Genomic DNA, 68,837 nt, shown 5'->3' with positions numbered 1-68,837 from the left:
CACAGGAGGCTGAGCCCGCGTTCCTGAGTCCCTCCTCCTCCTCCCAGCCACCTGCAGAAGGAGGAGCGGTGGAGGGGAGGTTGGGGCAGCCCCATCAGCGACACGGGAACAGCTTCTCGGGCTGCTCCAGACAAGACGCCTTGGAAAGCTCGCCCACGTGCGAGGTGGCTGGGAGCTGGCTGTGTTTACAACAAGCTAGTGAGGCGCATTTGTGCATCCCACAGTCCACCCGCTCCGTGTGTGGAAGCTAGTGGGCTTCTGAGTCGTGGGGCTGGGCAGCCATCACCACTACCGACTTCAGAATGTGTCACCACCCCGAGAGGAATCTCGCGCCCTGTAGCAGCCGCTCCCCTTCCCCTCATAACCCAAGACCCTGGAGCCGCTTAGCTCCCGTCTGTCTCCGTGAATTCGTCTGTTCCAGACATTTCACACAAACGGAATCAGACACCACAGGGTCCTGGCCGACTGCCTTGCCCGCTTCTCACCGTTACTTCAAAGTTTCATCCGATTGTAGAGCTACCCCTACGCCATTCCATTTTATTGCTGAGTAATACTTCATTGCATGATTATGCCCCATTTTCTTTCTTCCTTTAACAAAATTTTAAAGATCTGTTTATTTACTTACTTGAAAGGCAAAGTGATGGAGAGATGGATCTCTCATCTGCTGGTCCATTCCTCAAAGGGTGCAATGCCCTGGCTGAAGCCAGGAGCTTAGAACTCCATCCAGGTCTCCTGGGCCACAAGCCCCTGGGCCATCATCCTCTGCTTCCCCAGGCACCCTAGCGGGGCACTGGACTGGAAACAGCAGCCAGAACTCAGACCAGCACTCTGATATGGGATGCTGGCACCTCACGCAGCAGCCTGGCCTGCTGTACCACCACACTGGCCCCTGTCTGTACCATTTTCTTTATTCATTCACGCGATACGAACTTTTTTAAGGGTAAGAATACTGTTAGAACTGACAAATCTAAAATAATTTTTTCTAAAGATTTATTTATTTGAGAGGCAGAGTCACAGAGAAAGAGAGGAGAGAGAGAGAGAGAGAGAGAGAGAGAGAGAGAGAGAGAGCCTCCATCCACTGGTCCATTCCCCAAATAGCAGCAACTACCAGCACTGGGCCAGGCCAAATCCAGGAGCCAGGAGTCTCACCGGGTCTCCCACGTGGGTGCAGGGGCCCAAGCGCTTGGACCACCCTCTGCCACTTACCAAGCACATTATTGGGGAGCTGGACGGGAAGTGGAGCAGCTGGGCCATGAGCCAGTGCCCGTATGGGATGCTGGCTCTGTAGGCTGTGGCTTTAACCCGCTGCGCCACAACACCAGTCTGTAAAATAAATTTTTAGGTATAGACCAGATTTACTACTCCTCTGCTAAAACAAAAACACAACTTCGGGATACTATGCACGACACAGGTGAGCTGCACAGACTTTCTGGACTCATAAGGAATACACACTGTATGTTGTTACCGGTATGAAATTCTAGAATCAGAAAAACTAGTCCTTAGTGATGAGATCACAGCCATGGGCTGGTGAGAGTGTCCTGGGTGAGCTAACAGCAAAGGGCCAGGAGGGCGACTATGACTGTGATGCACGCATTTGCCAAAGTTCATTGCCCTGTGTCCTCAAAACATGGGAACTGTAATGCACAGCAAATTGTACTAAAGAAAAAAAAAAGGTGGAAGTTATCGATATAAAAATGGAGTCACTTATGTGAAGCTGGAACATGCGGCCATGAAGAGGAGCCCTCGGGCATGTATGTCTTCTCTCAAGAAATGTCTGCAAGCTTGCTTCTGATGGGAGCTATGCACCAAGTGCCTAAAAAAATGCAGCATTCGAGGGGCTGGCGCTGTGATGCAGCGGGTTAACGCCCTGGCCTGAAGCACCGGCATCCCATAATATGGGCGCAGGTTCAAGTCCCAGCTGCTCCACTTCTGATCCAGCTCTCTGCTGTGGCCTGAAAAAGCAGTAGAAGATGGCCCAAGTGCTTGGGCCCCTGCAGGAAGAAGCTCCTGGCTGCTGGCTTCGGATCAGCGCAGCTCCGGACGTTGTGATCAACTGGGGAGTGAAGCAGCAGATGGAAGACCTCTTTCTCTCTCTCTCTCTCTCTTCTTTCTCTCTCTGCCTCTCCTCTCAAATAAATCTTAAGCCGTTCCCACCAGGACACGCGCCAACGCGCCGGCAGCCTGGGCTTTCTGTTCCAGCAAGGCTTGCGTGGGCTTCTGCTTGTCGCCTTGGAAAGACCCTCCTTCCCCAGTGCCTTTGGACGGACCCTTGGCCATCACAGCCCGTGTATTGCAATCTTCTGTTACTTCCAAGTAACCCCATCTCTGTTGTCATTGTAAGTAGACAATTAAAAACCGAATAACCTGCATGCTCCTCCATTCACCCAGCGCAAAGGTAAGCTTCCGGCCAGGGGTCCGGGTCAGCCCCTTTGACCTCTGTCGTCCTCCCCACACTTCCTGCCTTGAGCCTTTTGCTCACAGTGCCTTCTGCCTGGACGTGCATCCTCACAACCTACCTGCTCAGAGTCCTCGTCATATCGGGGGCTGGTTAGGAGTCCCAGCTGCTCTGCTCTCAATCCAGCTTCCTGCTAAACGTGCCCGAGGAGGCAGCAGATGGTGGCCCAAGTGCTTGGGCCCCTCCCACACATGTGAAGGACCAGGACGGAGTTCCTGGCTCCTATGCAGCCCGACCCAGACATAGCTATTGCAGCAATCTGGGGAGTGAGCCAACAGATGAACCCCCCCCCTTCTTGCTCGCTCTCTCTCGCTCACTCTCTCTCTCTCTCCCTTTCTCTCTGCTGCTCTGCCTTTCAAATATAAATAAATCTTAAACAAGCAAACAAACAAACAAAAAAACCACCTCACTGTCTAGGGCTGGCATTTGGCGCAGTGGCACACCAATATCCTGCATCACAGTGCCTGGACCCAAGTCTCAGCGCTGCTTCTGACTCAGCCTCCTGCTGATGCGCACACTGGGAGGCAGCAGGTGACAGCTCGAGTACCTGAGTCCCTGCCACCCACAGGAGAGACTCAGATTGAGTTCCAGCCTCCTGGCTCTGGCCTGACCAAGCCCTAAATGTTGTAGGCATTTGAGGAGTGAACCAGTGGGTGGGAGATCTCTGTCTGTCTTTCTCACTGCCATTCAAATAAATAAGATAAATCAGTAAATTTAAAAAAAAAAAAGCCCTCCCCATCTACTGTGGCTTCCCCTGACCACCTGATTTAGCGCTGTTCCCACCCCCGCACCTCTGTTCCCTTGTAAGTTCTCCTCGTAACATTCATTCCCTTGTGCACTTGATAACTCACCTGCTCCTCCATCAGGATGTGAGCTTCGCGGCAGCTGGGCTCCTGTGCTGTTCACTGAGGCACCCACCTGCCTGGAAGGGTTCCTGGCACCTATTAGGTGCTCAACAGACATCTGTTGCAGACACCGAGGTGATGTTCCTGGTGCTCGCTGGCCTTGTTCTGGAAACCGCAGCCAGTCTCAACAACGCAAAGGAAACCAGAGGAGCAGGAAGGCCCACAGCGGCGCCCCATCACCTCTGAGCAGATGCTCCTCCTGGGGTGAGCAGTGTGGGGCTCCGGGGCTCGGAGGGAGACCTAGGAGGGGCCGGGACCCACGGTGGAGTCAGGGACTTCCCACAAAGAATCCTCCTCCCAGATGCGGGGGCTGTCCTGCTGTGGGCCCAGCAGGTTTGCTTTCACGCACACCGATGTTTTGCAGACACAGAGGCTGGGACAAAAAGACATTTCCTGTGTGGGAAGGGGCCACAGTAGATTCACAGCCAGAACCCAAAAACTATCCGGCCACTTGCAGATGGCAAGATGTGATAGAGCAGCTAGCGCCGGGGCTCACTAGGCTAATCCTCCACCTGTGGCACCGGCACTCCGGGTTCTAGTCCCAGTTGGGCGCCGGATTCTGTCCCGGTTGCCCCTCTTGCAGTCCAGCTCTCTGCTGTGGCCCGGGAAGGCAGTGGAGGATGGCCCAAGTGCTTGGGCCCTGCACCTGCATGGGAGACCAGGAGAAGCACCTGGCTCCTGGCTTCGGATTGGCACAGCTTGCCGGCCGTAGTGGTCATTTTGGGGGTGAACCAACGGAAGGAAGACCTTTCTCTCTGTTCTCTCTCTCCCTCTCTCTCTCACTGTCTAACTCTGCCTGTCAAAAAAAAAAAAAAAAAAAAAAAAACACTATCCACATATCCACACAGGTATTCCATTTTAAGAGGAAAAAAAAAAAGACATCTGTTGCAGACACCGAGGTGATGTTCCTGGTGCTAGCTGGCCTTGTTCTGGAAACTGCAGCCAGTCTCAACAACACGAAGGAAACCAGATGTGATGGAGCAAAATGCAAAATTCTATCTAATCTGGGGCCAGCACCGTGGCATAGCAGGTGAAGCTGCTGCCTGCAGTGCCAGCATCCTATATGGGTGCTGGTTCGAGTCCCAGCTGCTCCATTTCCAATCTAGCTCTTTGCTATGGCCTGGGAAGGCAGTAGAAGATGCCCAAGTCCTTGGGCCCCTGCACCCACATGGGAGACCTGGAGGAAGCTCCTGGATCCTGGCTTTGGATTAGTGCAGCTCTGGCCATTGTGGCCATTGGGGGATGAACCAGCAGATGGAAGACCTCTTTCTCTCTCTCTCTCTCTCTCTCTCTCTTTCTGTGTAACTCTGACTTTCAAATAAATAAATAAATCTTTTAAAAAAAAAAAAAAAGGTCTATCTAATCTAATTCAGGGAATTCTGAAGACAGCAACCTGCAAATAATTACATATGAAAGGCTGTTGGCTTGGGGAGAAAGACTTTTGAAGAAGACAGGAGAACCGGGAGGGGAAAGGGCGATGTGAGAGAACTACCTTTAGCCTTGGCAGAGGAGAAGGTTTGAAGCAAGCGGGCATCTCTCGCTCATTGGGCTGGGTTAGCTTTCTTTCTTTCTTTTAAAGATTTATTTTTTTTATTTGAAGGCAGAGTTACAGAGAGGCAGAGGCAGAGGGGGAGAGAGAGAGAGAGAGAGAGAGAGAGAGAGAGAGAGAGAGACTTCCATCCGCTGGCTCACTCCCCAGATGGCTGCAATGGCCGGAGGCCGGAGCTGAGCCAATTCGAAGCCAGGAGCCAGGAGGCTCTTCCGGGTCTCCCACATGGGTGCAGGGACTCAAGGACTTGGGCCATCTTTTACTCCTTTCCCAGGCCATAGCAGAGAGCTGGAGCAGAAGTGGAGCAGCTGGGTCTCGAACCAGTGCCCATACGGGCTGCCAGCACTGCAGGCGGTGGCTTTACCCGCTCCGCCACAGCGCCGGCCCCTGTGCTAGCTTTCTCTGGGAAACCCTGTAAGGATGGACTTCTGGCCTGTAGGTTCATCTTAAAGACTGGATGAATGGAGAGCTTCAGCAATAGCAGCCAGCACGCACGCAGTACTTCCTGGGTGCCTCCCTGTCCTTAGAGAACCCTGTAGGGCTAAACACGCCCTAGTGCTTGCTCCAGCCTCCCTCCGGTGTGCTGCCTATGACTCAGTTGCCTTGCCTGATAATACTACCTAGCTCACCAGATGACAGTGCCTGGCATAAAACGAGGACCTGATGGCTGGTCACAGATGTTACCTGTGTATAGGTATTACCTGTTATTTCTAAAGGTGCCTTATTTATTTGAAATGCAGAATGACAGAGAAAGAGGAAGAGACAGAGAATCTACATGTTCACTTCCCAAATGGCCACAACAGCCAGGGCTAAGCCAGGGGACTCCAGGAGCCGGAACCTCCATCCGGGTCTCCCACATGCCAGGCAGGGACCCAGTCTGGACGCTCGTCCACTGCTTTCCCAGTGCCCAGTTTTTGGGATGCCAGCATTGCAGGCAAGGGCTTGACCCGCTGTGCCCCAGCGCTGCCTCACTAGAGCTGTCCAGGCCCCCTCTGCCTCTGGGACCTTGTCCTTGTGGACATCACCCACCTGGGACCAGCCCCAGGGGCCTGTCCCCGGGGTTTCATTGAGCTCTAGAATCCACTGTGGGGAAGGAAAGAAGTCTAACCAAGTGCGCAGCGGTTTGCGTCGGGAACTTCGAATTCCTTCCTTCTTGCCCCTGGCTCCTGTCACTCAGGTATTCATTCACAGAAGCTCACAAGCGGCTGTGAGCACCCACCGACCCCAGCCCGCGAGTGCCCTGAGTCCTGCGGGGACCGACAAGACTGCTCTGGCCCGGCCGCGACCTGCTCCTTCCTGCGTCAGGATCCACGCGAGAGGACAAGGCCGGGTGGGGAGGGACGCAGAACTCGCCCTAACACGCGCAGGGAAAGCGGAGAGCAGAGAAGGAGGCAGGCAGGCGAGGCTCAGCAGAGCTACGCGGCATCCCACCCCCTGCCCTCCCAGAACCAGTGGGTCAGACTCTTTTGTCCTCCGGACGCGGCGGCAGCGAGGGCTAGGGCCGCAGTGGGTTTTAAACGCCTAGCGCGAGGACTGCGGTGTCTCCAGCCCAGCCCGCAGGCTGGGTTTAGAGGACGTCCCATAGAGGGTGCTGTTTGCCTGACTTTGAACGGAGATGCGCGCAGCAAAGCTCGGGAGCCCCCTACCCGCCCCCAACGTCAGAGGGCCGGCGAAGGTCTGTGCCCCCGCCCGGAGACCCGTGTCACCCAACTTTACCGAAGTGGAACGGAAAGATCTGTGCATCCTGCTCTTCAAGCCCGGCCTCCCCAGTTCGGAGGATGGCTGGGGGCGCTGTTACCTGAGACATTCCCAGGGCCAAACGCCTCGCACACAGGCGGCGTGCACCTGCGCGCGCCCGGGAGGAGCGGCACCGGCATTAGACCCGGCGGCCGCGGAGAAGCGAGGTTCCGGGTGCCGCGCGGAAGGGGCAGGGGCTGCTGTCCTGGTTTGGGCCTAGCCCACCTCCCCGGACGGGAACCTCGGCCTCTCTCGCTACGTCTGCCCGCGAGATGAGCAGCTTTTCCGTTTGTCGCAGTCTAAAGGCGGCTTCCGCGCGGCAGAACTTTGGCCAAGTTTGCACGCGTCCGCCCGGGGCGGGAGAGCTCGCGCCATCCCCGCGAGCACTCAGGCGGGGGCCTCCCTGCTCGCGGCGCGCAGGCGGAGGGCGCGGAACCCGCACAGTCCCCCACACGCATCCCGCCACTTGTGCCGCTGGGGTGAAAACGACCTCCGGGAGTTCAGCCCCGGGCGGGGGATTCAGGCCATGGCCTCCTCCTCGACTTCTGCCTCTCTAATCCCAGTGCAAAACCACCCTGGTTTGACTCGGCCCCGATTTTTGGGTGGTGCAGCGTTTGCGCATTCCGGTAAAGCCGTTCGAAACGACGGCGATGACGGTGATAATTGTTAATGGAAGCTCCGTCGATAGTCCCAGGTTTGCAGAGGAAAAGTAGGGTCCATTCCTACAGAGCAACGTTTGTTGAGACATCGAGATTTGGGGGGAGAGAGTCTGAAAAAACGAAACATACCTGCTTTCCACCTGGGGCCCCCAAAATGATCTCGTCGGCCAATACAGGGCGGCCTGGAATCAGGCGAGGGCTCATCCTAACCAAAGGGAAGGCAGTGCCAAGACCCGGCTGTACCAGGCTTCCCCGGAGCGAGCCCAGTTTGCCCCCTCTTTTCCTATGGTCTCTAGGGAAGGCACCCCCCCCCAACAATTCTGACTTATTTGATGCTTCAATCTATGGTCTGAGATGCCAGCCTCCGGGAGCTGTGTTTAAAGCGAGCGCAGGAGAGTGGCTTCCGCCCAGGTGCGCCCTCGCAGCCCAGTGAGGCTCCCTAGAGACGTGGCGGCCGTCGGGATGTGCTGCGGCTGCCGCGGTCCCGGGCACGGCGGGGGCACGCACGCGGCCGCGCCTTCGGTTCCCAGGGCGCCTATAACGCGTCGGGCAGCCCCCCAGCACCTGCAGGAGAGACTGTCGGGAGCTAGCGCTGTCTTCGGGGCCGCAGGCTCGGCGGATCCGCGAGCCCCGAGCCCTGGCGAGCGCAGCCGTCGGTGCGGGAACCCGGCTCTGCCCCAGCAACCCCACCGAGTGACGTGCGGACGTCTGAGGTGCTGCGCGCTCGCGGTGCCGCGCGGGGACGCACGCTCACTCCCGCTCCTGCGGGAAAGCTCACCCTTCGGTTTTCCGGGGCCAAAGGCCAAGGCCACGAGGATTCTTGAGCCCGTGGACGCAGTGCAAGAACTTACAACCCGACCCCCTTCCCACCGGCCAGCCGGCGGACGGAGAACCGAGTTACCCCTCTTCGTGGCCGCGCCCTTCTTAGCCGGCTTTGGGGAAAATGCGGAGGCCGCCGGACCCCAAAGGGTAGGAAAGTGCCGAGTTCGCCGCGGGCCGAGGTCGCGTCCTGACTCCGGGCTGGCGCTGCGTGGCTCTCCAGCCGCGTGGGGGCGGCGGGGCCCTGCCGAGCCCCTGGGGGCGGGGGAGCGGCAGCTGCGAGAGGGAATAACCCTGGGGTGACCCGCGCGGGCCTGGCCCGCCCCTCCCCCCTCCCGCAGGCCCGGCGGCGGGAAGCGGGTCCCCGAGCCACAGTGGGGAGAGGGAGGCGTGGGCTCCGGACTCTCGGCTGCCGGTGCGCGCGGGCCGGGGGCGCAGCCGGCTCCGGGTCCCTCGCTCGCCTCCTGCGCTCGCAGGAGCGCTCCGAGTGCCTCTTTAGCGGGAGCCAATATCCTTTTGTGCTAATAGGCTTGTCCTCATTTGCTGCCTAATTGGACTATATAAAGCCAATAACAGCCGGGCTCTTATAGCCCGAAGCCAAAGCGCCAAAATCCGAGGGAAAGCGAGGAGGGGGCGGTGGCGGAGGCGGCTGCGGGGCCGGGGCTCGGCTGCGCCTTCGGCTGCCTAATCCCATTTGCCATTGTACGCGCCCAATCGCCGTATACTCCCCACATTTAACTTGGATGACATTTTGATTTCATCATTAGCATCCGGCGCCGGACTGACGCAGCCCCAAGCCGGGGACTGCTCGTGCTGCCTCCTCCCCGGGAGCTGCAGCCGCCGCCGAGCCGCCTCGCTCCCCGGGTGCCGCGGCCGGGCCGCTCCCCGCCCTCCCGCACCCCTCCCCCATGCGAGCCCGCCCCGGCCGGGTCCTCACCCCGCCCTCGCGCCGCTGGATTTGCGCCCGGGGCGGCCCCCGACTTTGCGCCCCGTAGTTGAGTTCCGTTTATGGTCTGATTTCCGGCCGCCCGCCCGCGCACCCGGCCGCCCGCCTGTCCCGCTCCCTCCCTCCCCGGGACCCGGAGGAGAGGGGACCATGCCGGAGCCCGGGCCGGACGCCCCCGGCACCGCCAGCGCGCAGCCCCCTCCGCCGCCGCCGCCGCCCCCGCCTCCTGCGCCCAAGGAGTCCCCGTTCTCCATCAAGAACCTGCTCAACGGAGACCACCACCGGCCGCCCCCTAAGCCGCAGCCGCCCCCACGGACGCTCTTCGCGCCGGCCTCGGCCGCCGCTGCTGCAGCCGCCGCCGCCGCCGCTGCCGCCGCGGCCAAGGGGGCCCTGGAGGGCGCGGCGGGCTTCGCGCTCTCGCAGGTGGGCGACCTGGCTTTCCCCCGCTTTGAGATCCCGGCGCAGCGATTTACCGTGCCCGCGCACTACCTGGAGCGGTCCCCGGCCTGGTGGTACCCCTACACCCTGACCCCCGCCGGCGGCCACCTCCCGCGACCTGAAGGTACCGACCTCTCTTTGAACTTTGGGTGTCTCCCTCCCCCGCGCGCCGGTCGCATCCCCGCCCTGCACTGCTTCCCACCGCAGCCCTGGGACCCCCCCTCCCACGCCCCCCAAGTCCCTCTCCACTTCCCCCGCCCCTGGTCTGCGTCTCCGGCCCGCGGGGCTCGGCTGCGCCGCCCGGGAATCCAATCCCACTTGGTGAGAAAAGAAGTGGAGCTGGAGCCGGGGGCTCAGCGCTTCCCGCGAAAAGTGGTTTTGCGCTAGAAGAGGGAGGCCTGGGGCGGCGGGGGCTGAAGACGCGGCCTGGGAGGAGGGGGTGACCTGGGTGGGCTCGAGCCGAAGGCAGATCTTGCCGCGCGCCCCTGGAGGGAAGCGGCCGCGTCGCCGGCGTCTGCGGGAGCAGGGGCCCCGGGGCGCGGCGCAGCTCGGCGGGCGCAGCCGGCGGATAGGAAGCCCGCGGGAGTGGTGCGGCCTCGCGGCTGGCGCGGGGCTTCGCTCAACTCCGTGTCTGTGCGTGTGCGTGTGTGTGCGCGTCCGTCTGTCTGTCTCCCCAGCCTCGGACAAGGCCCTCCTGCGAGACTCCTCCCCCGCCTCGGGCACCGACCGCGACTCCCCCGAGCCGCTGCTCAAGGCGGACCCCGACCACAAGGAGCTGGACTCCAAGAGCCCGGACGAGATCATTCTGGAGGAAAGCGACTCGGAGGAGGGCAAGAAGGAGGGCGAGGCGGCGCCGGGCGCGGCCGGGGCGAGCGCGGCGGCGGCGGCGGGGACGCCGGGCGCCGAGGACTGGAAGAAGGGCGCCGAGAGCCCGGAGAAGAAGCCCGCGTGCCGCAAGAAGAAGACGCGCACCGTGTTCTCGCGCAGCCAGGTCTTCCAGCTGGAGTCCACCTTCGACATGAAGCGCTACCTGAGCAGCTCGGAGCGCGCCGGCCTGGCCGCGTCGCTGCACCTCACCGAGACGCAGGTCAAGATCTGGTTCCAGAACCGCCGCAACAAGTGGAAGCGGCAGCTGGCGGCCGAGCTGGAGGCGGCCAACCTGAGCCACGCCGCGGCGCAGCGCATCGTGCGGGTGCCCATCCTCTACCACGAGAACTCCGCGGCCGAGGGCGCGGCGGCGGCGGCCGCAGGGGCCCCGGTGCCGGCCAGCCAGCCGCTGCTCACCTTCCCGCACCCAGTCTACTACTCGCACCCGGTGGTCTCGTCCGTGCCGCTGCTCCGGCCGGTCTGAAGCCCGACAGGGGAGGGGGAGGGAGCGCCCGGCCCCCTTCCCGGACCCCGGAGGAGACTGGGCCGGGCCGAGGGCGCCGAGACGTCCAGCGGCCTTCGGGAACCGGGGCTTCGACGCGGCCCGCTGCCCCGGCCTCCCCTCCCCCAATCGGTAGCGTTTTGTAAGTATTTGCAACGCATTTCCGTGCAATTCGTCCCCAATGGATTTGAGGCGCTTCCCCCTCTTACTTTTGATTTCGGGTTCTACTGAGAGAAAGCAGGAGAAAGACAGCATTCCCGGGCGGGTCACAGATTTCGGCTGAAAGCTCTGTACGGTGTGCAGCCCCCCCCCCCCCAAGTTTGCACTGTGCTGTGGCGTTTTGGTCATATTTTTATAGAAGGAAAATAAGTGCGAAACTCAGATCCCTCTGGCTTATTCATTTTTCCGTACCACTGTTTGCAGAATCCAACGGGAGAAAGCATCGGTAGGGTACCATGTTTGTATCCGCGTTTCTGGGTGTGGTTCTTCCTCTGCTCCCCTACCCCAAGCCAAGTAACCCCTCACTGGGACCCCACCTCCAGAGGCTTTCTCTCTAGGACCTCCCCCGCAGCTGACCCCTGCATCCGACTGGCTTTGGGGCCAGAAGATTTCTATTAAGTATTTAAAGGGAAAGACAAGACTGCCAAACATCAGAACCCAACCCTCCCAACAGGTCCACGCAGGGTTTGATCTGAGTGGTCTTATTTATGAGCAGCATTTATTTGGGGGGATTTCACTTCCTCTGAATTATTGTTGATATTACTGTCATGACTTGGCTCCCTGTTTTGAAAGGATGATTTCAATATTTAAAAAAAAAAAGAACCCGTCATCCGCTCCCCTTGCCTTTTTTTTTTTTCTTTCTGTAACTGTGGTCCCTAGATCTGTGCAATATTGAACAAATTTCCTGAAACCCTGCGCCTCTCTCCATGGAGGGACGCTCATCTTCTCACCGCTTAGTCGCCATCATTCGTTTAGAAAGAGAAGACGAAGCAGGGGGCGGGGGAGGAAGAGGAGGAGGACAGATGCGGTGCTCTGAGGAGTAAGTTAGGCATACTGGAGCGCTTTAAGTGACGGACAATCAATTTAGGAGAATTTTAACTTATTTGATAAATGTACAGATTTCTTGTAAAGTTTGCCCTGCACTGGCAGGGCTCCCGGCTTTGCCACCCTCTCTGTTTCCTTCTGTCTGCTAGGCTACACCTGTTGTTCTGAGAGTTTGTTAACCTTCATCTCTGCCCGGGTTCAGACCCTTTTTAAAAGAGAGAGAAAACCTCACAAAATATTGTTACACTTAATGTTGTCGTGAAATTGAATTAATTAAAAAAAAAAAGCGAAGCCTTTCGTGTTGGCGGAGTGTGTCACTTCGGGCGCTTGTCCCCGGAGCAGGTGTCTCCGGAACGCCTTCCCGGCACGCGCTCCGGCGGCCTCTGCTCAGGCTGAGTCCCATCCCCGGCGGCCTCCGCTGTAATCCGGGAGAAGGCCGAGACAGAGGCCGCTTTGTGCGCCAACGGGGCGCCGTCTCCATAGTGGCTCCCGCAGCGTGGAAGCGCCCGCCCAAAGAGGGAAGGGGTGAGGACCCATGCTCCATCCTGAGAAAGTGAGCAGCGCGAAGCTACAGCCACGAGCGTGCAGACAGCTGGTGTTTCTAAACGGAGGGCTGCGGCCGCCGCTGGGTTACCGATCCACCGTTCCTTCCAGAGCCCAGCACTGCTAGACGGGCATCTCTGAACACTAGTCCGCAGGCCAAGAGCCTGCGGTCGTTCCAGTAGCGCCTGGGGAGGTGGAGGGGACCGAGTGAGCTTATAGTTGCGGGCCTATAGCTAAACCAGGCTGGAAGATACTGGACCGCGAGAGGGCAGCCCTGGGGAACCCAACCCAGCCCCAGGACCGGGACCATGGCTCCCACTTCCAGGTCAGGGTGCTCCCTACCCGGCTTCGAGAGCTGCGGCTCCGCGGGGGCGGTGCGGGCGGGGGGCTGTCCTGTTGCGCCCAGCGCCTGGCAACAGAGGCCGTCTGGCTGGAGTAGCGTCAACAGACAGGACCTTGTACCTTTCTAGCCAGACTCTTCTCTGTCCACCGGCCCCCAACACCTCCAGAGCGGCCACGCTCGGCCTCCCACCACTGTCCGGGCCCAGGAAGTGCCGCACGTGCTGCCGGTCGCGGGCCCGCCCAGCTCTCGGTGAGCAGCCTGCCGAGGCACGGCGTGCCAAGACGGCCTGGAACCGCAGGTCTGCCCCGCAAAGGCAGGTGCTTGAACGGTGCCCCTCGCCAGCCTGGTGTGGCCGCCTGCTGCAAGCTGGGGTGTACCCGCGAACCCCGGTTGAGTACGTGTGGAGCTGAGGAGCCCCAGGGGGCGATGAGGCTAGGGGGACTTGGGCGCGACCACTGGGGAGCGCCTGCACGCGCTTGCTTTTCCTTGCCCGCTGCTTTGCCGGGCTCCTCGAACTCAATCCCGACACGATTAATTCTATGGTGGCCGAAATATCAGTATCGTTTTCTGTTGATGGAAACTGCCTCCAAATAAACCAGCATGCATATCTATGGCAAAATTTTACTCTGGACCCCAGTGAGGACAGACTTCTCTTTATTTCCCTCTGGTTTGGAATAAAAAAAAATGAGGGCATGAGTCGTAAGTGAAAAAATAAACAGGAATTCGGGGTCAAAATATGTTGTGCCTTGTGTTACCTGCAAACAGAGTGATGCCTTTTACTGTTGGCAATACTAACTGTGGGACACGCCAATAACAGCTCATTAAAAATAATGTTGCAACAGCAAACACGGCCTTAGATTTTACAGCCAGCACGCGATGCAATCAAATGCCAAGAAAATACTTCTTTATTTGTTTAGATTCTGGAAAGCGGTTCTTGACTGACCCAGTCTTTACCAAGTCGAGAAATAACTGGTTCTCCATCAACATAGCTTAGCCTGTGTTCTGCTCCCTGCGGCTTCTTTCCCTCTGGTTGGGGAGCCCGGCTGCCCTCCCCAGAGTCCCCCCCACGCCCCTCCCACAGGCACTGGGGGAGGGGAGTGGTGCTGGCTGGCAGCACTGGGAGGCTGGAAGCAGGGCTGGTGGGAAAGGTCCACTTCCCTCGCGACAGGTGGGGGTCATGGTATTTCCCGGTGCAGGAGGAGTGGAGCCAGTGTGCAGGGAGGTGGAGCAGACAACTTGCTCCACTCAGGGAGCATCCTAGGTGTGACTGCAGGCTTTTTGGAAGCCTGGTGTCAGGAGGGGGCAAGGAACCACTTGACGAGACTGTCGCATCCTGAGAGCTGGCTGGGGGCATCTTCATCCTTCACCCAGGATGCCCCTTCCTGCTGCGTCTGCAGGAACCACTCACCAGACGTAGAGGGAGGATGTCGCATGGAATTCTTCCTGGACATTCCATGGGGGAAGCCAGAGCAGCCCGTGTCCTCTATCCAAGGACACTGATCCGGCCGACACCCCTGGGGGGAGCCCAACGATGTCTCTGCCTGGTCTAACTTCAGATCTTCCCCCATCTGTACCCCCAATTAATCTTGAAGTTAGAGCAAGTGATGTGGGCCTCCCCCAAACAGCCACACGTGCAAACAGCACACAGGATACATTCACACTGGACAGAAGCATCACACTCAGACACCCACTCTGGACCGCACACCTGCGGCACCCTCTTCACGGGGCTCCTGGCAGCCCAGCCACATATGTGCTTAGCATCACACTGTGGCGAAGGCGATCCTGGACAGCCAGTTTTCCAACGGTGGGCCCAGGCTAAGGCACCCGAGAAGAATCTTGGGAAGGATTTGGCTGCGAGCAGGGTGGCGCTCCCACTTCTGCCGCCGGAAGCTGAATTTCATCCTCCGGCAGGGGTGTCTCGAGTTGGAGCCCCCCCCACCTCGCCACCGCGGACCCTCGAACTCCTACCGCCAGGACTTCACTCCCAGCCGAAGTCCCCGCAGTGCCCGGCTCCGCGGCTCTGAGCGCCTCCCGGCCCTGGGAGAGTGCGGAGCCAGCGTGCGAACTGTTTCTGTTGGCAACACAGATGTATTTCTTTTATTTGGTAGTAAATAGAGCAGATGTGTGTACATCAAACAACAGCAAGACAGATATAAACTGCCCCCTGCCACTGGCGCTCATTCGGAGCCGGGACGCCCCTCGGCAGGCTCCCGGCGCGCCAGAGCCCGAGGCCAAGCCGGGTGAGCCCCAGGGCGCGCGCCTCTCCTCGCTGGCGAGGCTGAAGGTAGAGCCGAGGGAAGGAGGCGGAGGCGGAGGCGGAAAGGTCGGTGGGATTCGCTTTCTCTTCCGCGACTGCGTCAGCTAGAGCCCGGGCAATGGGAGGAGGGGGTCTGAGCCCTGGGGCCCGAAGGGCTGCGCCGCCAGCTACCTTCAAGCGCTTTGAAGAGGCCTCGCGATACGGGGGTGATGAGCACGCACCCCTGCTTCCGCCCCTCTGCGAGCGTGGAGCAGCTGCACTCCACTCGAGAGGGCGACCGTGGGGCCGGAGCCTTTGCCGGTCGCAACACTGGCCGCCTCCAGGACACCATTGTGCCCTACCTCTCCGGATCTTCGAGTCCTGGGGTTCAGGGACCCAGCCCGGGGACCTCTCTGTTAATGCTCCAAATTTAGCCGTTAGGAAAAAGACCCCTCTACTGGGCCTCGAGCCTCAAGAAATCACTGTTTGGGGTCCAAAGTGCAACCAGGCAGACCTTGGGGACAACGTTCGTCCTAGCACGTACACGTGGCCCCCCTAGAGCCCTGGGCGCGACTCCTCCTCTCCGCTGCCCGCCCACTCGCAGCCCGCCACCTCGCCCCGCCTGCAGGTCCTCCCCGGCTTTCGGGTGCCGGGGTCCCTAGCGCCTGGACGTGCGCGCCTGGAAATGTGCACGCCAGTGTGTGCGCGCATGCGCCCATCTGGGTGTGCAGTACGCTTGATGTTGACCTTTTGACCCTCAGTGGGGCCGTCGAGGGGTGAAGAGATGAAAGGGCCGCGGAGACGACTGGGCCGAGTGTAGTTCTTGGCACTGCCGGGCGCCTCTGATAGGGATTCTGGGTTGAGATTTGGGCTGCTTGTACCCCGGCGGTTCCCTCCTGCACAAGTACGCCGAAGGCGTCGGGGGTGCGGAGAGCTGCGGCGCCCAGAGGGCGACCCTGCCCTAGAGCCTCGCCGAGGAGTCCGCCCCACGTTTCCACCTGCGGGACGCAGACCGCCTGAGCGTCGGCAGGTGTGGGAGCTGAAGGCTGCAGAGTTCTGAGCCGGGCGCTCTGCTCGCAGTCGCACGGATCCCTCGCTTGGCAGCTGCGCCTCCGGGATAGACTGCCGGAAGTCTGTGTAGCTGGGGTTCCGAAAGGATCCCTTCGCGTTTCCGAGAGGAAGAGCCGGGCAGCCAGAGCGAGAGCGCGCTCTCGCACCCATCGCTGAGGCTGGAGCAGCAAGGTGGAGTCACCTGGCCGGCTTCACCCCCGCGCCGATGTCTTCAAGAAATATAAAGAATCCCCTTCTCCCCTGAGCGCCTTCTCCGCCCTCGCCCCCCTTGGTGATGGAGTGCACGCATCAGATTTTCATCAAAGTTCTATTAAGTGAAACATAGGTTGCAGGGCACCCTTTGATTGAAACAGTTTAAATTTTAATTGTGTTTTTAATTTGACATATAGTTGCAGAAAGGAATGACACTGCGTCGCCAAGGGGCGGTCGATTTTCTTAATTTCTCCCAGAGGAATTGATGAGTCTATCAGGCCACTAGATTGGAAACCCATTAAAGCTCTCTGGTTAGGCTGTTAATTGGAACTTGATGGATGGGGGGGGGGGTGTCGGGACTCGGCTATGCTGATCCAATCTTCATGACTTTCTGTTTTCCAATAAATTACACAATTCATTCCCAGCCACAGATTACATAAATTGTACACCTCTGGGGCGCTCTCTTTCAAATAGGGAGCCCTTTTCCCCAAAAGCCCATTGCGAGATGTCATTTGCACCAACGAAGGAACAGCAGAGACTCTTGAATGAAAATCGAAACATAATCAACGTTTATACTTAGAAAATTTATTGAGATCATTTTCTCTGGTATTTCCTTATTTTAAAGTTCGGACGCGCCATATATCATAATCCACTCGCGTTAGGTGTGGGGGGGGCAGGCTGTGTTTAATATTTATCGAAGCTTGATTCCAAGATCAAACTTGTTTATGACTTCATCTGTCATTTGGAGGAAGCCTTCTTCCACGGGCATCCGGCTCAGCCAGCCTATTTCCCAACCGCCGCCGAGCACCCGGGATCAATTTTTATTAGGCGCTTCGGCAAGTTTGCTCGGGGCCGCTTCACTGGTGAGCAGTGGCGTCTTGGGACCTAAACTTTAAGCGCTCCTTCACAAAGTTTATCTTTCCTGGACCCCCGTTAAGCCCCGTTCCTAGGGGGCCGGGTCGAGGGGTGGCAGGCAGGGGAGGGGTAGCCTTCCCGGGTGTGGCCGTTCAGCAGACAGGGTAGGGGGTGGGCAGCTTGAGGAGGGGCGTAGGGTCGCCAGATTGTCGCTCTGCGGGACTGAGCGTGGCGGGGTCTATGCGGGTTCCTGGAAGTAGAGGTTCCCGGGAGTCAGCTTTGCAGCTGGGCCCAGGAGAGGGCGTCTGGCCTCTGCGCACTTAGCGAAGTCTCTGGGACCCCCACATGTGTCCGAAGAGGGTGGAGAGGGAAGGTCTTAGCGCCCCCTCCCCTCCCCCCCCCCGCCCGGGATTGTCCCCACCGTCGGTGCTCCAGCCGTCGGAGCCCCTGCAGGGGACCCAGGAGAGCCGCATCCCGTCGGCCGAAAAGCTGGTCCCTGCCCCCGCCCTGCGCCCGCCGCCGCCGCCACCTGCCTGGCTCAGGGCGGGGTGTGCGTGACGCGGAGGGAATGTGAGCGCGTAAGCGTTAGTGCAGGTGCGTGCGGGCAGCTAGGAGAGCGCACAACCGGAGACCTGGAGGTGTGGGCGAGGAGGCGGCGCCTCGGTGTAGACCGGACCCCCGATGGGGGAGGGAGACTGGGGTGGCGGAATACGAGGCCACAGGGCGCCTGCTGACTCCCCACGCTGCCTCTGCGGAGAGGCTGGAAGGGTCACAGTTTCCTGGCTTGGACTTCTCTGGCTCGGAGGTCCGGCAGCCGCCGCGGACGCCTCAGGCTCCACGCGCACGCCATCGCTTGCCGTCCCGGGATACCGCGGGCCCTTAGAATCCCTCCCCCTGCACCTGTCCCTCAAGTTCCCAAGGGCGTGGGACTGGCGGAGGAACAACCTTGAGCACCAATCTTGCGTTCTCTGCCAGGGCCGCCCACATTTTTTCGCCTCGTGCCTGGGTTACCTCTCCTGTTCATGGCGGGGGGAGATATAAAGTGAAGAAAGACGGGGGCTTCCAGCACGTTCCCGCACCCAGTATTAATTAGCATCTCAGGAAGTTCCACCCCTTGACCCGGACTGTCTTCTTCCCAGGCTGGGTGCCCGCGAGAGGCCGCGGTTTGTTGGCGCGGGCGTCGGACACGGCTTTTCCAGAGCCTCCGCCCGCACCTCCAGCCGCGCGGGAGCGCGCCGGCCCCGCTGCGCCAAGGCCCGGGAGCCCGCGCCGCGGCCGCGGGGAGCAAGACGCACAAATTGTATTTCAGCGCCGGGTCCTTCCGGGTTAATGAGCTGACACCATGATTAAAGCTGACCATTTGTAATGTGTCTCGACCCCGCCGCCGAGCTCTGAAGAGGTTAATGCGGTGACGGAGGCCGGCACCTGCCCCTCGCCGGCCTCCCGGGCCTCGGCGCACGGCCTCTGGCCCCCGCCCCTCGCCCGGCCCTGCCCCGGCTGCGCCGCCGACTCCTAATCAATTAGCCCATTAAGGAGCCCTTGGAGGAGTTAAGTAGGGGGAGATCTGCGGCAGGGCCGCCGTCGGTAACTCACCGCGGCTAATGATATTATAAGCGCGTTACTCAATACCCCGGGCGCTTCGCGGGCGAGGCAGGAACCGCGCCGTCGCGGGGCCGCAGTGCCTGGATCTTCGCGGCACCGATTCGGGGGTGCCCCCTGCCCACAGGCTGCATTTGGGAGCGCCGCAGAGACAGGGTCCGCCCCAGGGACGGGGTTGGGGTGGCTCAGAGGCGCCTCGCGCCTCGCCTCGCCTTCGTGCCCGTGGGGGTGGTGTAGACGACTGTAGCCCCACACCGTGACTTTTTTGCCTGCGCGCTGGGATGATTCCAAATCAGGAAACAGTTGACCTGGAACTGAAGGGGCCAGAGCCAGGGCTCATAAGACGGCCGTGGGAGCAGAGGAAGGAGCCATGGCTTATTGCGCTCCTCCGGGTGCCTGGCTCCAGCCTGGGCACCTGACCCTCCCAACAGCCTCGGCGACACAGGCATCGCTGCGCCCAATTTCAGGAACGAGGAGACGGGGGCTCATAGGGTCTGTTTCCCGCACAAGGGCACTCTACCCTACTCTAAAACCGCGTCCGGCCACCACTTCTCGCACTCCTCGGGAGCAACGCGCCTCTCGTCTGCAGCAACTCCGGGACCTCTGCTCTTTACTGAAACATGGGGTTCATCTGTGCCTCGGGAGGGCGGCCGGAGGGCGCCCTCCCAGCGCTGCTGGCTTCGCAGCGCTTTCCCCTCCCACGGGAGGCGATGCTCAGAGCCGGAGAAAGGGGAGGCGCTAGGGAACGCGTTTCACCCACGCGCGAGGGCAGAGGCTTGTGCAGGTTCATGCAATGGGTCAATGGCGGTGCTAAGACCTGAGCCAGGGCCTCAAGACCCCAGGTCTAGGGCTTCCGCCTCACTCCGCAAAGACCGTGTAGCCCTGTTGGGCCTGTGTCGGGGCGGGGTCTGTGCCCTGGATGGGCACACCTGGTGTGCGCAGGACGGCAGCCCGCCATACTCCTGGAGAGAGCGCGTTAGTTTGGGGACACGAGCCTGCAAACCGCCCATCCCCACGCGGGGCCGCCGGGCCTGGCAGGATAGAGGGCTGCGCAAAGGGATAGGGGCGGGGAGCAGCCCGTGGAAGACCCTCGGAGGCGCGAGGACTCCTCGCCTGGCGAGGCGTCGGGTGGCTCCTGCCCGGAGCCCAGCACTGCCCTGACCCCTGGAGACGGCCGGGGGTCGAGCTGCAGCAGAGGCCAGGGACCCGGGCTGGAATCTGAGCTTCTTTCGGCCCCGGCCGCCCCCCGGCTGGGCAGCGGGTGCCCGCTGGGCTTTCCGCGCGCTCGGGGGGCGCACGGGCGCCGCACGCCGGGCCGGGCCTTTTTGAAATTTTCCGGGGCCGCTCGGCGGCGCTGCGATTGGCCGCGCTCTGGTAACCTCTATGCAAATGAGGCCGCGCCGCCTCCGCGCTGCCCGAGACCCGCGGAGCCGGCTGGCGAGTAAGGGGCATTCGCACCCGGGCTGGGCGGGCGCACCCAGAGCCGGGCGGGCAGGGACCCCCGCCAAACATCCGGTGCCCGCGTGCCCCCCGCGCGGAGGGGACGCCTCGCCGGCCTTGACGCCCCCTCCTCCTGGCTTCCCTACCCCGCCCCTCCCCGCCGCCTCTCTGCACCACCTTCCACCCGCATCGTGTCTAAAGGGAGTTCTTGGTTTCCTCCGATTTCTTATGAACCCAGGATGGGCAGCAAGGAAGATGCGGGCAAGGGGTGTCCGGCGGCCGGTGGCGTCTCCAGCTTCACCATCCAGTCCATCCTGGGCGGGGGCCCTTCGCAGACGCCGCGGGAGCCGGCTGGCTGGCCGGCCCGGAAGCGCAGCCTGTCAGTGTCCTCGGAGGAGGAGGAGCCGGACGACGGCTGGAAGGCGCCGGCCTGCTTCTGCCCAGACCCGCACGGCCCCAAGGAGCCGGGCCCCAAGCACCACCCCCCCATCCCTTTTCCTTGCCTGGGTAAGGACTGCACGTCGCCGGCCGGCCGCGAGTACGCGCGAGGAGCGGGAGGCAGCACGCCCCGCCAAGACTTCCGCGCGCGGCCCCCTCGGGTCAGAGCTGCGGCCGCTGGGGGTTCCGGGCCCAGGAGAGGGGGCGCGCGCGCGCCGTGGGGTCAGCTGGCCCCCAGGCTCTGGGGAGGAAGTGGGGAGCACAGGCCCCGTGCGCCGCGGGCGAGTTGGGGAAGGCTGGATTGGAGGGAGGCTGGATCGCAGCGGGCCGGGCACCCCGTCGGCCCAACTCGCGGCTCTGCCCTCGTTCCCTTTGCGCATCCGATGCTTCCTTTGCAGACACGAGGTGTGCAGCTCGGGTCTGGGCGTTCTCTCTCTTTCTCTCTCTCTCTCTCTCTCTCTGTCCCTCTAATGAGCACTCTGCGGTGACCGTGACAACTGTGCGGTTCAGAGCCTTCTCTTTACCTCCGAGAAGGAGAACTCCACGTTAGCCCTTCGCGTGATTTCCAAACAAACGGCCTGTGAAATGAGGCCGCCCTATGAGCCTCGAGAACCGGCCGCTCGGTGGTTCCAGGGCGCAGTCGCTTTTGGAAATGATGCTCGCGTCCCCCTCCCGACCTCCTCCCCCTCTTGCCATAGAGGTGTGCGCACGGAGACCCCAGACTCTCAGTCACTCAGTTCTCCCGTAGCTTTTTATTTTTTTAAAGGTCAGGGGTTGGAGCTTCAGGTGCTCGCAAGAGGGAGGGGAGGATGGGGGTCCCTAAGCCAGGACCGAGCCTGCGGACGGCTGCCATCCCCCTGGTCTCCAGGGCGCCCCAAGTCCATGCCTTGCTTTCTGTTCTCGCTCCCCAGGTACCCCGAAGGGCAACGGAGGCGCGGGGCCGGCGGGCTCGGAGCGCACGCCTTTCCTCTCTCCGTCGCCCCCGGACTTTAAGGAGGAGAAAGAGAGGCTGTTGCCCGCGGGCTCGCCCTCCCCCGGGCCCGAGCGGCCGCGGGACGGCGGCGGCGAGCGGCAGGCGGGCGCGGCCAAGAAGAAGACGCGCACCGTGTTCTCGCGCAGCCAGGTGTACCAGCTGGAGTCCACCTTCGACATGAAGCGCTACCTGAGCAGCTCGGAGCGCGCCTGCCTCGCCTCCAGTCTGCAGCTCACCGAGACGCAGGTCAAGACTTGGTTCCAGAACCGCCGCAACAAGTGGAAGCGGCAGCTCTCGGCCGAGCTGGAGGCGGCCAACATGGCGCACGCGTCGGCGCAGACTCTGGTGGGCATGCCGCTGGTGTTCCGGGACAGCTCGCTGCTGCGCGTGCCGGTGCCGCGCTCGCTCGCCTTCCCGGCGCCGCTCTACTACCCGGGCGGCGGCCTCTCGGCCCTGCCGCTCTACAACCTGTACAACAAGCTGGACTACTGACCCGGCTCGAGCTGCCAGAGACGTGAAGAAATACACCATGTGTATTCGTTAGCTCTTATTTATGGCCTCCGTCCTGCTTTTTTGTTTTCATCCTTTCGGGTATTTATCGGCGTCCCGCGAGCCGGATCGCCTGCTTGCTACCCAGCCCAAACCAATGCGCTTTGAAAGCCCACCTCGGAGGGGGATGCCCTCGGGTGGGCGGTGGTGGCGGTGGGAAAGGGGGTCTTGGCCAAGTCGGAACGCCGGCAGCACCCGGTGCCCACCTCCCCGCCCCCGTAGGCACACCTGTACATATGCACCTGCACGCGCGCTCCGCCGCGCCAGGCCCTCGGGGCTTCGGACAACTCTCTAACCGCCTCTCATCCTGAGGATGGGTAGGGGCGAAAGGGGTAAGAGTCCAGATCTGTAAATATTTTTAAAGAGGAAAAAAAATAAAACGTTTTAAACATCGTTGTTAACTTCGGAAGGGCTTTTTGCCCGGCACGCTGCCACGCGCAAAGTTTTCTCCCCGTTCCGTGGAAAGCCTTGCGGGCTGCTGGCTGGAAACACGTGCGAATGGGGCCGGGGCCAAGGGGTAAAGGTCGGGACCTTGGCGCCGCCCAGGCGGCACGTGGCCGGAGCTTCGTTCCCTTTCCAACCCCTTGTCGGTGCCTCTGAGCCCGGCGCGGGCTGGGGCGCACCCCGGCTGGAGTCAGACAAAAGCGGGGAGGCAGGCCTCGCCGCTGGAGCGGGTGCCTTCCCGGAACGAGCTTGGCCGAAGCAGGGCACCGCCGGACGTGGCGCAGGCTGGGCCGCGCGTCTCCTCTCCGAGCGCGGAGGGCTAGCGGTGGCGCTGCCTGCACCCAGCGAGTCATCCCCCAGGGCTCGCCGCGAACCTTGGCGCCACCGGCTTGCAGCCGCACCGCGCTCCGCAGCCGGTGCCGCGGCCGCGCGTCCCGCCCCAAGCGGGAATGGGCGCCGCAAGGCCGCACTTCGGCCCAGAAGGGTTCCCAGGCCCAAGACCAGGCGAGGCAAGATCGGGAGGCACAGGCGCTTCCGAACCGCACTCACTGGTTTTTGTTAGCGGTTTGCATTGTGCGTGGCTCAATGACCGGGTCACGGGGCAGCGGCCGGCCACTTGCTCCGAATGGATGCGTGGCGCGCGGGGCGGGGAGGGCGCCGCGCGCGGAGAACGGCTGCGGGACAGCAGTGCACGTAGTCTGCGGTCCTTCCGCTTAGGTCGCAGCCACCTGTTTCTCGGGAAACATCGGAAAGGCGAGCCTGGGCTTGTAGGAGGCTGCTGGTTTGGCACGGGGCGGGCGTGGGGGGGGGGCGAGCGGAGTCTGTGCGAGGGAGCCGGAGACCCCAGAGGGCCGCAGCACCCAGGCCGGCTCCCACCCTCCAGAGGGGAAACATGGGAAGGAGAGACTTCTCCTGGAGAGAGATCGAAATCACTACATTTTCTGAAAATCCCAACCGAGTATCTGCAGACCGAGCGACATGCAGTGTTAGTGGGAAGTGCTTGGCCCAAAAGCCCCAATCTGATATTGTCCAGTGTAAGATTTTTTTTCCCTCCTTGTATTCGACTTCATAAAGATCACGATCTATTCCAAGGTGACGTCAGAAGGAAGTTAGTGAGAGCTAACTGCCGACACTAGGTTGGTTCAGCTGCATTTATTTCATTTCAGCGAGTTCACGCCAATATTGACTGAGCCCTGGAACCCGGGAGAGCCGAGGCTAACCACCGGGCAGTGGGAGGGAAGCCGGCAGCGGCGCTGGGCCTGTTTGCTTCCGATTTATTATGGGCACTACTTTATTTCAATAGTCTCTCTCTCCAGATGACTCTCTTTAAATGATTTCCCTCTAACTTTGCTGCTTGAATATTCCACGCAGACACGATCAAATTACTTCCGAGGAGCTACGTGCAGAGGGTTAGTCCGTCCCTGTCAGTTTTCGTCTGCATTTCAATATGTTGCAGTTTTTTTTTTTTTTTAATGAGATGATGGTTTTAACAGCGTTGGGTCACTGTGTTCCTAGGTTCACTTCTCTTATAGGAAGTGGCCATGTTAGTCACTGTGTGCATTTAATCACTGTTTTGCCCTTAACATTTGAGGGAATGTCGCTTACAGTTTGTCAAAATGTGTATATTTCACTTTTTTTTACTAATCCAAAATTGCCAATTAAAGGTGACCCAATAGTGTAATTAGTTTTTAGGAATTCCTTTCTCTTAGAGATAACTAAATATTGCACACACACACACACACACACACAGGACGTTGCATTTGGATTTAAAATGCGGTTCAAGACCACACTGTTGCCGGATTTCCCTTCTCAAGACTATCAATTCATTTGAATAATCAGCAAAAATCATCAGCCTGCTTTCAGGCTCTGAACTGGATTTAAAAGATTGACGTTTCTTAGAACTCAAATGGAGTCCGGCTGCAACCGCGTGCCCGGAGGGACCTGAATCATGCACACACTAGCTAATGAAATACACTTGGATTTTATTAGTGGGTAATTCATGCTCCACATCGCGAAACACTGATGGAATTAAACAAACAACCGAGAGAGGGAACCAAATGACTCAGGAGATAAGGTTATTTAGCTAAAGTTAGAATGGAAATCAGGCGCTGCGTTGTAAAATCCAGAACTCGCGGAGAGAAGGGGGTGGAGAACCCAGGGTGAGGACTGGACAGGACGAGGGCCGGCCGAGGCCGTGACGTCACCGCCCCGCAGAAGCGGGGTGCTCGTGTGTGTTCGCCTTGTCAGGCTCAGCTCTGCGTGTGTGGACGCCCAGCTCTGCGTGTGTGGACGCCCAGGGCTCGGGGCGCTTTTCTTACTAAAGCGCCTTCCCAGCTAAACGCAGTAGCCTTGCGCTCCGGACAGAATCACACAACAAAGCAAGTTTTCTTTACAAAAGGCAGCAAAAGGCGAGATTCTGGATGGACTGACCCGAAAGGTGTCGCGGAGCCCTGATGAGCGGGACCCAGTGACGGCGCTCTCCTGCGCATCAGTCGTTTCTCAGTCCCTGGGCGCCGGTTCGGGAGGAACCTGGGGGGGCACGGCCGGACCCTGCAGTGGAGGGGCGTCGCTCTGAGGGCAGGGGGTGGTCTGCGTCAATGCAGGCTTCCCCAGCCCCTGCCCAGGCCTGGCACCCAGCGCAGCTCAGCGAGTGCGCGCAGAGAGGTGACTTGGATAAATAAGGACGGGTTCTTAGGGAGAGATCGGCAGTACTTAAGGCGGTCAGGGGTAGAAAGTCCAGGATTATGGAAAACGAGCAAAATAGCGCAGCCAGTTAGAGCAAACACTCCCGCTGCATACCAGTTTTGGCTACTTTATGGGTGTATATGCGTCTAGGGGAGCAGAGAATAATTTAACTTCAAAGGAGTATGGACCACAACGGAATTCTAGTGCCTGAGAGCTAGAGAGGCGAGGGTGCCGCGCGCAGAGCCTGAGAAAGCATCTTTCCCGCCTACTCTTCAGGGCACCAGCAAAGGGTCCGGCCCCAGGGAGACTACATCTCCCAGCGTGCTGCACTCGGGCGTAGACGGGCGTCAACGAGGTCTTGGCGCGATGCTTCCTGGGAGTTGTAGTTTTCATTCGATCAGCAGGAGCACGGGTCCCTCAGCGCTGTGGGCAAAGTGAGACCACGTGATCGGAAAAGCGGCGGTTTCCCTTTGAGCCGGAACAGGATGAGTGCGCGGGACGACGCCACAGCGGAGCGGACCAATCACCTGCCTCGCCCGAGACGTTGGCGTTTGAAATCAGCCAATGGGAGGCCTGCTCTGGAGCTTCCTCTCCGCCTCCTTCGCTCAGCCCGCGAGTGCTCTGAGGGAAGCGAGTAGGCGGTGGCGGCGAGCGGCGGGCGGTGGCGACGTTGATTTTGAAGGGAATCCACGGTACGCGGGAGAGAGGCGGGCTCTGCGGGGATCCCTCAGGCTCGCAGCCCGCGGGGTCTTACACCGGAGAGGCTCTCTCGTCGTTTCTCCTTTGTTTTAGGCTCTCCGGGGGGACGGGCCTCGGAGGGGGGGAAGGGACGCCTGGGTCGTGGGCCGGGGCGGCGGGCCGGGCCGCGGGCTGGAGCTGCGGGGCCGGGGCGGCGGCGTGGACGCGGCCGGGGCGGGCCGGGCGCGCGCGCGGGTCGGGGAGGGCGTGGGGCCCGCGCGTGGCGGGCGCCGGCTCTGCGCAGGCGCGGACTCCTCGCCGCCCCTCCCCGTGGGCGCGCGCGGACCGCGACCCCGCGGAGCCCCCGGGGACTGACCGGCGGCGTGTTGTGCGTGCAGATGACCGGTTCCAACGAGTTCAAGCTGAACCAGCCGCCCGAGGACGGCATCTCCTCGGTGAAGTTCAGCCCCAACACCTCCCAGTTCCTGCTGGTGTCCTCGTGGGACACGTCCGTGCGCCTCTACGATGTGCCCGCCAACTCCATGCGGCTCAAGTACCAGCACACGGGCGCCGTGCTGGACTGCGCCTTCTACGTAGGTGCCCTGGGGCGGGGGCATGGGCGTGGGCGTGGGCGTGGGGGGGTCCCAGGGCGAGACGCCTCGGGCCCGCCCCCGTGGTCGTTAGCACGTCTGAAGTGGGTCTTCCGTGTCAAGTGCAGGCTCGCGGCGCAGAGTTCGGTGTGAAAGTCGCCGCCGGACAGGCTGGGCTGTTGGGAAAGCGGGCCGGTTTGCGCTCGGCCGGCGTGGCTTGCCCGTTACTGCCGTTTGCTGGCATGGTTTTGCCGATCCCTGAACTGTGTGGTTTGTCTGTCTGCCCCGTGGGTGTCGCTGAGAGCCTCAGCGGGACGCTTTGGTGTGGAAGGGAGGGTTTTGGAAGGATCGCTGCAGCTCCGTGAGTTGTAACGGGTTCGGAACTTTGTTTTCTAGGATCCAACGCATGCCTGGAGTGGGGGGTTAGATCATCAGTTGAAAATGCATGATTTGAACACTGATCAAGGTACTGCGACCACATTTTACCGCTTTGTTTTCTTCGCTCATTTATTAGGGTGTAAATGTGTATTTGGGGAGAATAGAGCCTGAATTGCTTTAGTTAGATGCAGGTAGAAGTGGCCTAAATTTAAGGATTTTTTGTTTTTGTTGTTAAATGGTAGCCATTAAATTATCACAAAACATGCCTGTTATTTTTATAATAAAACTCGGTACAATCACATTGCCAAGTGTTCATGGAAGTGACTCATGTGTCCTTGCCCTTCTTGTTCTTAGACAAGGCCTGGATCCTGTGTATTTGTCATTAGGCGTTTCCCGGACAGTGCTGATGGTTCAGAGTTTTCTTTTCAGAAGCTAATTCAGTTTAAACTACAAAAAGATAGGCTTTTAAAAATCAGTGCTATAAAATAGCAAATCATGTCTATATCAACCCAGCTGGTATACTTATTTAGCAGTATGTTTCAGTTGCATTTTTATTGAACAAATGATGACACATTTTATGTAAGTAATTCCTTAGAGGCCTAGTATGAAATGACTTACCTAAATTTTTATGGTGACGTTGGGGCAGAATAGATATCAGAACGGAAACCAAGTGCAAAGAAGTTTCTACTGAGAGTTTATTTTTATGTACATTAGATACAGATACTCTGGGAAGAGATGGTCGGTCACAGACGTTGAACCAGATAGAAGAGTTGGACGGTGGGAAGACAGATGGAAGATGCACACATTTGGTCAAAAAAAACCCAATCATAAGAGATTTTTGCATGAAAGCTACTTATGTGACAATTACGGATGTTTGGTTCTGTATGCCAGTAGCCTAAATCATAAGTTAGTGTGAAGGTTAGGTCCTGTTTGCTTGAGAACTTGGGAAAAACTCTGAAAAGCAAACTTAGAAGATGATTTTCAGAGTTATAGGCTGTAACTTGAGGAAACTGGCTGTTTACTCTCTGAGGATCATCCCTAAACTTTATGAAATACTCTTCTGTTTAAATGATAGGTTTTTTTGAATAAGGGAAAGTTTCTGATTGAAGGTCAAGACCACATAGTGTTCATTCTGGTGTCCTTAGCAGGTAGCACAGATACTGGCACATGAGAGGTATTTAGTAGATGTTGAATGAGTAAATGAGATGGTTGAAATTGAAAGGAAAGTAATTGGGTATTGGGAGCTTGACCTGCCATGAAAACCAAGTGTAGTAATCACCAAGACTTAACCCCCAAGCTCTCCTAATCCTGTAACCGTGTAAGTCAGTCTCTGAAGCATTGGTTTAATGTTCAGGATAAGTGTTGTCGCAACAGAAGACCAGAGTCATCATTTGTTCCTTGAGCAGGTGTTGAGCACTTAGTATGTACCAGACCATGGGCTAGAGTCAGGCAGAGGTACAGAGCTAAATGAGGTTTCTCATACGAAATCTAGACTCAGATGAGGCAAATAGCAGCCACGCCACCATATAATCTGAAATTCAGTGTATCCTGGATGCGTGCCGCGCTGTGAACTCCACGGTGAATGGGGGAATGGAGAACTTGGTGGTTATGAAGAGATTTTTCTGTATGCCCCCCTTTCCACGGAGTTATGAAGCTGATCGATTCCAGTTGAGTGAATGTTGCCTTTACTTGTTCATTTGAAGAATCTTTGTTTAGCTGATGAGGTAGTAAAACTAGGTGTTCTCCCCTTTTCTCTTTCTTTTTTGTTTAATAGAAAATCTTGTTGGAACCCATGATGCTCCCATCAGATGTGTTGAGTACTGTCCAGAAGTGAATGTGATGGTTACTGGAAGTTGGGATCAGACAGTTAAACTGTGGGATCCGAGAACTCCGTGTAATGCTGGGACCTTCTCGCAGCCTGAAAAGGTAGGTCTTTGCATATACTTACTGCAGGAATTACAGGCCTTGGGGTGATTTGTCTTATTGTGCTTTTCATGAATATTCAGATTTAGAGGTTGAGAATCAACAAAGTCGGTTTTATAAACATAGCTATAAAGAAATGCTTTAGTGGAAAGAAAAGTTTGCTTTCGGATTTCGATAAACGTCCTTGGTGTCAGTTATTGCAGTGGGAGTGCTGGTGTAAATGAGCTTGCTTCCCATCTCAGCACTGGGGAGAAGTCATGTAGCACACGCTGTCTTCAGTTGGCTTTGACATGCCCAAGCCGGAAAATGGGACAGAGCCTCACCATTTCCATTTGTGACCTGAGGTTTCATTTGAGTTGTTGTTCAGAGAGCAAAATGGGGTATTTCTCATGAGAAAAGTATTATGTGTTACCTGGCTTTTACTGTTTGTGTGTTTATCTGTTTTTTAATATTGACAGATGTAGTTTGAAGGCTTAGTGAAGGAAGCTTTGGAAAACTAACATTGTGTATTGTTGTAACCTTTTGATCTGTGAGATGAAGTGTAATTGAGCGTGCTTGCTGTGTTCTCATCAGACTTTATCAGGTGGTAGTTAATTTTAATGATTGACTGCTTTAGCAGTTTAAAAGTATCCTTCACTTGAGTCTGTTTCCTTGGTGTGCATATACTATTCAGTTCCTGTTAGCCATCGTTGTATACAGGAGTGCATCCAAAGAGCCATTATTTTTGTCACATCACAGTCGGATCTTCTACTGGCAAGACCTTTGTTCAGAATAAAATAATTGCATTGTTTCTAGTTTTGATTTATGGTTGTGTGTAACATGTTAAGAGCTGTGATAAATTGCTGACAGAATATCATATAATGGACAGCCACACTGAATCAAGCTGCTTATTGGTTCAGCAAGGTTCATTATGTCACTTTTTTTAATACTTTTTTTGATAAATGTATATACCTAGTCAGTAGCATGACAGTGGTTTCACTTGATTTACGATCAGTGGGGATAGAAAGCACCGTGAGAAGCTTGTGTGTCACCTGTATAGTAAAGATTTAAGATAAAATTCCCGATACGATTGTACCATTATAAATTGATCTTTTTTTTGATTATTTTAAAGTCCGCTACTTTATACATCTTAGATTTTCATTTTTTTGGTAAACACTTTGTTTTCTGGATAAATTTTACATTTTTAATTTAAATCTGCTTGTATTTGTTTTAAATCTTTTTAAATTCCTTATTTTTCCTTTGGTCACATTATTGTTGAATTTTGAGGCCAATATGTAGAGACTCTTGGGACATTGCACTGTTACCCAAACGTGATGGGCTGATGGTCTGTCGTTAGCTTACGTGATCATTAACCATGTGGTTTAATAACTGAATGTTACAGAGATGTCATGGGGCCTCTAAATTTTTTATAGCAATTCTTGAGGTTTGGAAATAATTATATCAGATTAAATTAAAATTGAGAATAATAATCACATTTAAGGATCTAAAATCTAGATTTAAAGATACTATTTAGTATCATCAGGAAGATTTTTTTTTTTTTTTTGCCATTCTTTTTTTGAATTTGCTACCTCTGTTTGGCTTCCAGGTAGCTTTATATTTGCAAATAAACCACGAAATATCTGCTTGTAGGAAATTCTGAAATGTGTTAAAAGGGATGCTTAAAGCAGATTTAATAGTATTTAATGGTAGTATAGTGAGGAGGAGGAGGCAATTTTAAGGGATAAAATGCTTTTTGAATTTTTCTCTAAAGATGAACTTCTGTCTTGAATATTTAGTATTATATCAGTACTGAAGAATTTGCTTTGCCATATGACAGACCATTGTCCTTGTCTTTCAATTTTGAGTTTGTATGCTACTCAAAGCAGCCAATCAGCTAATTAAAGATGGTTCCCTCTTCCTGCAATGCCCTATTTATTCAGTATAACAGCTGGAGAAAAATCAAGGTTTTAAGAGTTGCAAAATAATACCCCCTTCAAAAAATAGTTGTGGAAAATGAACTTTGAAATTGATTACTTTTTTATTGAAAGGTATTTCGAATAATTTTGTGGCTTTATTGTCTCATTTTTGAGTGGTGTTTTGTTTCTACTTTTGTACTGTCTAAATGAAACATGGGCTGGGAAAAATTTGTTTTAATAATGAGAATTAGGTTTTCAAAAGTGCATTCACAGGATTAATTACAGCATACATTATTTGATACTTTGAAGTATTGAGTCTTAAGAATATCTTGGGTTTGCTGTTTTGTGTTAATTATTTGATTTGATTATCTGTCTACAACTGGTACTGGTGTTTGGGCATCTACTAACTTTTTATGGTTTTGTGAATAGATGGACTTTGTTTTGAGGCAAAACTCCCATTTTCAGGCAAGTAGATGATGTTTAGCAAGTTTTGATCTCTCTTAAAAGGTATATACGCTGTCAGTGTCTGGAGACCGGCTGATCGTGGGGACGGCAGGCCGCAGAGTGTTGGTGTGGGACTTGCGGAACATGGGCTACGTGCAGCAGCGCAGGGAGTCCAGCCTGAAGTACCAGACTCGCTGCATACGCGCGTTTCCCAACAAGCAGGTACTGAGAACGTCCGGAATTTGAAGGTTGTAAGACCTCATACAGTAATTAATGATTTGATCATTTCCTTTAAAGCTTATTTTTTTGTGTAGTGATTTAGAATTTGTTGTTAGGTATATCTTCATTTAATATTTTTGACAACTTTTTGTCACAAGCTAATGTCTTAACACCCATTTTAGAGAAGGCCTTGATGTTCACAGAGGTTAAGATACCTGTCCAGGATCACTCACCCAGTGGCTTGAATGGACATCTTCCAGTTTTGTTGATCCTGGTCTGGGTGCTTGAAGGGTATACTGTAATCAGAGTTTGGAAGGTATTCTAGTTTATAAACTGGTAAATTAAAACTTAAATTTGGGAATTCAGGTCTATGGAATCTACTCTTCTTTTTGCTGTGACCCCAGTACTAACAGAACTCTTTCTTGAAGGACTCCGACTGAGGTGAAAGAGGCAGTGCCCCTTACATAATGAGTAACTCTTGATGTACGGGGTGGGTCGCCTTCTGTCATCATCACTGAATGAGATTAGCCTGTTCATTAGCCACTGCGAAGGCCTCCCAGCCTGGGCCTCCCCCACCCCCCTTTACCGTTGTAAGAAGCTGCGGGGGTGGGCAGCTGCAATAGGAATTTTGCAAGAGGAAGAGTCACTGGACTCTTACGGCCGTCCTTTAGAGCTTGCAGAATGTAGAGCAGTTCAGTTAGTTATTCTGTTGGCTCATTATCACAGAAGGCCAGTACCTCAAATGATGATCATGGTTCTTCTTTTTCAGGAGATTGTGAATTTCCATTGGATATAAGAATTGCAGTGATTCTAAACTTTAGAAATTGATATGTGATTAAAATATGCTTGCATTAATTACATTGCTTTTAATTCTTTGTCTGAAATATCTCATAAGCATTTTTTAGGAATAAATCTTTTTTATACCTTAAAGGATTTTTAAAAATGAAGATACAAAACAGGTTGCATATTTGTTTATTATCTGTTCCTTTTAGCATGCTGTCTGTACAAGGAAAGATGAGAACAGTTTGAAATTGTAAACCTGGTCTGTGTGTGTACAAACTTGACTTGCTGATGTAAATGCAGAAGGCAGAGCGACTGAGTTGGAAGACGGAGTATCTCAGTCGATGTGGATTATCGGTTCCCCCGGTGAAGGCGGCACATTTCTTAGAGTCAGAGGTGAAGAGGCTTGGAGCACAGGAGTGTGTATTTTAACTGCAGGAACAAATCTGAGTCCAGACAGGACAACAGATAAATGCCGCTAAAACACTTTACAATTCTTGTTTAGGTTTGACAGAATAACTAGACATTTTTGGTTGCAATGGGGGAGGTGCTGGAGAAAGCAAGTTGTGACAGTTTTGTTTTTCATAAAACAGGATTAGTCTTATGTTGTAGAATTGTCATATCTGTGTTAGTGTAGTGTAAAAACTTTGCTAACACTTGGTTGTGCTTTCTTTTGATTCCTGAAGAAGTAGTCTTTCCACCTGGACTGAATTTGGAATTAGTGCTTTGTTTTTAGAACCCGTGTCACCCTTGTTGTCCCCTTGTTTCCCTTTTGTCAGGGGTATGTGTTAAGCTCCATTGAAGGCCGAGTGGCAGTTGAGTACCTGGACCCAAGCCCTGAGGTGCAGAAGAAGAAGTATGCCTTCAAGTGCCACAGGCTGCGAGAAAACAACATCGAGCAGATTTACCCTGTCAATGCCATTTCCTTTCATAATGTTCACAATACATTCGCCACAGGTAACATACGGCATGCTAACTTGTATCTGGTTATTAAGATAATATAATTTTTGAAGTTAATTGAGCAGTTTTTATGCTTAGGTAGGTGTTGTGGTTTTTTTTTTTTTTTTTTTTTTTTTTTAATTGTGCTTAGTCTTCTGGTATTGAGGGAAAAAATTCTTCATGACTTTAACAAAATTAAGATTAAAGGTTACTTTGGTATCTCGTATTAAGAACCATTTCAAATATTTTGAAATTACTTGTAGGTGGTTCTGATGGATTTGTAAATATTTGGGATCCATTTAACAAAAAGCGACTGTGCCAGTTCCATCGGTACCCCACCAGCATCGCATCACTTGCCTTCAGTAATGACGGGACTACGCTTGCAATAGCATCATCATATATGTATGAAATGGATGACACGGAGCATCCTGAAGATGGTATCTTCATTCGCCAAGTGACAGATGCAGAAACAAAACCCAAGTGAGTATGCTTCACCTGTGTTTGAGCCTTTTCTTGCATTCAACCCAGGATTTATTAATTTTTCTAAATTCATGAATAGCATTGTTGATGCCTGCTTGATATTACAGCTGACTGTAGGGTTGGAGTTGATTTTATCTTGTTCTCCCAAGCTTTCAATATCCGTAGGTTGATAGACGTCTGATGGATAAAATTGTGCCTAGTTGTTTTGTAGAGAAGAATGTCAAACTCTCATTCTTCTTGAATGGGCTCTATTATTTGAATCTCTGGAGTTATTACTAGCTCATTGCATCAAAATTAAGTTGAGGAATTCAAGAATAATTTATTTTAGCAAATTTCTATTTAAGATATTTTAAGGATTTGAATGGCCAAAAATCCTCTCCATAGCGGCTGTTTCTTTAATATTTACACAAAGTGAATGACCCTCAGATTTTACTGAAAATCCAGAATAACACGGCCTTGCCTGGAGTAGCGGATTTCCTTAGTTTTGAAATTTTCATAGACGTCTTTAGTTCTTGGTTATAATTATTGACTGAGAGAAACCATTTTTTTTTTTTTGTTTAATGCTAACAGAGCTAAGCTTTTTTACTTAAATTATCTCCACTAGGCTTGAGGGAAGATTAACATTTAAGCATTTGTTAAACTGTAAAGTATCTTCCCCAAGTGTCTTTGTCCTCTTCTCTCTCGCTTATCCTCCAGGCCCTTGAAGGAAATTCTGAGTATTTGTGGAATAACAAAGTTTTCAGGATTCCTATACTTTTTGAATTAAATGGGTATAGTAACCTTGCTAAATCAGTTCAGCCTCTGAGAAAGAGTAGAATACTAAATATTCATATTATACATGTTTTTACGGGTTTGACTTTAGAAGAGTGTTAGCATGTGAGACCTGTTGGATAAAGGGCTATGTTTGCATTTAATTTGTCACTTTTGTGTCTCTTGTCCTGGCCAGCCATTTTGATCTTATGCTCTTCTTTTTTTCTTTTGAACTTGTAGGTCACCATGTACTTGACAAGATTTCATTTACATAAGTGCCATGTTGATGATAATAAAACAATTCGTACTCCCCAATGGTGGATTTATTACTATTAACAAAGAAACCAGGGAAACATACTAATTTTAATATCATAAGAGCCTGAAAATAATGGAAAAGAGGTTTTTATTAATTTTTTTTAATGAACAATTTCTTAAGTGCATGAGATGGTTTGATGGTTTGCTGCATTAAAGGTATTTGGGCAAACAAAATTGGAGGGCAGTGACTGCACTTTTGAGAATCAGTTTTGACTTTGATGATTTTTGTTTCCACTGTGGAAATAAATGTTTGTAAATAAATATGGGTAATAAAAATCCTTTTGCATTCTTTCTGGACCTGAAATTAGAGGAAAAGGCTCCTGAGCCATTTGTTCTCTCACTGGTCAGAGTTGCTAATTCTAAAGCTGCTTCAGACTGCCTCACGAGGAGGTTAATCTACAATTAAACAATATTTCCTCTCGGCCGGCCATTATTTTCTGAAGCAGATGGTTCATCATTTCCTGGGCTGTTAAACAAAGCGAGGTTAAGGTTAGACTCTTGGGAATCAGCTAGTTTTCAATCTTATTAGGGTGCAGAAGGAAAACTAATAAGAAAACCTCCTAACATCATTTTGTGACTGTAAACAATTATTTATTAGCAAACAATTGATCCCAGAAGGGCAAATTGTTTGAGTCAGTAATGAGCTGAGAAAAGACAGAGCATATCTGTGTATTTGGAAAAATAATTGTAACGTAATTGCAGTACATTTAGACAGGCATCTATTTGGACCTGTTTCTATCTCTAAATGAATTTTTGGAAACATTAATGAGGTTTGCATATTTCTCTGACATTTATATAGTTCTCATGTCCATTTCAGTTGCCCAGCCGCTGGTGATTAAGGTTAAAAAGAAAAAAAATGACAGTGAGAATGAGATTTCAGTGTAATGCGTTGAAGCAGAACATGAACTTAGCTTGGCCTATTCTAGGTAGCTCCCAATATTTTTGATGTCAGACTTTTTTTCAATTTGTTATTTGCAAATGTGTGTCTCTGAACAGGACTTGGACCTTTACTGAAATTTGTTTTATCTCTGATGTATGTGGAACACATTGTTTTGATGCAGAGAAGGCTCTTTGTCTTCTGATTGTTTCGTGAAAGCGTAGTGTAAGTCTGAACCCAGCTTTTGAAATGTGTTTTCTTCATTGCAGGTCCACCTAACCATCTCCTGAAAGTGGTTTCTCTGTGGAAAGCTTTGTTTGCTTCCTACGATACATGCTTATCCCTGTCCCCTAAGGGGTGTCTTTGAGTCACTGTGGCATGTGTTAGTATGTGGATTTCTCTGTTTTTATCTTACAAAGAACGTGTGTCGAGGCTGAGGCCTCTGTGCCCGTGTAGTAGTTGGAGAATTTCCCCACCTTCCCCCAGCAAGCCCAGTTGCTGTTTGAGTAGTTTGAGTCTTTCTTTGTAACACTCTAAACCTGTTATTTCCTTGCTGTCTAATAAATCAGAGATTCAGAACCCTTAAATGTTGGATGTTTTTAAATGCTGGTAATTAATGTAATTTACTGCTTAAAAGGCTTCTGTAAAGCAAAACTCTCTTCATCAAGGGCGTGCTGAGGATGACATTTTACCTTTAAGTCCACTCTGCCTCGTTTAATTATGTCTGCTCTGATGAATGCTGGGGATTCAGCCCTGGATAAAGTGATGTGCTGGAGGTCAGCCATTTCCCCTGTGCCGCCTCCGTGGATCAGCAAGGCCCTTGAGCCAGCTGCAGTTCTGCTCTGGACAAACGGAGACTGTGTGGCAGCCTTTGGGTGCCTTTTGGCCTCCTGCTTGCCTAGTGGTGCCAGTGCAGTGGCACTCATTCGTGCCTGTGCTGGGGAAATTGCTGTCCACACACAGCCAAATGATAGATCGTTCTGTCTTTATCCATCACATGCTAAGTCAGAAGCCCTGGGGATGGTAAATAATGTAATTGCCAGGGCCCTAACTGATGGTATTGTCATAACCACTTGATTGAGGGTAGCATGAATTTAAAACATTGTGTAACTGCGGGAATATAGTATTAAAGGGGACCAAATTAAAGCAGTGTTGAGGACCTGTTTTGGAGGTTGTGTGGAAGGACTTGTTTTTTCCCCCTTTTTGATAGTTCATCTAGGGCATCCTCTTGTATGTTGAAACCACATGGCTCTGCCTTCCCTACATATACCTGAGCCAGCTCTTAACTGTTGTCTGCTGATAGTTGCTGCTCTTCCCCATATTACTCAGGTGTGGTTGCCTTGGCCTTTTCCTTTTTTTTTTTTTTTTTTTCTTTCTTCTGTGATTTGTTTATTTGAAAAAGAGTTTACGGAGAGGGAGGAAGATATATTTGCTGGTCCATTCTCAAATGGCTGCCAGGGCCAGAGCTGGACTGATAAGGAGCCAAAAGCTTCTTTAGGGTCTCCCATGCAGGTACAGGGGCCCAAGCACGTAGACCATCTTCTTCTGCTTTCCTGGGTGCATTAGCAGAGAGCTGGATCGGCAGTAGAGCAGCTGAGCTGGAATTTGAACTGATGCCCATATAGGATGCCAGGGTCTCAGGCAGCGGCTCCATCTGCCATGCCACAGTGCAGGCCCCTTACCTTGGCTTTTTCATTAGTTCCCTTTTCTGAGGTTGTTTTGTTTTTTAGAAAGCATTAGAGAAGGAGAGGCAGAGAGGGGATCTTCTATGTGCTAGTTCACTCCCCAGGCTGAAGCCAGCAGCTAAGAGATTCTTTGGTCTCTGTGAGTGCAGGGGCCCAAGTAATCGGACCATCTTCTGCTGCTTTCCCAGATACATTAGTAGGGAACTGGATTGAAAGTGGAATGGTGGGGACTCAAACTGGCACTCATATGGGATGCTGGCTCTGCAGGCAGTGTCTTAACCCAATATGTCACAGTGCTGGGATGTCCACCTCCCCCACCCCACCCCCGCCCCCCGGTCCAGGTTCTTAAAAGTGTCTAGTGCAGTGACTGTCAAGCGTTGTAGCCGTTAACCTTTCTTCTCATTTTGAAATTTGAGTTTCAGTCCAGAGCTTGGTCATAGCATGTAGAACAGATAGAAGGTTCATAAAACATCAGTTGCCTGTCTCGCATGTGATGAATCAAGTGTTTCTGAACTGAGTTTACAGTAAATGCATCCTTGCTATCTAGGACTTGCAAAAAATTGCCCAATACCATGCAGGATTTTTAAACTCATTTTTATCACTGTATACTTGGAGTTCTCCGAGGCTTCCCACGGATCATAGTACTTCCTATGGAGATACTTCTTCCAAAGCGTTCACACCAAGGGACTGCTGACAATAAAGTGCTCTCAGAAGAATTGTGGCAGGACTGTTACTGGGAATTCTTCAAAGTGGGTGAGATGGGAATTAGGGAGGCAGCAGTGTCTGAGTTAACTGCGTACAAATGCATGTGCATATTAGCAGGTCTTCCTTTGTTCTGTGGGATACTAAGGTCTTGCTCCAAGGACCAGGCCTCTTCCCAGTTTGACACTGGCATTTAATTCCTTCATTGTTTGCCTTCATTATCTACTAAAAGTCTGGTGTTGCTTATAAGCATTTTTATTTTCTGTGAAAAAAGGTTCTGTGGTCAAATAAGATTACCTCCTTTCCCTCACTGGGAAGCCTTTGGGGAACGTGGAGAAATTCAGTGGAAAAAAGATACATGTAAATCTGTTTACCTCCATTTTCCTCAGATTCCTTGGATCCTTTGTCTGCTCTTGTACACCCTGTCCCCACTCATTTTAAAATAAAGTCTTATATTTGAAAGGCAGAGTGACAGAGGGAGGGAGAAAGAGATCTTCAGTCCACTGGTTCACTTTCCCAAAACCCATAACAGACAGGGTTGGGACGGGATGAAGCCAGGAGCCAGGAACTCTATCTGCGTCTCCTACCTGGGTGACACAAAACCAAGAACTTGGCTACATCTGCTGCCTCCTGGGATGCATCAGCAGGAAACAACCAGAAGCAGCGTACGGCGTGGTGGTGTCAGAAGCCACAGCTGGTTTCTGCTCCACTCATTTTACCTTCTTCCATTCTCCAGGAAGTGCTGGCTGGACTGCCTCCCTGTTCACTCATCTATCTGCTTGTGTTGATTCCTGAATCTTAGTGTGCTCGGTCTTTCTGAGTTACTCTCTCAGGCTTTGATTTGGATCCTTAAAGACCCTGTTCAGGGTCCCTTTTTCCATGCCTACTTGCAGCTCACAGGGGTGAAGCCCCTCCTGCTTTAACCTTGGGCAGTGGTTCTGCTGCCTGGTGTTACAACGTTTCTCTCATGCACCTCTGTGTTACATCAAGAATGGGGGAGCCACATCTGTTTGTATACTCTGGCCCATGAGTGTTGGGCCAGGGTTTTTGTTTGTTTGTTTTCAGTTAATTTTCATCTACTTGAAAGCGGAGAAACACAGAGTTGTTTGGTTTCGTCTTATTTACTCCCCAACTGCCTGCAGCAACCAGGGCTGAGCCAGGCCAAAGTCAAGAGCTTGGAACTTTATCTGGGCCTCCCACTTGGGTGACAGGGGCCGAAGCTCTTGAGCCATCTGCTGCTGACTTCCAGGATGCATTAGGAAGCTATGTCAGAAGCAGAGTAGCCGGGACTCCAGGCTTCCCAAGTGATGGCATATGCCTTTAGGCCATTTTGATATTGCTTAATGGTTTAGATAGACATTGCTCAGTGCATAAACACCCTTGGTTTTGTTCAACTTTTAGGCATTTATTGTTTTTTAAATTTATTTTTAAAATTTTCTCCCCAAAGAAACCTTTAAGGAATACAGATTTCATGCATTTCATAAGTACAACTTTAGGAATACAGTGATTCTTTCCACCATACCCGCCTTCCCACCCACTCTGCCACCACTACTGCTCCTCTCCCATTCCCAATCCCATTCTCCACTGAGATCCATTTTTGATTACTTTATACACAGACGACCAACTCTATAAAGTTATTTGCTTGGAACAAAAACATGTTAAACAGTCGGGACGAGTGCTGTTCAAAGTCATTGCATCTTGAAGTTAATTTTACTGTTTTTTTTTTTTTTTTTTAAATTTTGAGACTTAATTCTTTAAAGAAGAACCCAAGAATGATACATCTTTTGGGAGCACTTAGACATAGTTACAGTACAACTAACTCTTTGAGGACAGAGGTCTTGCATGAAAGTAAGTACACAGTGACTAAGTTAATTTAACAATTAACATTCTTATTTATGATGTCAGTGATAACCGGAGGCTCTTGACATGAGCTTCCTAAGCTATGCAAGCCTTTTAAATCCACAAACTCCATTGGTGTTTAGTCAAGGCCATAAGCAAAGTGGAAATTCTCTCCTCCCTTCAGAGAAGAGTATATCTTTTGATGACCACTTCTTTCCACTGTGGGTATCACCTACTGAGGTCCTTCGTGCAGGACATGGTTGGTTTTTTTTTTTTTTTTTTTTTTTTTTTTTTTTTTTGCCACAGTGTCTTGGCTTTTCAGCCAGACTGAAATGCCTTAAGGGCTGATTCTGAGGTCAGGGTGCTATTTAAAGTGATGGCCGTTCTGAGTCTGCTGTGTGGAGTGTTAGGCCTTTATTGTAGAAATGATATTCTCATTGTAGAAATCCAGATAACTTAGATATGAGTAATGAATAAAGCTATTGCCATTCTTTGATAGAAGGTAAGTTTTTTTTTTCAAGTTTATTGTGGTATAATTAGCAAAACTTGTATATACATTGTGAGGATGACCACAGTCAAGTAAGTTAATATCCGTCACCTCATGTAACTTTTTGTATAGGATTTTTTTTTAGCACATTTCAGATACACAATGTGGTATTGGCTAGCCAGCATGCCGTACATTAGGTCTCCATAAGACAGTCATATCTGTGTATGTGCATACCAGCTCTCAGAGCAGGGATTTGCTGTCACACTGCCGACTTCCCTTCTAGAAATTTTCCTTGTAAATTAATGTAGTTCTCAAATGTCCATGGATTCCTAGTCCTTAAATATGCCAGGATGTTTTTCTTTGTAAAACATTTTTGAACTGTTTCAAGCGTTCAGAAGAACTCAGGATCACATCCATAAGTTGACCATCTAGATTTAAAAATGGATATCTTGCCATACTTGCTACATTTGAAAGAAAAAAAAAAAAAAACCAGGCAGAGCCAGTGTCCCATTTGCTGGTTCACATCCAATTGCCTCTAACAGTTGGGGCTGAATCAGATCCAGCAGTGCAATCCAGGTACCGACGAACGCGGCAGGAACCCAGTTGTTTCTGTCATCTCTGCCCCCAGGATCCTTGTTAGGGAGCTGGGGTCAGGCGTTGGAGCTGCGTATCAGACCTAGACCAGTGTGGGATATGGGCATTAGGCTAAATGCCCACCCCCTTCTCTGTTTCTAAATAAAACTTGGCGCATACTTGAAGTCTCATTTATACCCTTCCCTTCCCTTTTTTTTTTTCCTGACAGAGTGGATAGTGAGGGGGAGAGACAGAGAGAAAGGTCTTCCTTTTTGCTGTTGGTTCACCCTCCAATGGCCGCCACGGCTGGTGCGCTGCGGCCGGTGCACCACGCTGATCTGAAGGCAGGAGCCAGGTGCTTATCCTGGTCTCCCATGGGGTGCAGGGCCCAAGCACTTGGGCCATCCTCCACTGCACTCCTGGGCCAGAGCAGAGAGCTGACCTGGAAGAGGGGCAACCGGGACTGGAACCCGGTGTGCCGGTGCCGCAAGGCGGAGGATTAGCCTATTGAGCCGTGGCGCCGGCCCCCCTCCCTTACCTTTAATCCTATTTTCTGTTTTCAAATATTGTACCAATATATGGCCAGTGCTCATATAGTATCTTCATGTGTTCTGGATATTTTAAAAGATGGCGTAAGTAGGAAATTGTTCACCTGAATTCAATGTTGGGTGTGCTTAAGGTGCAAGAGAAGGGAAGGAGCAGAGCTCAAACTCGCTGTAGGGAGACGCAGCAGTAAGGTGGTGCAGTGGACAGGCTGGGCTGGGCACTTCTTCCAGCACGCCCTCTTTTTCTTTATAACTTGACAGGCAGAGATAGCTGCCGTCTTCCCAGGTGCCTGCCGTGTCCTTGAGCTGAAGCTGCGAGTCAGGAGCTCAGTCTGTTCTCCCCTTGGGTCGCAGGAACCTGCTCACTGCTGCCATCCTAGCAGCGGAGTGAGGGCAGAGCTGTGTGTGCGCCCAGGTACCCCGATGTGGGATGCTGATGTGTGAGCAGGACAGGTGCCCCCGCTGGATGCCACCAGCACACCCTTGAATGAGGTTGGCCACCATTACAAAAGGACTGGCAGTTGTCTGCGGCTTGTTAGATCAAACCAAAACTCTCTTCCAGGAAAACAGTGTTCCCAGTACCCGGTAGGCTAGGTGTGTTAATGTGTAACATCCGTGTGGACATTTGGCTTCTTGGTTCTTTTTTCTGTTGACTTCCCCACCTGTCTCGGAAACGTCTCTGTCCCTCTTTCACTTGGGGAAGTACTGATTTAAACCGTCAGGACTAGCACAGCAGTTGCCTTTCAGAACGGCACCTGGCTCCATTGCTTTGGAACTGGTGCTCAGAAAAATGAAAGCTGCTGCTCTTGGTGGCCACAAGTACCACCTGGACCCTTGAGTCCAAAAGCACTTTCCCTTTGACCAGTGGCTGTTTTAACAGCACTCATTTTCTTTTCTTTTTTTCTTTTTTTTTTTTTGACAGGCAAAGTTAAAGACAGACAGGTCTTCCTTTCTGTTGGTTCACCCCCAAAATGGCTGCTGCGGCCGGTGCGCTGCACCGATCTGAAGCCAGGAGCCAGGTGCCTCCTGGTTTCCTGTGCGGGTGCAGGGCCCAAACACTTGGGCCATCCTCCACTGCCTTCCAGGGCCACAGCAGAGAGCTGGACTGGAAGAGGAGCAACCGGGATAGAATCTGGCGCCCCGACCAGGACTAGAACCTGGGGTGCCGGCGCCATAGGCACCGGCCCTACAATGCTTTCATTTTCAAAGGATGCCCACAGAACGTGCCCTGGGGTTGTTGCAGAGCGCTGGCTTTTTGGCTGGGGAGCATTTTGTGTGCTGGGGTGGGGTGGGGGGATCTGAAGTTTAAAAACCTAGGCTGCTGTAATTGGGAGGCTGCATGACGTGGGTCAGCCTGCCCATTTGATGTAACTCATGATCTGACAGTTGGTCTTTAGGACTGGCTTTAAATGAAAAAGCAGTTGGTTTTGCTTTCCTGGAACCCACCACTGGTGGTTTGGCCTTCCAAGCCACCTGACTTGCAGAGAGAAGTGAAGGGATTGCCTCACGGAGCTCAGTGTGGCAGGATGTCAAGCCTAAGTAATTAAAGGTTCACTTCCCATGGTTTATTTCATGAACTAATTTCCCAGGAAATGTTCTCTCACCTCTGGCCGTGCTGGCTGACACTGTGGGGTAAACACAAACCTGAAGAAGCCATCCAAATTATACCTGCTGGTCTCAGAGGCACCTAAGTTTGCTGTTCCAGTTTTGTAACGAAGTACCTTTCATGCAGGCTATTGCAGTAATTTCAAACCTCTGTACCTGTTCTCCTGACCTTGTTATAACATCACTTTATAATTCTCAAAATACTTGGCTCTTGAAGATTTTCTTAGTACCAGCCATGTATTCTTAAAGAGCCCAGACGATTTGTCTTCAGGGTTTTATTCCCCGTATCTCCTCAGCTGCCAAGACTTAACGTTCGTAGTGATTGGCCTGACCAAAGTCCTTTAGTTCTTTCATTATTTCACTGTTTCATGTGCCATTCAGTTATTAGCATTCTGCTCTTAAAGAAACCCCCTGGCTTGGCAGAGTGCGCCTTCATCAGGCTGTGGATATACAAGTGGCTGGCTGCTGCATTTGCTGTTAGTTCCCCACAATTGCTAATGATGTGGAGAAAGTACAGCTGCACGTGGGACTCCAGTGTAAAGGGGATCTTGGAAGTGGGGACGGGTATATGAGTGATGAGCCTTCCAACGGGCCGCCCTTTGACACTGTTCATCAGGTGAGCATCGCCCTTTTCTGTGATGAGCAGAAGTCTAGATTTGTCAGTTTATTTGAAGGGCAGAGTTAGAGTGAGAGCTTCCATCTGCCAGTTCACTCCCCAAACAACAGGAGCTGGGCTGATCCGAAACCAGGAGCTTCTTCCAGGTCTCCCACGTGGGTGCAGGGGCCAAATACTTGGGTCATCTTCTGCAGTTTTCCCAGGTGCATTAGCAGGGAGCTGGATCAGAAGTGGAGCAGCCAGGACTCGAACCGGCACCCATATGGGATGCTGGTGCCGCAGACGGTGGCTTTGCCTGCTACGTCACAGGGCTGGCCCCAAGGGCAGTGTTCTTAAAAGCTTGGTGTCAGTGGCTTGGTGTTTGCTCACTTTATGCTAAGAGAACACTGTTGCATGTTGGATTTCACCTGTGCTTTGCTTCACAATAAGGGGAGAGGATTCACTGGAGGGGGTGATAGCTGTGTCAGAGTATGAGTCTGTAGTATTTGTGGAAGAATGACTGCTTTTGTGAGACAGGGATTAATCTTTGTTTTTATTAGCTCTCCTGAAATAGAGCTAGAGGTCAGGTATTGGAAACTGAAGAAGTCAGTTTGAAACAAGCTTCCTTTTGCCTGTACTGGAACTTGCTGAGGGAGGGTACCCTAACTCCTTGGACCTCTGAAGAATGGGGGTCTGAAAAGTTTACGGCCAGTGCTCTCAGTGCTGAGACCTCCTAGGGTACATGGGGCCATGGCTGCTCTTCTAATGGGATCATCCATCACTGCCAGCTGCTTGCTAGAGAAGCTGTCAGGGGTCTTTCTTGAGAGCCTCGCAGCCCTCAGGGATTAGAAGCCCGCACCAGGCTGACTGCGAGGGGGGCACACTGTTAAGGTCTCGTGACTCCTCACTGGTAATCACACGGGTCTGCCATTCTGGGCATGTAGCTTGCGTTCTCTCTCTCTGCCCCTTACTTCCGTCTTCCTTTCTCTCCCTCTTCTTCCCTTCAGTCAATAGCCAGTCAATAAAAGACATTTGTGCAGAGGTTGACTTAGGAAAATGTAGCAATTGGCTGGTCGGCTTGTCACACAGATGCTTGAGACTCCGTTGTGCCATTTGGTCCAAGTGGTGGGAGATGGCGATGGATAAGTCGCCTGGTGGGGGCTCACAGGCCTGAGTTGGATCTGATCTAGCATGCATGTGCCATGAAGTAATGGGTGTTCGAAGGAGCAGTGGAACAGTGGAGGCCAGTGTGTGAGCCCCAAGTTAAGTCGCCGCCTGCAATGCTGGCATCCCAGATCCCAGTTCCAGTCCCAGCCGCTCTCTGCTGCAGATCCAGCTCCCCGCTCTTGAGCTTCAATGGGCAGTGCAGGACAGCCCAAGTGTGGCCCTGCCCCCATGTGGGAGACCAGATGGAGCTCCAGGCTCCTGGCTTTGGCCTGGCCCAGCCCCAGCCATCATGGCCATCTGGGTAGTGAACCAGCAGGGGGAGGATCTCTTCTCTGTCTCTCCCTCTCTCGCTTGTCACTCTGCCTTTCAAATGAATCTTTAAAAAAAAAGGTGGGTGGGTGGGTAGGGGTGTTGGCAATGTGGGTCAGCAGGTTTAGCCATTGCCTGTGATGCCAGCATCCCATGTGGGCGCTGGTTCAAGTCCCTGCTGCTCCACTTTGGATCCAGCTCCCTGCTAATGCCCCTGGGGAAGCAAAGGAAGAGTGCTAGGGCCCCTGCCACGCACATGGGCAGCCCACATGGAGTTCCTGTCTCCTGGCTTTGCCCTGGCCCAGCCCCGTGTGTTGTAGCCATATGGGGAGTGAACTAATGGATGGAAGATCTCTCTCGATTTCTCCCTCTCACTCTGTCTTTCAAATTAATTAGTTAATTAATTAATTAAGAAAAGGGGATGGCGCCGCAGCTCACTAGGCTAATCTTCCACCTGCGGCACTGGCAATCCGGGTTCTAGTCCCTGTTGGGGTGCCAGTTCTGTCCCGGTTGCTCCTCTTCCAGTACCAGCTCTCTGCTGTGGCCCTGGAAGGCAGTGGAGGATGGCCCAAGTCCTTGGGCCCTGCACCCACATGGGAGACCAGGAGGAAGTACCTGGCTCCTGGCTTTGGATCAGCACGGTGCACCGGCTGCAGCAGCCATTGGAGGGTAAACCAATGGCAAAAGGAAGACCTTTCTCTCTCTCTCTCTCACTGTCCACTCTGTCAAAAAAAAAAAAAAAAAAAAGGTTATACAGTCCATTGAATGTCTTAGACATTAAAATCCTAAAACGTGTGCATTGTGGGAGGGTTCTGCCAAGCAGTAGCTTAGAGCTGCTCTCCTCACTTCTGGGTGTGGTGTTTCACACTTTGGTATTCGGATGGTAAAATACATACATTAATAAGATGGTCATTTGGATAGATCGTGTACAGGTTTTCCAGATCTAGTACTTGTAAAGAGAGGAAGATGTTGGAAAAATAATGTGAGCTTGTTCTTGAAGCAGAATGTGTACCCTAACATAAAACCTGAGGCATGGAAGCCGTGCTCACAGCTCTCGGCCGGTAGTCAGGAGACAGGTTGCTTGGGAGATCATGTTTGAAGACCTTGAGTTACCTTCTGACCACGTTCACATCGTTGCTTTAATCACATTCTCAGCCACTTGAATTATTTAGCATCTTTTTGAGATTACATTTTTTATTCCTAATTATATGACAAAGATATATACCATGAAATATTTATCATGTAATTATGATTAAAATGTGCAGTCTCCCCAAAGATGTGAATAATCACTTTAAGTATTCTATATTTAATTAAAGTAGTCTGGTGGACTGTGCTGGGTCAACTTGGTTAAGCTGGGAACTGTGTTTCCCAGCATTCACCTCCCTGTGTGCTTCCGGGGTAGAGGGAAGGGGAGCAGCCAGCTGGGGGGAGGGCCGAAGGAAGGCAGCGGCCGTTCTGGTTGGGTCTCATCACTGTCGGGGCAGTGACGGGCGGCTGCATCCGCGCTTGATGGGTAACGCCCCTGACCTTGCTCTCTTCCGCTCACACCCACCTGGAGCTTAGGCCCCTCGCAGATGCTGGGCTGCCGACTGCCGGATGGTAGCTGCTCCCTGGTGTCTGCTTCCCCATCTGAATGCTAACGAAAGGAGTAAGAAGTGAAGGCAAGAGTGAAGTAGAGCCCTTGTAGAGGGCATGTCTTCCAGGTGGTTCTGAGACGTTCGTGGTTTGTGGCCTCCAGGCCATAGTGAGACGTCTTACTCACATGAAGACAGCCACCACCTTTTCTGAAGGGGATCCAGACCCATGCAAAGTCCGTGCTCAGCACGTATCTAGTTCTGTCTTCCCTGCCTTCCCTCTCTCTGACGCGACCTTGGTGCTCTCAGGACCAGTGGTTGGCATGTTTTTTCATAGATGTCTAAGTTTTAGCCAAACCCGGCATACAGCAAGGCCAGGCCTTCGACCTGCCTTGCCTTGGTGGGCTGACGTCACTGGCCACCGACACACTCCTCAGTGGATCACCTTTTGTTTTGCCAACTCATTCACCTCCTGAACCCAACGTTTCAGGGTGACCTGGCCCTGAGTTCAGGAGGGTGGGTTCCGTAGCACACCTCTCAGGCTTGAATGCAGCTGCTGTGACTCAGCAACTGGAGTTTGGGGGCCCCTGATTACTGCCGAGCCTCATGTTCTCAGTGGTGACAACGGGGTGCCTGTGTTACAGGGTGGTTCGAAGCGTCGGAAGAGCACGTGGGTGTAAGGCAATCAGCACAGCGTGTGCTGTGAGTGCAGTGTTGCTTGCTGTTACTGTTGTTGTTAAAGGTGAATCCCATGTAATCCTTGTCTTCAGGAAGCTCGCAGTTTATTGAGGTGGCCTGGGGTGGAGGGGAGGGAGGCATTCATTGGTGTCCTCACCCGATCTGGACAGGGACGTGAGTGAGAAGCACGTCAGGACACAGGCAGAGTTTCCGGTTTTCCTTTCTTCTGAGCTGTCGAGTGTCTTTGTCTTTCTCCCCTTTACGTAAGCAGACACTTTTCTTCACCGCTCGGAGCTGTTGGAGGTATTGTGGATGAACATTGCGTGGATACCTGCAAAGTGGAAATAATACCACATTTTCATAATGCTGATCCTTTTTTGAGATTTTAATTTTTTAAAGAAGTTTCAAAATTATTTGAAAGGCAGAGTGACACAGAGAGAAAGAAATACACAGAGAGTGCTTCCATCAGCTGCTTCACTCTCCAAATGCTTTGGCTGGGTCAGGCCGAAGCCAGGAGCCAGGAACTCCATCCTGGTCTCCTAGGTAGGCAGCGGGAACCCAAATAGCAGGGCCATCATCTGCTTCCTGAAGCAGGAAGCCGAGTGGGAAGAGGGAACGTGATCCCAGGCACTCCGCTATGGGATGTAGTTTCCCAACCCACTGTGCCAGAACCTGCCCCAGTGATAATCATGTTTAGAAAGAATGAAAAGTCTTCCAGATAATCGCATGTCCCAGCTTATTGTCAGCACCAGGGCTGCTTCTGTCCTGGCCCAGTTCCTTCCTCTGCATGGTGCCCAAAGCAGAGAACTAGGTACCTGGCCCCTCCCACCCCCAGGTGCTGACTGGGCTCAAAGACATCTGCTCTCGTGACTGGCCTGAGGATGGTGACCTTGCACTTTCTGTTGTCCTCAAAAAGGGTGAGCTGGACCAGGCAAGGGAAACCCCTGGGGCACTGGAGAGACGGAACCCAGGGTGGGCTCCGCAGCTGGGCAGAGAGTGGTGCAGATTTGGGAGTTTGAGTACACACAGCAGGTGTGTGTACGCTGAGGACAAGGAGCAGAGGTGTGCGCTGAGTGGCAACCGCAGGGGTCTCGCTTCCAGTGAGGCCGGCCCAGGGCTGTTGTCCACGCTGCCCAGGCTGTGTCTTCTGTTGCATTTCCTGCATGCCTGACTTTGTTGGCCTTTCCTTCTGATCTGCGTTGCAGTTAAAAACCACCTGGCTGTTAGTCACCAGACAGATGCTATTCCATTAAAACTGAGCTTTTATTTTGGAGACCCAACCCATCGGTTCTCCCGTGAGCATCTGTGGGGGCCCCGCCCCGCCCCTCCAGCACCTGATGGATGCGGCGCTCTCCTGGCCTCTGCTGGGAGGAGAGTTTGTCAACACCTGGGACATAACAGGTTCATTGGAGAACTGCAGCGTGGCTGCTGATCCTCCTCAGGGAAGCTTCCATTTTCTGAAGTGTGTGGGAGCTGACTGGTGAGCAAGGCGGGATCTGAACTGACGTTTGACAAGAAGGAGCACTGAAGCTGCAGAAAAAAAATCTGGAAGTCGTACGCCTTAGGGAATGAAAAGTCCGACCCAGACCCAGAGAGCCTGGGGCTCAGAGCCTGGCTGTGCCAGGGCCTGGGGGTTCCTGAGTGAGTTTTCTGGCCCCTAGGTTCCAGCCGTCCCATTTGTAAAAAACCACAGGTGTTTAGAGGAGTAAGTGGAGATGCACGGAACAAGCCTCACCCAGTGCCTGCTGTGCAGGGAGAGCTCAGGGAGTACTAATTGGCTATGTGTGGAGAGACTGTATAAACATGCACGATATCTATTTTATACAAATACGTACACGTCCATCTTTTTAAAAGAAGATTTTATTTATTTGAGAAGTAGAGTTATAGACAGTGAGAGGTAGAGACAGAGAGAGAGGTCTTCCATCTGCTTGTTCACTCCCCAAATGGCCGCAATGGCTGGAGCTTCTTCGATCCGAAGCCAGGAGCCAGGAGCTTCTTCCAGGTCTCCCTTGTGGATGCAGGGGCCCAAGGACTTGGGCCATCCTCCAGTGCTTTCCCAGGCCAAAGCAGAGAGCTGGATCGGAAGTGGAGCAGCCGGGACTTGAATGGCACCAATATGGGACACTGGCACTGCAGGCAGTGGCTTTGCCCGCTACACCACCCCCCACCCCTTTTTTTTTGGAAGGACAGAAAAGAGATAAGGGAAAGAGCTCACTCCTCCCCTTTGCTGATTGCCTACAACACTGTATCATGTTAATAAAGTCTAAACACCTTGAGATGTCTCCACACAGCCTTTAGGATGGCTTTTATGAAGCATCCAGAAATAGCAAGTGTTGGTGAGTTTGTAGAGAAGTAAGAAACCCTGTGTGATGCTGGTAGGACTGTAACAAGCTGCAGTGTCCCTGGAAAACAGGATGATGGCTTCTCAAAAAGATGAAATAAGAATTACCCAGTGACCTAGCAGTTCCCACCCCTGGGCATATGCGTCAAAGAATTGAACGCTCACTTCCACCACACATACACACCTGCACAAACATGTAAATGCAGGCACATGACCCTCACCTCTGCAGACTCTGATTCAATCAGTCTGGGGCGGGGACCTGAGAATATGCATTTAAAAAAATCTTTTTTATTTGAAAGGCAGAGCTGGGCAGGGTGGGGAGAGCTTCCATCTGCTGGTTCATTTTAGAAATGCCTGCAGCAGCCAGGGCTGGGTCAGGCTGAAGCCAGGAGCTGGGAGCTCCACCTGTGTGGGTCTCCCACGTGGGTGGCAGAGACCAAAACACCAGAGCCGTTACCTAGGGTCTTCCAGGACTGCATCGGCAGGAAGCTGGAACAGAAGCAGAGGAGCGAGAACTTGAACCAGGCACTCAGACGGGACGTGGAGCGAGAACTTGAACCAGGCACTCAGACGGGACGTGGAGCGAGAACTTGAACCAGGCACTCAGACGGGACGTGGAGCGAGAACTTGAACCAGGCACTCAGACGGGACGTGGAGCGAGAACTTGAACCGAGCACTCTGAGGCGGGACGCGGACGTTCCGAGTGTGACTTGGAGAGAACTGTGCACTCATGTGCATCACAGCAGTGTTCACAATAGCTAAGGGGTGGAAACGACCCAAATGCCAGACAGATGAATGGATGAACAAAATGCGGTGTGTATGAGGTGCATACATATGGGGAGAGTTTTTAAAAAAACTCATGAAAAATGTGTATCATCCAAAAGTTATGCATGGGTTTTAAATATTTTCTTTTTAAGACTTACTTACTTGAAAGAGTTACAGAGAGATAGAGACAGAGAGAGGTTTTCCATCTGCTGGTTCACTCCTCAGATGGCCACAACTTCTGGAGCTGTGCTGATCTGGAGCCAGGAGCTTCTGGGTCTCCCAAGTGGGTGCAGGGGCCCAAGCACTTGGGTCATCTTCCACTGCTTTCCCAGGCCATAGCAGAGAGTTGGATCGGAAGAGGAGCAGCCGGATCTCGAACCAGTGCCCATATGGGATACCGGCGCTTCAGACCAGGGCGTTAACCCACTGTGCCAAGCGCCGGCGCCCCGGGTTTTAAATTTTTTTGCACCAAAATAAACATTTTTTCCACAAACTTTTGGAAGTATCCTCATGCATACAATGGAGTGTTATTCAGCCTTAGAAGGAAGCAAATTCAGGCACACGCTACACTTAGGTGAACTTGGAGACACTGTGCTAAATGAAATAAGCCAATGCATACAGATAACCGCTGCATGAGTCCTCTGTGTGAAGCCTCTGGAGTAATCCAGTTCTTGGAGACAGAATGGTCATTGCCAGAGACATGGAGGTGGATGAGTCAGACTTACTGTTCAGTGAGTCCGGAGTTTCAGGTTGGGAAGATGAGAAATGAGTGGTGATGATGGTTATAGACTGAGTAGATGTAATGTCCGTGGACTGTACACTAGTAAGAGTGCACACACACACACACACACCCCTCGGGGTCCCAGTGCCCAGCACATGTTTTGAGTACACACTGGCTGTTTACAGAAAGCTCCCCTGGACTGTGCATCGCTAGTCTGGAGGTTGCGCCTTCATGACCAGGGCTCAAGTGATTTCACACCCCTGCCTGGGTATCCATAATTGTAACCTAGAGCAAGCGAACTATGACTTCTGGAAATGCAGAGAACAAACAAGAATGTCCTAGCTCACTCCCCCTGGATTTCCACTTGAAGTTTTCTCGATGCTGGTGGGAGTGTCACGGCTGCAGCCTGCAGTGGCTCTGCTCCAGCTGCTTTGGGGAGGAAGGCGGGCCTGCTGGGCCATCCTGGGCTGAAGCTCCCGTCTCGCACTGTCCCCGCATGCTCTCTGACTTCCTTGTCTTGTAGGGTCCTTGTCTGCTGTTGCTATCAGCTTAGGTCTGCCTTGTAAGACAAATTGGGTAGCTTTCTCTCTCTCTAATCTGAAACAATTTAAAACAAGAATGTGAGTTCCATGAAAATCTGGTACCCCCTGCCTGAAAGCTCAAGTGAATCTCGTAGGATTGAATCGTTAGGAGCACTGGGGAGACTGGATTAGCAACTCAATTCGCTTTATTCCAGTTTTCCGTTTCTTCTTGGGTCAATTTTGGAAATTCAGACATGAATTTTAAAAAGCTATTTGTTGCATGTACATTGGCAAACTTATTGTTTGTAGTGTTTTTCTATGATAGAAAACAAACTTCACTCTTGAGTGGATTGTCCCAGGTAGCAATTGATTGTCATGCTGATGGCCTTGCTGGAGGGGCTGCCTGTCTCCTTGACTGTCTCCCCCCAGAGAGCGTTCTTGGGTCCGTTGATCCTCTCTGCTGCTGCCTTTCCCTTCCTTCTACCTTTGTTGAGTTTACTCTTTTGTTTCTCTGGCTTTTTGATTTGGACACAAAACTCAGTAATTTTCAGTTTTCCTCATTTTAAAATGAATTGATACAAAGCTATCTAGAGTGTCCTTTGTTATAGCTCTCAGGTTTTGATATGCAACATCATATGCAAAAGCTAACCACAGAATTACAAGCAGAAACTGACACATAAACAGAGTGAGAGATCTTAACGTGTCAGATAATTGATCAACAAAGCCTCACTTGTTGGGTTCCTCATACTTTACGGTTTCAACTGGATTTCATCCTTTGTCCTTGAATTACTGAGACACACACTTTTAAGTTTCTAAACACATGGCCTATTCTTCATTTGTAGCTTAATGGCTGTGTGATCAGAGTGGTCTAAATGATACCAGTACTTGACATTTGTTTTCTATTGTGACATGGTTAGTTTTTAGAAATGACTCATATGAGGGTGCAAAGAATATTTCTCATTTTTCTCTATGTGTTAATTAACTGTTCAGTTAACAAAATTTATTTATTTGAAAGGTAGAGTTACAGAGACAGAGGGAAAGAGAGAGGGAGGGAGGGAGAGAGAGAGAATGAATCTTCCATTTGCTGGTTCACTCCTCAAATGGCTGCAACAGCCAGGGCTGGTGCAGGCTGAAGCCAGGAGACAGGAGCTCCATCTGGGTCTCCCACGTGGGTGCAGGGGCCCAAGCACTTGTGTCAGCTTCTGCTGCTTTTCTCAGGCACATTAGCAGGGAGCTGGATCAGAAGTGGAGCAGCTGGGACTTGAACTTGCGCATATGAGCATATTGTGGCGCATTTGAGCATATTGGGATACAGTGAGCAGGCAGTGGCTCAACCCACTGTGCTACAACACTGGCCCCAGTGTTCATTTTTTTTATATTCACTAGAGTGTTACTTTTTTGTTCAGTTCCACTGTGTTCTTAATAAATTTTGAACTACATTGTCGATCAATTATGTGACACATTAAGAGCTCACCAAGTTTGTGTGCCAGTTTCTGCTTATAATTCTGTGTTAGCTTTTGCATGTGATGTACATTTGTATTCCCTTGTTTTCAGCCGTTGTGCGTTTCAGGGAGGTCTGTTCTAAGCGTCATGTAGATGCCTCAGGGTCCTCAGTGTTGGGGGCTGGGAACTCAGTGTAGGAGGATGTCAGGAGCCCCGTTATCTGTGCCTCCCAGCGTCTGCATTAGCAGGAAGCTGGCGTCCGGAGCCAGAGCCAGGGATCACTCATGGGACAGGACAGGGACAGCTGAACCACCGGGCTCAATGCCTGCTCCCTGCGTTTGCCTGTCTATGATATAACATCTCTTGTATTGTTTTTATTGGAGTTATACCTCATCTCTTTGAATATTTTATTGCTTTTTAAATTTTATTTTATTCTTATTTGAAAGGCAAAGTGGGAGGGGGAGATTCACTCCCCAAACGCCTGCAACAGCTGGAGCTGGGCCAGGCTGGAGCTGGGACTCAGGAGCTCCATCTGGGTCTCCCACGTGCGTGCGTGGCAGGGGCCCAAGTACTGGCCGTCATCTGCTGCCTCCCGGGATGGACATCAGAATGGAAAGTGTACGTGTGCAGAAGACACGAAGCTTCTAACAGCTTTCCTGACACGCCAGTTTATCAGGGACTGGAGCATTTAAACATTTTTTTGTATTTTATTTATTTGAAAGACAGAGACCTTCCATCAGCTGGGTTGCTCTTCTCACGTCCTCAACAGTGGAGCTAGGCCAGGCGGAGGCCGTGAGCTTGAAACACATCCAGGGGTTGGGTGGGGGGGCCTGCTGCTTGCCAGGATGCACAGCAGCAGGTAGCTGGGATCCGAAGCTGAGCCAGGCCTTGGACGCGGTTGCTGATATGGGATGCAGGTGTCCCAAGTGAAGTCAGAGCCGCCGAGCCAGGCACGCACCCCTCCTTGACTGTTTTGAACGTAGAGTCATTGGCAGCTCAAGTATAAAATCAATTTAACCTGCAGTGCCCGTATTTCAGCTTCGCTTTGACGGCTGACTGCGATGTTTACTTTCCGGCGTATTTTGAGCGGCAGTTTCGACTGCGGTTCTTCGCCACGGCTGTGATTTCTCCGTGCCCCATCCTCTCTCTCGCTGTCCCCTTTTGCCCAGAAGAAATTCCACTCCCTGCTGCTCCCTGCTTCTGGCCCAGAGTCAGCTCCTCACGTCCACAGCAGTGCTCAGCTCTTGTCCCAGAGCCTGGTTCTGTCTTCCGTGTTTTCTCTCCTCGTTTTAGCTCACCAGCTGCCACTGCAGAGGGTCGTCGAAGCTTGAATTCTCGTGTGCCAGCTCCACTCTGGCTCACGTGATCTGGATGAACTGACTGGGGATGATGGTTAAAAGCGTGGTCCCGGTGTTTACAGTCTGGGTGGCCGACAGTGACGAGCACGCTTCGGTGATGACGTGCAGCGAGCCGAAGGTTGTTCCCCAGCCCGGGCTGGGTGGATCTTCTGAGGATTTGTCCCGCCGCCGTGAGCACAAAGGCGTCAGAGGCAGGATGGCTCAGATGCACTGGAGTTTGGAGGTGAAGCGGGGTTTTGCCATCTGCCCCACCCGTTGGAGGGAAAAGCCTGAGAGCTGGCAGGTGCTCTGCTCTCGTGAGCCTGGGACAGGGCTTGGGGTCTGAGCCCTCCTACAGGGCACATCAGTCACCTGACTCATCTTCCTCAAGTGGAGACACAGTCGCTGTCACTACTGTGTCCTTGTTCCATGTGCCTGGGCTAGGAGGGCAGCGTCCCCTTTGTTCCCGCTCGTCTGGTTCCATCCCGGAGTTACACGGGGACTTCAGTCCAGGGGGCCTTGTCCGTTAACCCCAAATGTGGCTTCTTTTTCTAGAACTTTACCCATGTGAGGCTGTTTTCATCCCTGGAAAAACAGCCAATGACTTTTGGTAATTTATTGACGTCCTGGCCTCTGAACTTGAAAGTGGTTCCAGGGGACGGACGGGGCTCAGCCCCCTCAGCTCTCCCTGCCCACCATCTTCCAGGGCCCGTGGGTGGGTGTTGGTGACGAGTTTCCACGGGGGCAGTGGATGCAGGCGTGGGGTGGTAGGCAGGAGCGTCGTCCCGGCCCTGCCGAGAGTTGGCTGGAATTTAGCGTGTGCCTTGGGACTTGGCCGTGAGGAACCCAGCCTGGGAGCTCCTTGGCTTTGGGCTGCTCTTGGCTTCCTTGTAGCAAAAATGGAGGTTTGCAGCTGACGCTGGGTAAAAGGCCATGGCCAAGGTAATGGCACTTTCTGTTGCCCTGGCTCTGCCCGCCCCAGGGCGGGGTGGGCGGCCGCCTCTGTCGGGTCTGGGGTCCTCGGGACAGTGCTTCAGTGCCATCCCCTAACTGGGTTCGTTTCTAAGGTGGCGTCTGCTAAGAATCTGACCAACATCCGTTCCTCTCTAAATTTTACCTGCTCTGAAGTCAAGAAACTCGGGGGACTAAAGGTTAGTATTGCTAGATGGTGGGATGGTTCTGTTAGATTTACGCTTTCATGCTAACCCTTGACGAATATTAAAGGCAAGGAAGGAGAGGGGGAGGGGATCGCAGCCCAGCCTGGCAGCTTTGAGTGGCTGGAAAATCACTGCATTAAGCCGCAATAAACATCAATCTGCAGGTATGTGTAATTGTATTTTTTAAGAGCGCTGAATGGCTGTAACTGCTTTTGTCCTGGAGCAGGGAGGCTGCACCCGAACTCAAGATCTTCCCTCCGTCCTCCCCACAAGCACACGGCCGTCTTGGGGAGGCACAATTAAAAGGGGGCAAAGCCTTTTTTTCAGGTCCTCAGGCTTAATTTTCCTGATGATGGTAGATTCTGAGTCATTCTGCGTCGCGGGCTCCAGGAGAGACAGCGCCTTCCCCCCGGTCCCTTTCAACAGTTGTTTATGGCAGCTCCAGCCTCTCTCTGCCTCTCACAGCCTCTTTATTTTTAAAGCAAGGCAGACAAGGCCTAAAATTATTGCATTAAAGAGGGGCAATTTTTGTAATGGGACTTAGAGTGCTCTGCAGAAGTGCAGGCAAGTTTCTTCAATATCCTGAGCATTATTCGCTCATTTAGTTAAATGATGTTTCTAATTCTCTGGTAATTACGTGTAATGAGGCACTTTTTCTCTTCTTGATGAGACTTTAGCTTAATATGAGATGGCGTATTTTTTTCTTCTTTTTTTTTTCCATGGGGATAATTACCCCTTCCCAGGAAAAGCAGGGTTTGTTGTGCAGAATATAGCAAATTATTTTATTTCCTGCCATCTTGACTGCCAGTAAATTATAAAATTAAGTTTCAGTGGTGCATTAGCACCATTTTGGAAAAAGCTTCAGATTCTATTTTTTTTCTTTTTTCTTTCTTTCCTTTTTCATTTTCTTTTTTTTTTTTCTCTAAAAAATTCATGCGCCGCTGTCCTCCACGGCTGTAGAGGCTATTATTCATAGAATGGATGTTTTTCTGCCAATTCCTAGTATTCAGATGTATTGAAGCAGCAACATAGGTTTAATTTTTCTGGATGATATCCAGCGTGGAACGTTCTTATAAGCGTCTTTGTGCTTCGGGTAATTATCATCATAAAGTTAAGTAATATGTCCCCTCTTTTCTCCCGTCTCTTCTCACTCCTCCTTGGATGTCAAATTACCTTTTTTTGTGCACTGCTTCAATTAGAAGCAAAGCAACTAAATTCGCATCCCACGAAGGTGGTGACACCAACTGTTAATGGCGAGAAATTCAGAGCTAAAGTCCCCACTCTACTCCGCTCTTCCTGTTGTTACACAGCAAATCTGAACAGAGAGCCGTGCGGGCAGAGCCTCGTTAATTAAGGGAGAAGGCACGTGGAATTCCTGTTGTCCCGTCTTCAAGTATTTGTATTGATTTTTAAGGAGAATGTCCGTCTGCGTGGTGTGTGTCAGTGCGTGTGTGCACACGCGTGTGCTTCTGCTTCTTTGTCTTTTGGAAGAAGCAGCTGGATGAGGTGGGAGGAGGGAACGGGGGCCTTGGGCGGGGCCGGGTCCCTTCTACCTGGCTGAGTGGTTGGAGCAGGATGGGCTCCTGCAGCCAGCTCCTGGTCCTCTCGGGCGAGAGGCAGGAGGCCGCAGAGCTCTCCAGTCTGTGGGACCGCAGAGCTCTGACGGTCGCTGCGGAAAGGATGGTGTCCCGGAGACCTTCCAAGGGGCCTGTGTTTGAAGTTTGTCTTTTTAGTTTTTTCATGTATGCTTTTGAGAGAGAACGAGAGTGAGAGAGCACTTGCATCCACTGGTTCACTCTCCAAGTGCCTGCAGAGCGGCTGGGGCAGGCTGAAGCCAGGAGCCGGGAACGCCCTCCAGGGCTCCCACATAGGTGGCAGGGGCCCACCCACTTGAGCCACCCAGCGATGCACATTTCCAAGAAGAATGGAGGCAGAGATGAGACCTGGGCGTGGCCTTCTGATCTGGACTGTGCGTGTCCCAAATGGCGTCTCAACCTCTGGGCCAGCGCTGTCCTCTAGACTTGAAGTTTGTGTGTGTGCAGCTCCCACCTGCTTGTTCTCTCTCTCTCTCTCTCTCTTTCTTTCTTCTTTTCTTTTCTTTTCAGATTTATTTTATGTATTTGAAAGACAGAGTAGAAAGAGAGAGTGTGCGAATGAGAGACAAAGTGAGATCTTCCATCTGCTGGTTCACTCCCCAAATGGCTGCAGCAGCCAGGGCTGGGCCAGGCCAAAGCCAGGAGCCAGGAGCCAGGAGCCAGGAGCTTCATCTGGGTCTCTGATAGGGGTGGCAGGGCCCCAAGCACTTAGGCCATTCTCTACTGCTTTCTCCGGTGCATCAGCAGGGAGCTGCATGGCTCTTGAACTGGTGCTCATGTGGGACGCAGGTGCTGTGGGTAGTGGCTTTACCTGCTGTGCCACCGTGTGGGCCCCAAACACCTGCCGTAATGACGCTGGTTTCCTTGGGCCCAGGCACACCGAACCCCTGGCTTGCTGACTCTCGCAGTTCCCGTCTGGTGTCTTCTGAATCCCTAGGCTGGGACGTGGGGACACTGCCAGCTCCGCGTCCACACAGCACAAGCTTCTCAAGCTGGAGGGACCCAGGATGATCCATGCAGCACTGGCTTTCCCTCCGTGGGGCTGCACCCATGTGGCTTTCCACGGTTGCCCCAATTCTTTTCCTCTTCTTGCGGATGTGTGAGGACTCCTTGCCTGGGCTGCACGTTTGCCGTCATGAGTGCGGAGCCCGTCTGTGCTCTTTTCAGCTTGTGGAAAGCTCCTGTGTGTCAGGGGCTGACTGCTCCGTTGTGGGAGTGGGCAGTGCCCCACCCCACCTGGAGTGTGCATTTCCAGAAACTGCCGGAGTGGGTCGCTTCAGTCCCTCTGGGATTGCGCCTGCTCCCGGAAGGTCCCCTGTAGCACAGCTCCCTGAGGGCCACCCAAGAGGGGACTTGAATTCCAGGATTCTCTGGGGTGGGCCTGGAGTCGCATGGGTAAGGGTCCAGGTCCTGGGTCTGCCGTGCACACCTCTGGTGACGCTGGGCAGGTTGCTTATCTTCTCGGAGCCTGCTTCCCTGTCTGTGCAATGGGCACCATAGTCATTCCTCACCAGGGACGATGGGCCCGGCGGAAGGTGGTTCGCACAGAGCACGGGCCCGGGCTGCTCAGTACTGAGCTATTGTTACGGTGGCTGCTGTTCCTGATACTGCTGTTTCCCGTCGCCTTGTCGTGCGGGTGCTGCATCCGGCCACCCTTCCCCTAACTCTTTTATTTATTTATTTATTTATTTGAGAGGCAGTGTTACAAAGAGAGGGAGAGACAGAGAGAGAGGTCTTCTATCCGCTGGTTCACTCCCCAAATGGCTGCAACTGCCAGAGCTAGGTCGATCTGAAGCCAGGAGCCAGGAACGTCTTCTGGGTCTCCCACACGGTGCAGGGGCCCAAGCACTTGGGCCATCTTCTGCTGCTTTCCCAGGCCGCAGCAGAGAGCTGGATCAGAAGTGGAGCAGTGGGACACTTCTGACACCCATATGGGATGAACAGGCGCCCATGAACTGACTCCCATATGGGATGCTGGCGTCACAGGCGGAGGCGTAGCCTACCACGCCACAGTGCTGGCCCCTTCCTCTACCTCGTCCCAGCTTTCCAGCCCGTCTCTGTCTTCCTGGGCTCCCTGGGTAATGCTCTCCCTGGCTTACTTCCCCGGTCATCGAGCCCCCTCACCTTCGTTCTGCACATCGTGTACATCTGGAGCCTGTGCTGTGCCAGTCCCCTTCATGTATGGCTCACTGCAGGCAGGCCCTCCAGGCCCCCTCTGTCACTCCCCTGCAGCCAGGGGGCCGTGGTGGGCCCAGCTGAGCCACGATGTGTGCTGCGTGCTGGGTTGAGCAGAATCCGTGCGTGTGACCTGGTTTGGAAACAGGGTCTGGCCAGACATAATCGGGTTCGGATGAAGTCCTACTGGAATAGGGCAGGCCCTAACGCCAGTGTAGCTGCTGATCTTACAAGGAGGGCGTCTGGACACACAGACACAGGAATTTGTCCTGGGAAGGGGCAGACACTGTACAAGCCAAGGGTCCTGGGCAGCTGGGCGAGCAGGAAAGACCCTCCTCAGAGGCCCTGTCCACACCTTGATTCTGCACTGGGAGTGAATCCATTCCCAGTTTCTGGCACTTTGTTACGCAGCCATGGGACACTTGTGCGGACGCTCAGCCGTGTGCTGACAGCCCGTGCTAAGGCAGAAACGCGCTATTTAGATAGCTTGATGTAATTCTAGCATTTACACACATCTCAGAAAATAGTTTCCCGCTGGGGGGAACATGGGCACTGCCAGATTGTTGTTTGGTTTGGTTTTGCTCAACTGGTGGTTGAACACCAAGGGGCTCAGGCGCTGGTGGCCCAGGCTGTACCGGCTGAGTCTCAGGTCTGGCGTTTACCTGGCCTGGCCCAAGCGTCCCGAGAGGAAGCCAGCACTGGGGCAGACACAGCCTGCTCTCGATGCTGCTTTGAGGGAGCCTCCAGGACACTCGATGCCCACCTCACTGCAGAGGGGCCAGCTGCCCCGCTTCTGGCCCAAGTGCTCCTGGACAAGTCACCTGACCCTGTGTGGCCTCAGTACATGGTAAGCAAATGAATCACTGGCGTGTGCCTTAGCCTGCAGCAGGCTCCTAGCTCATGTTCGTTGCTGGTACCTGGATCTCAGCCTGGTGAGTACACTACCCTGGCTTTGAAGTGGACACAGGGAGATAGAACCAGTGTTGTTATCCCAGGTTACAGCTCAAGAGGCCTTGGGAAAGACAAGGGGTATCTTTATATGCAAGAATGGAAAACGAGAGAGGGAGGCCCAGCATCTGAGGATGCTTGCGGCTCTTGGCGCCCAGCCTGGCTTCATTTGAAGACGTGTACAGTTCACCAAGTTCTGTGCAAGCTCAGCGTGGCGGGTGCGGGCTCCAACTCCAAGTGCACAGGGATCAGGCCAAGCCCGCATCAGCTTCAGTGCCGGGCGGGATGCTTTGAACCTCCAGGCGGCCATCAGGACCACGGGTGTGGGCGAGGTCACCGCTGTCAACATTGTGACCACCCACGGCAGCGCAGAGACGGGAGGTTGCCTCTGCCTTGCAGAGAAGGACCTGGAAGGGACACGCAGCAGCCGGGAGGTCAGCCTTGGCCGCCACCTGGGAATGCTGAGGACAGCAGCTCAGTGTGGTGCTTCCAAGCTAAAAGCTGCCAGGAAGGGCCTGGGAACTGACGAGGACTCCTCACCAACACCGTCCGCTCAAGGACAGAGCCAGAGCTGGGGAAGTTCACAGCGCCCACAGGGAAGTGGACGAGACCCGTCTGCAGGAGGACATTGTTTCAGACGCGTCTGAAGGTAGCTGTTCCCACAGGGGCGGAGGTGGCTCCGTCGTCACTGGTTATGCGCTGAGGGAACCAGGGTCCGGGGCCTCCAGGCTGCTGGAGTGGGAGAACGAGACGGAGAAATTTGCCACTTGGGTAAGTGGCAGCCTCGTGGGAGGAGGCAGGGCTGTGGCAGTCCCAGAACGTGCCTGACAGGTGTCTTGACCACGGCCCTGTGACATGTTGGAGAGCGCCAAGAAGGAAGTTGACGGAGACGTGGGGAGGGCTTTCCTGGCCTGGCCCAGAGTCCTCAGAGCAAGCCCCTGTCTGACTCCCTGAAGGGGGAGGGGACAGGTGATAAGGTCCTGATTACGATGATGATCTGTGGCAGTGAGATGGATACATTGAAAACAGGTTTTGTGTTAAAGTGCAGGGAGTCCCTGGAGTGCTCCAAGGACATCCAGGGCTACTACCAGAAGCACTGCTGTACGCCAGTGCCGGACACGACAGACGTTTCCAGAAACGTCCAGCCAGTGTTCTAGAAAATCAGCTTGCAACCCACAGCCCCTGTACTGGTCCCCGTGAAAGGCATGGCTGCCCCCACAGCCTTGTTCCAGGGCTGTCCTGTCCAGGGCCCAAGCCTTGCTGGCCTGTCCCGTCGAGTCTCTCCTTTAGAGCCAGGGCAATCAGCATTCCCGGGCGTTGGAGGAGCCTCCGGCTCTGCCTCTGTGTAGTGTCATGAATGAACAGCACTGTAGCTTGAGACAGAAAACCTGGGAGAGGATTCAGGAGCCGGGCGCAGGGCCCATGGTGACGCGCAGGCGGGGTCAGGCTCCACACGCCCTGCCCGCTGCTCCCCGCTGCGGCCGCTGACTGTCCGCTTGCCGCCCTGTGCACTGGGGCCCGGGTGGGCCAGGAGCTGCTCCTCAGGGGTCCGAGGGTGGGGACGCAGAGAGCAGCGGAAAGCAGAGGCTGAACATTTCCCTTGGTTAGGAATAAACACCGATTTGAATATTCCGTCCTAAGGGTTATAAATAACTGAGTTTGCATTGATGTGGAAGCGGTGATACATCTCCTGCAATAATTAGTTATTTGATTACTTTTGTTTTAGCCTGAAGTAGAGGACAATTGACAAATGCGAATACCTCCGAGACTGATGTGGCGCAGTGAACTAACTTTATTTATTACAAAATGCAATTTTATTAATATGAATTGACAGTAATTAATTTGCTGGTGTTGATGTTGTTAATAATTGCATGTAATTTATGAAATATTCATGCTGGAGCAGAACAAAATAATGCATAGGTCCTCTGGCTTGTTTGTTAAAAAGTCTGACTATTTCAACAAAGCATTTCACTTCACTGTCTTCACATGACAGGGGCTTAAATCCCACAAAATCATGCCATATATTTCAGTTCTTTCTTTAGCATTTCTCAGCTGGATCTCCAGGCACGTCCAGAGACTGTGCTTGTACCGCGGGGCGTGACCCCCTGCAGTGAGACAGGAGGAGAGCCTCTTCCCAAAGCTGAAGCCCCGCTGCATTGTCTAATGTAATCTTCACGGGCGCTGGCGTCTTGGCCCCGCGGGTTAGGCTGCCATCTGCGATGCCTGCACCCCACATGGGTGCCGGTTTGAGTCCCAGCTGCTCTGCTCCCAACCCAGCTCCCTGCTAATGCGCCTGGGAGGTCAGCAGAACATGGCCCAGGTCCTTGGGCCCCTGCTCCCACTTGGGAGACCTGGATGGCTTTCCAGCCTCTTGACTTCGGCCTGGCTCAGTCCCGGCTGCTGTGGCCGTGTAGGGAGTGAACCAGAGGATGGAAGACCCCTCTGTAACTCTGCCTTTCAAATAAACACACAAATCTTGAAATAATAATCATAATTTAATCTTCACAAAAGCACCATTTCACAGACAAGGACATCAAGGCTGAGAGAGAGAGAGAGCTGTGCTCTGTGTTACCTACAAGCTGCAGCATCCGAGGTGAGACCCAGCTCTGGGCCTTCCAGCTCCTAAATCCAGTACCCGCAGGGTAAAATCTAATTTTGCTTTTCTTCCAATTTTTTTCCTTCTCTGAATGAAAGTATGGACTGTTTCCCCCTCCTAATTCAGTTTGGCCCTCTTGTTCCTAGAGAAGGATTGCAATTAGGGAGAATCACAATTGAATTCAGCTAATGCGGTCAGCGACATGGGGCCCGCTGGAGCCTGTGGCCGGCTGCGTGGAGGCCCTTCAGGCTGCCACGCTGCCGCGGAGGACGGAGCAGAGGGGCAGCCGGGGCAGCTGCCCCACCCCCACAGGAGTCCTGGCTCTGCTCCCAACGCCCAGGGCTGGCTTCTCGGGCGGCCCCTCGTGCTGTGCTGAGATGGGCTGCATTTGGCTTAGTGCTCTCCTGTCGCCATCTTGAAATTCTCAACATGTTAAAATTAATTTTTATTATTTTATTTACTTGAAAAGTGGTGGGGGAGGGAGAGAGAGGAGAGAGAGAAAGATTGATTTCCCACCTGCTAGTTCATTCCCCAAATGTCCACAATAGGCAGAGCGGGTCCAGGCCAGAGCCAGGGACCCAGAACTCAACCCGGATCTCCCACCTGGATGGCAGGGACCCAAGTACTTGGGCCATCACCTGCAGCCCCATAGGGCACACATCAACAGGGAGCTGGAATTAGGAGTGGAGCTGGGACTTGAACCCAGGCCCTCCAATATGGGTTGTAGGTGTCCCAAGTAGCATCTTAACCCAACACCCATCACTTCATCACTTTTGAGCAAGGGACCCTGCATTTATTTTGTGCTGGCCGGCCCAGCACCTGTGGAGCCAGCTCTGCACCTGCTGTGGGACTCCGAGACAAGGCATTTCTCCTCTTGAAGCCTCAGCTCTTCTCCTGGGAGATGGATGATGGCCGCCTACAAATGCCACACAGGTGGTGAGGCCCTGGCCCTCACCAGCGCCCGGGTTAGGCTGTTTCCTTCTAGCATGAACTGCTTCTGGTTCTCTGGGCACTGAGTGGGAGCTGTGGCCCCTCCCAGGTCAGAGGCAGGGAGCAAAGCCCCAAGTCCACAGATAATTCAGGGTGGCAGGTGTCCCCCATAGGCTTGGCCGGGACCCTCAGAGTTCCGCTCTGGAACCAGAACGGGGTGGGCAGCTTTAGGTTCAAGGAGTCACCGTTGTCACCTGAGCTCCCCGACTCGGCTCACGCCTACTCTCAGTGAGAAGTAGCACTCTCTGTGCAGTTCCCAGCCGACAGAACCCCTCCTCTCCCGGGAACCCAGGCTCTCCGTGGCAAAATGATGTCATGGCGGGCATTTGACAAGAAAATGCAGGCAGAACCCCGGCTCCCGGTGAAAGCTTGACTTTGTGAGCTGACAGATCTCTGCAGCTCCCAGGCAGCTCAGCGTCAGGGTGGGGGTGACCCGGCCCCTCCTGCTTGCCCCACCCCTGCCCGATTTCTCCCTCGGCTAATTCCCCTCCACACCCCCCAGGACAGGCTGGAGAGACCTCTGCTGTGCCCTGTGCCACCCCCAGCCCGCAGTCCTGGGAGAGTGTCAGGCTGCCACACACTGCGGCCCCGTGGTTTTGCGCTCTGCAGCCCTGCTCCTAACAACCTCCTGGCTCTGCGCGGTGACTTCAGCGTCTGCAGAGCCCACCTGGAGGCGAGATCCACACTGGGATCGAGCGCCCACCGGATTCCACGCCCAGCTCGGCGCGGGCCTGCCCGTGGCCGACTCCCTGGGAAACCAAGCCTTCTGAACAGAACACCTCTCTCCCCTCCCCTTTCCACACCGTGTGAACCTTGTTTAGGGTTCAGCTCAGTGGCATGAGGCACACTCGTAATGTGCCGCCACCAGCAGGGGCCATTCGCAGAGTTTTATCACCCCAGAGAAACTGTCCCCCGAAACCATAGCAACCCTGTTTCAACTTCTGTCTGCATTTGCATATTCTAGGAACCCCACGGATGTGCAGCCACACTGTATTTGCTGTTTTTAGTATTTCTGTGCTGCCTGTTTTCAAGGTTCGTTCATGTTCATCAGGTGTCTCAACCTCACGGCTGGACACGAACGCGGCTGCCACAGCCCTCGGTGCATCTGAGCGGGGGCTTTCCGCTCGTTCAGGAGTGTCCCGAGCCACCCGCACTCCTGACCCCTTTCCAAGGGGCCACCACACTGCTTCCCACAGCGGCCGCACACTTGACGCCCTGACTGGCCGCGTGTGAACAGTCCAGTGCCCCCACCCCTTCGATGATGCTTGCTGTTTTATTTGAAGGCAGGTGCGGCACGCATGCGTACACGCACACAGCGCTCTCACCGGCTGGCTCACGCCCCAAATGCCCACAACGGCCAGGGCCGTGTGGAGTTGGTGCTGGGGTTCCAGTAGACACGACCTGCTCCCTGGTTGCCAGGCCCTCTTTCTGTAGCGGCCCTGTGAGATGGTCCTTGGGCTTGGAGTGGGGGTGAGGGACCCGGCTTCTGTGGGCTGGGCACCTCTGTGGATCTGCTGCAGATTCCGGTGCCCTTCGTGAGCGAGCAGGGGTACGGGGCTGGGGTCATCCTCGATGGGACTGGCTGCCTCCTCTCCTCGGAGCTGGTGCAAGGGCAGGGAGGGGCTGCCGGGGTCCATGAGGAATAAGCCCGAGGTGTGGGCTCTGCCTGCAGGGAAGTGGGGTGGGGGCTGGGGGTCGCCCCTTGGGTAAATGAGAAATGAGACAGAGGGTGGGTGTGCTGACGTGGCTGGGCACAGGGCCGGTGGGGGCTTCTCTCTTGCCTTCCTGGGCTCTGGTGCTGGCCACTTTCCGAGCACTGCCTGTGTGCCAGGCGTCCAGGCCGGGAGTTTCCAGCACTGGCTCCCAGCAGCACTTGCGCGTGGGTGGCGCCCGTGGCTGTCCTGAGGGACCCTGGGAGTGCCAGTTTCCCTGTGTGATCCTCAGCTTCCTCATCTGAGAAGTGGGAGAATGCAAGGGCGCTCTCTGTAAGGCAGGAAGCAGCGCAAAGCTCGGAGCCGCGGGCGCCAGTCACCGTTCCCGAGTCCTGTCGCTAAAGGAACCCGAGAAGCTTCCTGGTGAGGAACAGGGGGGCTGAGGCTGGCGGGCACCCCGGGCATAGCTTCCTGCGATGGTTGGCAGCCTCAGAGAGCGGCCCCTCTGCATGGGGGCTCACGGCGACTCCCGGGGCCCAGCCCGACTCCCTCAGCACCACGCTGCAGCAGGCCCAGCAGCTCGGTGGGTCTGAGCCAGTTCTGGTTCTGCAGGCAGAGGGGGCCCGAGAGCGAGGAGAAGAGGCAGGGGAGGCCGGGCTGCGAGAGCTCGGCCCAGGCGCTGGGCTGCACTCAGTTCTTGGGCGCGTGCCTGCAGGGCAGCTGCTCGGAGTCAGGGATGGCGGCGGGTGCCCCGGACGTGACAGTGAGAAGAGCAGCGCTGTCCTGGCCCTGGACGTGACCGTGAGGAGACCAGTGCAGTCACAGACCCGGACACAACAGTGAGGAGACCAGCGCGGCCCTGGCCCCGTCCCAGCTCTGGCCATGACTGTGAGACCAGTGCAGTCCTGGCCCCGGCCCTGGATGTGACCATGAGGAGACCAGTACAGTCACAGACCCGGACACAACAGTGAGGAGACCAGCGTGGCCCCGGCCCTGGACGTGACCGTGAGGAGACCAGTGTGGCCCCAGCCCTGGACGTGACCGTGAGGAGACCAGAGCGGTCACAGACCTGGACACAACGGTGAGGAGACCAGCGCGGCTCCGGCCCCAGCCCCAGCCCCAGCCCGGCCCTGGCCATGACCATGAGGAGACTAGTGCAGTCCTGGCCCCGGCCCTGGACGTGACCGTGAGGAGACCAGTGCAGTCCTGGCCCCAGACATGACCACATGACCATGCGGAGACCAGCGTGGTCCCTGTGGGAAAGCAGTCCAGTGAATGGCTCGCTCCTGCCAGTGGCCGGTGTGGTGACTGCGAGGGCCCAAAAAGGACCCTGAGGGCCTTCCCGCGCATGCCCCACACGCTGCGTGGAGGAGAGGGCTTCACTTCCCGTTTCCCGTCTTCCCGCTAGGCTTGGAGCCCCCAGACCAGTGCCTGGGGGCCACGGGAGCGGGTAGGTTCTCTGCCCACCTCGGAGAAATCCTTCTCCAAGGAAGAGGCTCCAGACCACTGACAACCCCAGAGCCAGCCCAGCCCTCGGGGAGACGGCAGCCAGGTACTGGGAAGCTCACTTGAGGCCCTAAGATTACAGACCGAGGCCCCTCCGGGGTGGGTGGGCCGTGTGGGGGCACCTGTCCCGCGCAGGCGCCCCATCCCTCACAGCGGCCGTGGTGCTCTGGGGGCTGCTGCTGTCACCTGCAGGAGGGGGGCCACGTGTGTGCATTTAGGAGGAGCGTGGCTTTTCCCATGGCGATCTGGGAAAACACCAGCAGGTGCTGGGGTGCGAGCGGCCCCTTCATAACCTGGCGGTCTGGGCGGTGACACCCGCCTTCCCCTCCCGCACAGGGGCAGCCCCTGCCTCCCACTTAGCTGACCTTTGACCCGAGAGGGTCCAAATCATGATTCCTGGAATGAAAGCACCGAGGCGCGGGCTGGGGCTTGTGTGGGGAGTGAGGCCGCTTGCCTGGGGTCCGTGGGCCCAGGCCCGGGTGGGAACTGGGCCTCTGCGTGGCCTCACGGCTCCCAGGGTGAACCTGCACGGCTCGCTGTCCTTGTCTGCCTGGTGTGTTGAGTGCCACACCACGCAGCACTGCAGCCTGGCTTCCAGTAGTGTCTGTGGGCCGGAATCCAGGAGCGGCTCCGCTGGGTGGTTCTCAGAGCTCGGGCAGCTGGAGCTGGGCAGCAAACCTGGCAAGTTGTGTGTGTTTGGGGGGTGCTGATGGCAGGGGGGCCTCTTGGGCATGGCGGCCAGCTCCCTGCGTGGTCCAGGACCAGCCCCGACCCCCATGACGCGGGCTGAGAGATGACACTCCGCTGTTGGCACCACAGGTGCTTGGCTCCCGGGCAGCCTGCGTCCTCCCCTGCCCACAGCCCCACTGTGGGAACAGAAGGTGCTCCCGAGTGGGACGGGGAGTGCGGCCGTGGGTGGGTGCTCAGGGCTGACGGGTGGGCTGGGCCAGCTTTGCCCACCCAGGTGTCTGGGAGAGTGTGGTTTCCAGGTGTGTGTGTGTGTGTGTGTGTGTGAGTGTGAGTGAGGTCGGGGGGAGACAGCTCCCGCCTTGATAAGCGGGGGCGAGAACGGGCCCTCCTGGCCCTCCAGCTGGTCAATGGCAGATCGTGGGGGCTTCTGGGCCGACTGCCGAAATACAGCCCCTCCCCCACGTCTGGGCGGAGGTCCCCTGCCCGTACTGCCTCTCGGGAGCACCCTGACGAACGTGAGGACGAGGCAGGGTGGCAGGTGGGCGGTGCGTTTGCCGCGTAGGTGGAAGGCACGACTGCTCCCGGCAGTGAGCACGGGCTCACACACGTGCTGCGATACCTGGGACCCCGAGTTCCGGCGTGTCTCACTAAATTAACCCCTCAGGTTTCTGTCCCTTGCTAATGCGGCTTTAAGGGGATGCAGCCGCTGGCTGTCTTTGTCCACCGGGCACTCCTTGCCCAGACCTGAGCCTGGCATGGTGTCTTCCTCCGTGTCATCCCAAAGCTTCCCAAGGACTGTGCACAATAGCACCCACTACGTGTCTGACTGAGTGCTTGGGGCACAGCAGGTGTCCAAGGAAAGCAGAAGGCAGCCCCGGGCGGGGAGAGAGCACACACGCCCGGATTCAAATCCCGGCTGGACTGCGGGCTGGGCGGGACCCTGGACCTCTCTGACCCAGAGATCAGACCTGTAATGGGATGGGCGGTGTCTGCCCTGCGTCTGCTCGGTTCAGACCAAGATGCACGTGACGTGGGGCCCTGGGCAAATGGGATGGCTCATGGCCCTGCCCTTAGAATCTGGGCT

The 68,837-nt window shown here is 53.8% G+C and overlaps 3 protein-coding genes across 4 annotated transcripts; all 3 read left to right on the top strand.

The window, feature by feature from the left end:
* Positions 1–9,214: 9,214 nt before the first annotated feature.
* HMX3 (H6 family homeobox 3) lies at positions 9,215–12,206 on the top strand. The gene is made up of 2 exons (XM_051837325.3): positions 9,215–9,632; positions 10,186–12,206. The coding sequence occupies exons 1-2, from the start codon at positions 9,221–9,223 to the stop codon at positions 10,857–10,859; spliced, it is 1,086 nt and encodes a 361-aa protein (XP_051693285.3). The 5' UTR covers positions 9,215–9,220; the 3' UTR covers positions 10,860–12,206.
* Positions 12,207–14,995: 2,789 nt separating this feature from the next.
* HMX2 (H6 family homeobox 2) lies at positions 14,996–22,161 on the top strand. Its single transcript, XM_002722595.6, has 3 exons — positions 14,996–15,130; positions 20,439–20,707; positions 21,550–22,161. Exons 2-3 carry the CDS (start codon positions 20,440–20,442, stop codon positions 22,101–22,103), a joined length of 822 nt encoding a protein of 273 aa, XP_002722641.2. The 5' UTR covers positions 14,996–15,130; position 20,439; the 3' UTR covers positions 22,104–22,161.
* A 3,742-nt stretch (positions 22,162–25,903) lies between these two features.
* Positions 25,904–36,144, top strand: BUB3 (BUB3 mitotic checkpoint protein). Of its 2 annotated transcripts, none has more exons than XM_051837326.3 (8): positions 25,904–25,981; positions 26,366–26,560; positions 26,954–27,023; positions 28,710–28,861; positions 31,261–31,419; positions 32,976–33,153; positions 33,399–33,615; positions 35,827–36,144. In XM_051837326.3, the coding sequence occupies exons 2-8, from the start codon at positions 26,366–26,368 to the stop codon at positions 35,834–35,836; spliced, it is 981 nt and encodes a 326-aa protein (XP_051693286.1). In that variant the 5' UTR covers positions 25,904–25,981; the 3' UTR covers positions 35,837–36,144. The 2 variants fall into 2 exon arrangements, with proteins under 2 accessions (XP_051693286.1, XP_002722642.2); XM_002722596.6 differs by having other exon boundaries at positions 34,606–36,144.
* The last annotated feature ends 32,693 nt before the right edge of the window (positions 36,145–68,837 follow it).

The sequence above is a fragment of the Oryctolagus cuniculus genome, chromosome 15 (genome assembly GCF_051225735.1).
Source record: "Oryctolagus cuniculus isolate XC-2025 breed Fujian yellow rabbit chromosome 15, ASM5122573v1, whole genome shotgun sequence".
NCBI classification, from domain to species: domain Eukaryota; kingdom Metazoa; phylum Chordata; class Mammalia; order Lagomorpha; family Leporidae; genus Oryctolagus; species Oryctolagus cuniculus.
This window is presented reverse-complemented; position numbering and strand designations above follow the sequence as displayed.

What these genes read in the sequence shown, in the direction of transcription:
- HMX3 (XM_051837325.3), top strand. Translation starts at nt 9,221, where the DNA reads ATGCCGGAGCCCGGGCCGGACGCCCCCGGCACCGCCAGCGCGCAGCCC. An exon ending in CCACCTCCCGCGACCTGAAG is followed by an intron (nt 9,633 to 10,185) that starts GTACCGACCTCT and finishes CTGTCTCCCCAG; the next exon opens with CCTCGGACAAGGCCCTCCTG.
- HMX2 (XM_002722595.6), top strand. Translation starts at nt 20,440, where the DNA reads ATGGGCAGCAAGGAAGATGCGGGCAAGGGGTGTCCGGCGGCCGGTGGC. An exon ending in CATCCCTTTTCCTTGCCTGG is followed by an intron (nt 20,708 to 21,549) that starts GTAAGGACTGCA and finishes CTCGCTCCCCAG; the next exon opens with GTACCCCGAAGGGCAACGGA.
- BUB3 (XM_002722596.6), top strand. Translation starts at nt 26,366, where the DNA reads ATGACCGGTTCCAACGAGTTCAAGCTGAACCAGCCGCCCGAGGACGGC. An exon ending in TGCTGGACTGCGCCTTCTAC is followed by an intron (nt 26,561 to 26,953) that starts GTAGGTGCCCTG and finishes TTTGTTTTCTAG; the next exon opens with GATCCAACGCATGCCTGGAG. An exon ending in TCACAATACATTCGCCACAG is followed by an intron (nt 33,154 to 33,398) that starts GTAACATACGGC and finishes AATTACTTGTAG; the next exon opens with GTGGTTCTGATGGATTTGTA.